General features: G+C 40.2%; 1 protein-coding gene and 1 non-coding gene across 2 annotated transcripts; one reads left to right on the forward strand and one right to left on the reverse strand.

Annotated features, from left to right (window-relative positions):
• Positions 1 to 14,750: 14,750 nt before the first annotated feature.
• Positions 14,751 to 14,822, reverse strand: TRNAV-UAC (transfer RNA valine (anticodon UAC)). The gene has a single exon. It is a non-coding gene; the product is annotated as a tRNA-Val (tRNA).
• Positions 14,823 to 41,484: 26,662 nt separating this feature from the next.
• LOC149186975 (putative disease resistance protein At5g63020) lies at positions 41,485 to 41,916 on the forward strand. Its single transcript, XM_089409516.1, has one exon. It carries the CDS (start codon positions 41,485 to 41,487, stop codon positions 41,914 to 41,916), a length of 432 nt encoding a protein of 143 aa, XP_089265642.1.
• The last annotated feature ends 30,173 nt before the right edge of the window (positions 41,917 to 72,089 follow it).

Genomic DNA, 72,089 nt, shown 5'->3' on the forward strand with positions numbered 1-72,089 from the left:
GTAAGGTTCAGGCAATCATAAATTTGCCTCCACCTTCAAATTTGCTTCAGATTCAGAAACTCCAAGGGAAAGCAAACTTTCTGAGGAGGTTCATTCCAAATTACGCCGAACTTGCTAAAGGTTATACATGTCTATTGAAAAAAGAAGTACCCTTCATCTGGGATCAGGTCGCGCAAGCTTCCTTTGATGCTTTAAAGGAATCCCTAATAAAAGCATCATTAATGTACGCTCCTGATTATCAAAAAGACTTTAACCTGTATCTAGCCGCAGCAAATACAACCATCGCAATGGTTTTAATTCAAGAAGACAATGGAATTGAACATCCCATATATTATTTGAGTAGAAACATAAATGATACAGAAAGCAAGTATTCCTATGTTGAAAAGCTGGCTCTCGCAGCTGTTCAAGCGATACAAAGATTTCGACACTATGTCCTCTTTCGAAAAACTACCATTTTGTCAGGTTGCAACCCATGACTTATATATTGTCATGACAGTTGCTGGGGGGAACTATTCAAAATGGATAGAAATTCTTCAAGAACTTGATCTGGAATTTGTAAAATCCAAATTGAAGAAATCCCTGGTTTTCGCGGAATTACTATGCGACCTCCCATCGTCGTCCAATGATGAAACATCCGAAGAAACCATCGTGGATGAGTCTTTGTTTCTGATATCTTCAAGCAATCCGTGGTATGGAGATATAATCATCTATCTCCAAACCCAAAAATATAGGTCTAATACCTCTCACTCGGAACAAAAATGTATTTGATACCAATCAAAAGACTACACGATCATTGGTGATACACTTTACCGTCGTGGTGTCGATACAGTTCTAAGGAGGTGCCTCCCCCATGAGGAGGCCGAAAAAGCCCTGAATGATTGCCATTTAGGCGCATGTGGGGGGCATCAATCTAGTTACGCTACAGTGCAAAAAAATTTACGAGCAGGATACTTTTGGCCAACAATGTTCAAAGATTGCATAACCATGGTCAGAAGTTGCCATGCATGTCAAATTTTCGATAGCAAAACCAGAAGACCACCCACTCCCCTGCAACCAATAGTTGTTGTTGGGCCATTCGCAAAATGGGGCATAGGTTTCATGACATGTAACCCCACCTCGACTGGGGGGCATGGGTATATCATAGTCGCGGTAGACTATTTTACCAAATGGGCCGAGGCGATGCCTACATTAAACAACACCGGCGAAACAGCTGCCCTTTTCTTTTTCAATCATGTAGTCGCCAGATTTGGCGTTCCACAGGCCATAGTCACAGATCATGGATCGCATTTTCGCAATCACATAATGGTTGAATTGGTTGCCAAATTGGGTTTGTCCCACGACAGCTCTACTCTATATTACCCGCAGGCCAATGGACAAGTTGAAGCAATCAACAAAGTCCTGAAGTGGATGCTGCAAAGGATGATTGTAGTCCACAAAAGGAGTTGGCACCTGATCCTGTACTCAACCTTGTGGGCATACCAAACTTCGGTAAGGAATGCAACCGGGTTTACACCCTTTCAACTAGTGTATGGCCTAGAAGCAATCTTACCAGTTCAGTGTGAAATCTCATCCCTCCAACTCGCAGTCGACCTTCTCCCCGGAACTTCAGAAGAGGAGGCTCGTTTCTTGGAACTAATCCAATTGGATGAAACCCTTCATGATGCCGCTTTAGCTAACGAAGCCCATAAGAAACGAGTCAAGGCACAATTTAACAAGAATGTCAAACCCCATGTCTTCTCAGAAGGTGACTTGGTCTTACTTTACGACCAGGAATCTGATAAATTGGGAGCAGGTAAATTCAAGTCTTTGTGGATGGGCCCCTATATTATTAAACTTTTATTAGCAAAAGGGGCCTACAAGTTAGTGGATTATGATGGGATTCCACTGGCGCAACCTCGTAACGGGTTGTACCTTAAGCGTTACTACGCATGATTCAGTGTAGTAACCCCTATGCTTTTGTTACATTTTTGTTTTCGCTAAGGGTAATTGTTTTGGTCAAGTAATCCACTTTTTACATTTGTTTCAAACATCGAACCTATTGGAATCATTTGTTGGATATGCCAACGGAGCGAGTCGTAGTTCGCGAAACCTATCTTCTGCGGCCTGGGCCATTTTTTATCCAAGCGGCGAGTTAGTAAGTTTCAGAGGGGTATGTATTGGTCGGTCAACAAATAACATCGCTGAATATAGCACGTTGATAGAACTCCTCTCTAATGCCATCACACATGGCATACACCGACTTGTCGTCAGGCTAGACTCACAACTTGTCATCCTACAACTCACTGGTATCTACTCCGTTCGAAATCTAGCTATATATCACATGTTCCTAAAGGTCAAGATTTTGGAAAGGCAGTTTGATTCTATTCAATATCAACATATTTCCAAAAATTTAAACACATTAATAGACTCTTTGGGAAATTATGTGTTAGATAGACATTTGCAACATTTATAAAAAGAAGCATTTCATCAATATTTGCATCAAGATCATGTATCTTAACCAAAATAAAACTCCGAAAATAAAAAATATATATAATTGTTTATGGTTTACACATAATGTTCTGTAACAAAGACAAAATTGGTCAGATGACCCAAAACTCAAAAAGCTAGGGGGCACCCTAGTCTAATGACGCTGGTGATAACAAGTCACCGCCTGTGCAATCATGCGTAGAAGCCTAGTCCATCGACTCAGCACGCCGGTAGTATGTCGCTGCAACCTCAGAGGCAGCTCATCAGTCCTCACGTCCGAAATACCAAGAGTGAGGCCTTCCACCTGATCCTGCAATGCTGAAAGAGTCTCAGCCAAATCAAGGTCACGAAGGATAGCCCTTCCCACAGCCTCTCCTGCTGGAGCGGCAGCTGGCACTCTCAGGCGTACTACTGGCCGAACTGGTCCAACATCTGCATGAGCACATGAGTTTTGATTAGTCCTGATAGAAGAAAGCACAAGAACATTATAAAAATAAATGATAAACAGAGATATGGTCAGAGAATTTACTGATGGCACCCCATTGCTCGCTAGCCGGCAGCACCAAATCCGGGTCACCCCGAAAATCCATACCAGCATATGGATACTCGGAAAAAACCATCTCCTGACGATTGAACCACTCAAAGAAGGTATCAGAAAAGGAAACCTGGGACTGACCAGCATTTCTGGTCATAAGGTTGACCCATCTCTACATCTGTGGCTCAATCGGTGGAGGTAAACCAAGTGAAACATACTGCGGCTGCATCAGCGGGATCTTTTCCAAGGCAAAATCGGTCAAAATAAAACCATATCCAAAGTTCTTCAATCTTCCATCTTTTACCTTGGTCAGTTGTTCCTTCATCACAGAGAGTACTGCATCACACTAGTTGAACACCTTTGGTTCAAGGCATTCCAAGGCATACTACATATAAGACCTGTTGGCCACATGAAGAGCCGCACTACCAGCTAGTCTAGAAAAAGTGAACAGAATGGTCCTCAAAGACCTGTCAGTGACATCTCGGATATTGATCTTGCCATCTTTACTCGAATGAGATCCCTCTCTACAGTACCGACGAATATAATCTCTCACGGATTCACCCCCACGGGCCGAACCTGATAATGAGATAGGGGCACCACGCCTCGATAAGCCGGTCAAAAAATAGATGTCCACGATAGTCAAAGGGATGGATTTGCCCCTAATCTGGAACACCTGGTTGGTAGGATCCCATGCATCGAGAAAATATTGCAACAAGTTGATTTATTGCCTCATTCTAAAGATGCGAAAAAACTTGAACAGGCCACAGTTTCGCAGTGCATTTACCGTAACCGAATCATGTAAAGAAATCATGTCCTCTTCTTCATGCTCACGTTCTCACCATGTAATAAGCATTTTGCTCCAATGAATCTCTGAAAACAAACAAGAGAAGAGTCAGGATCCTGATTTGGTGAAAAACAAGCAAAATTTTCCATGAAAAATTGTGCACAAGTTTCCCTCCTTTCACCCATCGCACCCCCAGTAGTGTACTGGGTGGGATGCATGCTGACTGGCCAATGGCCAAGCCAGCATGCATCGCACCTTTCGATATAGGAAAGGTGTGATGGAGCCAGGGCAAATTCTTCAAACCCCAGGGGCTCAGAAAAACTAGGAAACATGCTCAGAATTCAAAAAGGAAAGAATGAAACTGAAGAGCTCAGGTTTAGCTCTTACCTGGTCCAGATGGCGCCAAGAATCATCCACATAATCTGTCGGAATCAGCTGGTGAAAATCAAGGGGGAAAGCACCTCCAAAGCTCCAACAAACCAAAGTTTAAATGAAATGGTAAAATGAGAGGTAAAAACCACTTTTAAATTACTTTTCACGTAATTCAAGTAAAATATTAGTGTTTTGACTCATTTTTCAAGCATATATTATTCGTTTCTAACTAGTTTTATGAAGCAATTGAATAGGAAGTACAACCTTTGAAGGAACAAAGTTGTCAATGGTAAAATCAAGGTAATCAATGACCATAATATTGAGCAGTTTTTATGTGGAGTTCAAGCTCGTTAAAAAATAAACGTAAGCAGTGAGCAAAAGTTTCCCGCAGAGTTTAAGCTCATTGGTTAAAAAATGAACCAATTTCTGGTAAATAACCATCGTGAATGAATTATCATCAGCCTTTGAAGCCTTGGTCGTGTTCTCATCATCACCTCCACTTTGTATTGGCCGATCATTCACCTCAATTTTATTGTTTACCCTTTTTGAGGAATAGCTGCGAAGTGATCCTATTAGCCATCCTTGTGACACTGCCATGATTGGAAAATTCCAAACCTTACCTGGAATTAGCTGCTACCCGTATTTATCACTCATTCCTCGAAAAACGAGTCTCCTTTAAGCTCTTTTCATATGACTCATAAAATATGAAAAGATTGCCAAGTAATTGGCCTCTCTAGCTCGTTAAAGTGACCGGAAGAGCTATCCCTCCTTTAGATTTTAATCTTTTTGGACCTGAGGGATTATTACACAAAAAGATCAAGCGCTTGTTTTGTTTGGCTTGTTAAAATTACCGAAAATTCATCCCTTTGTATTATTTTATACTTTTTCGGACTTAAGGGATTATAAGACGAAAAAGGATTATTGGAGTTTTCTTTACGTCCCTTTCAGACTCTCTAAAATTGAAAAGGACTAAGTTATCTTTGTCGTTAAAATCGTTAAAACCAAATAGCGACAAACTTGTCCATACAGACAAGAACGAGTTTCACTATCGCTAGGCTCATTAAAACATAGTGATGGGTTTTCCCGAAGGGAAAATTATAGAACAAGCATATGTTATCCTCCTCAAGCTTGACAAAAATAAAGAGGTACTGGTCAATAATGACTGGGGAAAAATTGGGAAGAAAACTTAAAGAAACTTTATTGGTAGCAAGTCGCTCTTGAACATGACACTTTCGCTTCGCATCCGAGTCCGGTTGGGTTGTTCCATTCACTGGTCATATCACCATTGGTCCATCACACCATACACATTTGGGGTTAACGCTACCAATCCATCATGTCAGTGTCGCCAATATGTTCAAGACAAGTCGCTCAGAGAATTCACCTGTGTCTCATCCACTGCAATACATTTACGCTCCATTCTTTCATGACCGCCACCCTGAACCTTATATCATCAGATTGTTTTCACCTCCATTAAAATCATTTGCTCCATTACGCGTCATAGATGTGGGATTCACTAAGGCCCTCCTATGACGGATCGCTTCTTGTCGACATCAGCTCATTATCCAAGAAGTCGATTTAGGAACAACCCTTTCAGTACTTTGAAGCTTGCATGCCTCAATGGCAAGTTTCTCACTTCCGGTGACAGGTTTACATCAATGGCCTTCACACCGAAAGATGTTGCGTGGTGTTCGACACCAAGTCCCTTATTCACACCATGTGAATTGTACTGTAGTACCTTGAGGGTCATCCTCATTATCGGTGATTCCTCTCACACCTGTTAACAGCTTACATCATTGGCTGGTAATTAGACGATGTCTTTCCATGTTCGACTCCAGAACATCTCTCACATGGATCGACTTGTACTTTGAGTGAAGATCGAACGAGATTGAAGACCCCGGATCTAGTTTCATCCATCTGGGCTACGATATATATTCAGGAAAATAAAGACATCAAATGTACATCATTGCTGCACAGATAATCATCCAATCTAAGGGATGATGGCTCTACCAGAATCATCAGTCTGCACTCAGACGATTGTCTGTCTTATGTACATGAAAATGAATTTATAAAGCTGAGCATGGGAATGCCCGCCTCAGCTAGATCATGAAAATATTATGAAGATAATGTATTGTATTGTATCTTATTACAGGTCGCCTTCTAGCTCGAAAAACTTCGCATCCTCATGATAAAGCATTTCACCCGACATCAAAAAGATTAAACAACCTCATGCTTTAGGGGGCAACTGTTATAGACATTTTTGGGCACTGCAACCCCAATCAAACATGTCCATAAACCAAGGACTCCTAAGTCCCAAAAATTGTTTTTCCATCCCCTAAAAGAACAAGGTCAGCTGATTACATCATCTCCCAGAAGTTCTCCATGAAAAAATACTCAGAACTGGTCAAAACTGGACCATCTCACCTACTCCATGGTCAAAGTGCGATGCATCCCACCTAATGCACACAAGAGGTGTGATGCATACTGAAAATCCCTTCTATGGGGTGCAATGGGCGAGAGTGGACAAATGGCAGAGTCAATTTGCGAGGTGGAGGATCATGGAATCTTCCAGAAACTTCTCCTGTGACACTTGCCTCTCTGCATTCGCCCAAGGATGAGTAAGAGATCATCAATCTCCAAGTAGAATCAAGAATTATCAGAGAGAGGACACTAATCAGATCTCATAAGCTGACTCACCTCCCTGCAATCATCTATATATGGATCCCTCATCCCAGAGATCCAGAGGCTGGAATTTTGTATCTTATAAGGAAGTGATGCTAGTTTCTTGATATAACATCATAGTGTTGGGTGATCTAAGCTTTTCATGAGGTGAAGAAGGGCTTTCTTGTTGAGAGGATGACGCTGGGTCAGAACAATTGGTTGTAATCCTCTTTGCTATTCTTGATATTAATAAAGCTATTCAAGTTTTCCTCCACATTCTTGTATGATTGATGATATATGCATTTGTGTGGTCAATATATATCTGGTCCTATATTGTTTATGATAGTAGATCTCTGTTCTTGGATAGTGTTATGCTGCTTTGATTCCACAGGTGCTCTTTGAAGCTGGGTAGACGAGGAAGTGAGTGGCAAAGATCTATCAAAAGGGAGAGGAATCAAGCAGGGAACCAAGCACAAGACAGAGGTTGGTCTCTTTTGTTCCTCTCTTATCTACTTCTCATAAAGGAAAATGAAAGTAGTTTTAGTTTGTCTGTTTCTAAGATAGCTACCAGTCATAGTGGGACTAGCAGCTCTTCATAGACACTAGATTTCCCGATAACACTACTCCTATTGCTTTGTTCAAGGCATCAGTGTGAATGTGAAAGGGTAGGGCCTAGTTTGGGCCTCTAAGAATTGGGGCAGTCACTAGCTTACTCTTCAAGGTATCTAGGGCTTCTTGACAGTTTTTCGTCCATATGAACTCAACATCTTTGCCTAGGAGGCCAAATAAAGGAGTGGCTACCTTGCTGAAGTATTTAATGAATCTCCTATAATATCCGGATAAGCCTAGGAAACTTCTGACATCTCTCACCTTTTGAGGAGGTGGTACCCTTTGGATGATGGCAATTTTGTTGGGGTCCACCTTCAGTCCTTGTTGAGATATTGCATGACCTAGCACAATCCCTTCAGTCATCAAAAATTCACATTTTTCTGGGCTGAGGGATAGGCTCATCTCAATACACTTATCTAGGAATTTTCCTAGGTTAGATAAAGCTTCCTGAAAGTCAGATCCATAAGCAGTAAAATCATCCATGTATATTTCTACTGCATCATGAACTAGTTCAAAAAATATACTCAATACCGCTCTTTGGAAAGTGGCTGGAGCATTGCACAAACCAAAAGGAAGGACCCAGTATGCAAATATACCCCAAGGATAAGTGAAAGTGGTCTTATCTTGGTCTTCCCAGCTAATCTGAATCTGATTGTACCCACTAAACCCATCTAGGAAAGAGAAAAACGTTTTCCCTGCCAGACCGTCTAACACTTGATCTATGAAAGGTAAAGGAAAATGGTCCTTTTTGGTGGCTTTGTTCAATTCCCAATAGTGGACACAGATTCTCCACTTACCATTTTTCTTTAGCACTAGCACCAAAGGAGAGACCCATTCACTATCAGAGATGCGATAGATGAATCTTGCATTAACCAATTTCTGTAGTTCTTCCTTAACAATATCTTTAAGTTCTGGATTCATCCTCCTTTGAGGTTTCCTGACTGTTTTGCAATCTTCCTTGATGTATATATGATGAGTACATACTAAAGGGTGCACTCCCTTCATCTCCTTATAACTCCAGGCAAAGGCATCTAGATATTTTCTCAATAGGTTGCATAGCTCCTTCTCCTAAGAAGTAGATAGGGATGGACTAATTTTCAATATTCTTTCTAGGCCAAACTCTATAGTTTTGACATGGAGAGAAGTAGGGTTGGCCACACAGAGGTCAGTTGAGGGGTTGTTTCGGGTTTCTCTTATTATGTCTTCTAATGGTGATACACTGGGAGGTGGATTTTGAATCAAATTTTCAATCATATCATCCTCATCTTGCGGTTTTCCCCCCATGGCCATTTCTATTGTACAAATTGGTGCAAAATAAACCTCATCCTCATCCTCCTCCTCCAACCAGAGAGGTAGATCATGTTCTAGCAAGGGTTGGGCAGGAGGATATAGGGTTAACTGCTTGGACATGTGCCCATTCTTTATGGTCATGTTCCCAGCTCGGCAGTTGATGTAGGCATCGGCTGTAGCCAACCAGGGTTTTCCCAGAATGAGAGGATACCCAGTGAGCTTTGCCTTTGGCTGGAGAACTAAGAAATCCGTAGGGTACTCCCAATAATCAACGGAGACCATCACATCTTCCACAATCCCCTCAGGGGTCATGATGGAGCAGTCTGCTAGTTGCAGCACTGTCGTGGTCTTCCTCAAGGAACCCTGGAGGTTAAGTTTGCGCATTATGTCCTTTGTCATCACATTAATGGCAACTCCCAGATCAATCAAGGTATGTGGGACCATTGTGTCATTGATGTGGACATCAACTACTGGGCTTCCAGGATCCAGATATTTTGGACAGATTATTTACCCCAACATCAGGTCGGACAGTTGTCCTATAACATTGATGGTTGGGGAATCTCTCTTGCGCCTTCCTGGATGCCTAAAGAACTTCTCTTTGATCAACCTATTATAGATAGGGACATCTTTTATGGCTTGGAGAAGAGGTATATTCACACATAAATGTTTCAATTCTCCCAAGAGTTCAGTCTCTTCTGGGGTAGGTTGGATTTTCATGGATAGTCTCTCAGGAAAGGGTGGATTTTCTTTAGGTTCGCTTTCCTCTTTATCTTCCTCAACCTCCCTGGGTGGAGGTTGGCTATCTAGAAGAACTTTCCCAGATCGCAAGTTAATTTCTTGAATCTCCACAGCATAAGTTGGGCATGATGGTTCCCCACTATACACTTGTTGAGCCTGTCTGTTGTTCGGGTTTGGATTTGGCTGGGCAAGCATTTGGGGTTGCCCTGGTGGAGCAGAAGGTAACATTTGTGGTTGGGCAGGTGGTGGAGGAAGAAGAGCAGGAAGAGAGTTGTATTGGGGCCTCCACCCCTGATGAGGTGTATTCTACTGAGGTTGCGGCTGAGCATAGGATTGAAATGAATGGGTGGCTGGTTGGGTATGATATTGAGATGTGAAGGACCAAGGAGGAGGCGTGGACCAGTAAGGATGAGCGGGGGGGCCTAAGAAGGTATGGAGGTGACTTGGTTGGGGTTGTAGTATGCCTGAGATGTCCCTTACATCCCCTGCTAGTATGGTCTAGGTCCATGCGGCTTCCTTTGGTTTATGTAATAGATCTGTTCAGTGACTCCTTCAGCCCCTTGGTATACAACTTTAAGTCTAGGCAAGGAGGGGCACTTGTCTATAGAATGATTTTCTTCGCAGAGTGAACAAACCTCTATAGAGTTCAATGGGCATTCATTCTTGGGATGCCTCCTAGTGAATCTAGGGCAAAAAATGGCCAAATCCCTCTCTTCTTCCTCTTGTTTTCTTTTGATATTTAAGGTATCCATTTGCATGGAAAGATTCTATAGCATCTCACTCTTGAAGTCTTCCAGCATGTTTCCAATTTCACCTTTAATGGATGAATTGGAAGAAGAGGTACTGGCTATGGGTTGATTCCCCCTACCTTTCTTTCTGGCTGCTCTAGAATGGTTTCTAAAAACAGTCTTTATGTCCTCATAGGACAGTTGGTAGATGTCTCCCCCGGCCGCTAGATGGAGGGTGTCTAAAAGGTCTTCCTGAATTCCTCTGAGTAGGACCAACTTCAGAGACTCAGGGTCAAGTGTACACCCGGCACTTTTGTAATTGAGTTGGGACCTCTCTTCATAGCCTTCCAGGGATTCATCACTTCACATGGTCATTCGGAAGATTTCTAAGCCCAATTTGTGATGCTATTTCCAGGTAATCCCATGAACCAGCGCAATGCTGCGTCCTTGAGAGTAGAAGGAAACAGTTCCACTTTTTCTCGTCTTCTGCATAGTCATAAGTTCGACAGATGATAAAAAACTTAAACAAGAAGGTGTCAGGATATTCTATAGTCAGACAATGGAAGTGAGGTAGGGCTGAAGGACTTATATTTTTCATTTTGGTGTCCCCATTGGTCTCCCGAATGGGGAAGGTACCCTCTATTCTCTCTCCATTTCCCCTAGAATTTCTGTTTTCAGCCATTGGCTCCAGAGGAATGTTTTCTTATTCTTCTTCCCCTATAGGTTCTTCAAATATGTCTCATTGTTCACCTAAGGGTTCTTTTTTATTGTAGCCACCGAAGAAGAGAGAAGGTTGGCTGTGTGAAGCAGTGGGGGTGTTGGGCAAAACTTTTCCTGAGTTATCTCTATTCCTACGAGGCATGAAAGGAAATCTTTTTGGTTGGTTTTTGTTTCTTTTTCCCCGCACTGAAAGTACCTACAGAAACTGAAATTATGATTGAAAAAAACAAATTGCAACTAGCTGAAATGAACTTGCTGAATGGAAATTTGCAGAATTGAAAAGGAAAGCAAGGAAATGCAGAACTGAAAGAAAAAAATGACTAGTCTACTTTCGCTGAAATAAACTATTAGCAGAATGTTCCAATAGGAAATAGAAGAAAGTAGTAATCACAGAATACTCTGATGCTTCCCCAGAAATAGTGCCAAAAAGTGGTGAGTGCCAATATTGCAGCAAGAATGTTGCAACTCCTAGGCTGCCAACTTTACTTTTATCAACCCGGTAGTTGATAACAAACTTGGAAGCGTCAGTATTGTATGCACAAGTACTAATTCTCAGTGCAGGTTGTCACTTGGTTAGCTGGCACGAGATCACTAGGAGCTCAAGCCAACTTCTATAGATTTCAGAAGAAGCTCTATGTGTGATGGAAGGAAAGAAAGATTACTCTACAGAAGCTATTCTAATTGCAGAAAGGAAAAAGACTGGAATGTAAAGCAAGACCTAGTAAACCCTAATTAACAAGCTAATTCTACTTTTGCCAAAAACACTATGAAAACCATGAAAGCAATGCCATTACCTACTCAAGAAAGCAAACAACATCTAACCATGCTATTTCTGGAAGTAAATAAGAAAAAAACATATTTTTGGACTTTTATGTGTTTTTATGTGAATTTAACATGCATCTAATTTATTGTGTGTGAGTGTGGCAGCAAACAGGTTGCATTCGAGGGCGGTTTTGGAGCTTGGGAGGATGTAAGATGGTGTGGATGGGTCCTAGGAGGTCTTAGGTGGCCTTATTGAGCCTTTTCCCACACTCGTCCTTCAAAATAAAACCTACAGGAAAAACTACGGGAGAACACAGGAAAACTACAGGAGAAAAATAGGGAAACTACAAGAGACTTACAGGAGGAGGTCGAGAGTAATTTCCACTGTTTTGAGGGTGTGATAGTGGGTGGAAAAGGTGGATGAAGGTTGGAATGAGGTGTTAGGGTGCCTAAGGCCTGCCTTGAATCACCAGGAGAGAGAAAGACGATTGGGTTTGCTCAAGGAGAGAGGAATAAGTTCTATGAAAAATGCAAAAAACTATGGAAGAATTGAGGTGAGGTTTGGGAGACCTGTAGGGCATGGATTAGATGGAGAGTGTGATTGCTGATAAGCTGGCCTACTGCTAAAGAGATCTACTGCACAGGAACTGACAGTCAACCAAGAAAATCAAGCAACCAATGAAATGAGTGCATTTAGGAAAAACAGAGTTTTGCATTAAAATGGTCTAAACTATGATCTATGAAAGGAAATGCTGAGAAATGTTGTAGGAAAGGAAAGCATGAAAGAGGAATATTGCAAATCAGGAAGTGAACATGATAAAGGAGATCTAAAGCAAAGCAAAACTAGACTATTAACCTACTAAAGAGCTGCAAACACTAGAGGTCCTATGAATGAGGAAAATCTGTGTTTTTGGGGTAGTAAGAGGGTCTTTGCCTCAAATCATGGTCCCAGAGGGAGGAAGAGAGGCCAAGGCACTATTTCTAGCCTTTTGAATCTTTTCTTATCACTACTTAACCTGCTACAGAAAGCACAAATGAAAGAAAACTACTAAATCATCAAAAGCAACCTATTCTTAACCATAAAAGAAATACATCTAACAGCAAATTAATCTACAAACTGAAGTAAAGCATACAAATACAAGTAAAGAGAAGCTTGGCTACTTGGATTGGACCCTAACCCAAGAGCTTCAGCCCTCTGAGGTAACTTAGTGCTAGCTCAAAAAGGATTCCATCTTCATTATCAAAAAATAACAAGATTACATGAAACTGTCACAAGATAATAAGCTCGAAATTTGAGCAGAGTTTACATAAGAAAAAAATCCGACCCTAGTGAGGCCCTAGGCCTCTCTACTTATACATCTGAAGCTATCAACAACTTCCTTAAAATCAGGGAGGCTTGGCTCCCAAAACTCATGACAACTCTCAATCATCTTCCACTTACTCGACTGCCTTCTAGTGCATGACTCGACTGCTAGTACTCTAAGCTGAATGAAGGGGAATTCGAAGTGAGGAGTAATAAATGAGGGGGATTCCATCCTATAATTCCTCTCATCTATCTACTTCGAGTTATTGTTGTAGTTAGGCCACTAGATCCTCAACTTTGACCTCGAAATCCATCAATAATCTACATTAAATACATGTTAGACCACATGGCATAATAACTAACCCAACTCACTCTATAAGCATAAATATAATCAAAAAACCATACAATAAGCTAAGAGAATGGTTGATTTGACTAGGTTAGGAGGTAAAATGAGCCCATATAATTACCTATTTATGAGGCTCATCAAGAAACACCCCGGAAAAACGAATTGTGTATGATCCATTTGGTAAGAGATTCAAACCATATGTAACGGGTTCAGCTTGTCATCTGGACCCCTTGTAGTGCCAGAAATGTTGACAGTGCTAGACCTTCCAACATTCAAGGGATCTCCCCAGTATCAAGTCCCAACTAGACCTCACACCATTTAGTGTAGGAGTCTCATCCGGTACGATGGCTCGGTTGTAATTATCTTAAAGATATGCCTTAGCTATTTCTTGTTAGCACGTGAGAGTGGTTTGATTTGTCTTCGAACAACGAGGTTCACGTCACTGGTGAGTGCTTAATGTCGCTTGTGTCAGAGTTCTTTCACTGTAGAGGGAGAGGTGGAAGTGAGTCTCAGGTTGAAAGGGAATAGTCCCAACTCTGCTAGAGACACACAACACAACAAAACATGCCACTAAAAAGAAAAAGGACATTGGTGAGGGGCAAAAAATGTCACCATAACCTCATTGGTGATGGTCAAAAGAGCCTTCGTCACCAAAAAATGAACGTCACCAAAGGTGGCGTCGCCAAAAGTATAGGTGTTGTGGTGACATTCAAAGTCTGTCACCAATAATGATTTATAATGACAGATAGTGACCGTCACCATTTCATATGAGAAATGGTGATGGGCCATAGCCTCTGTCACCAAAAATTGAACGTCACCAAAGGTGGCATCGCCAAAAGTATAGGTGTTGTGGTGACATTCAAAGTCTGTCACCAATAATAATTTATAATGACGGATAACGACCGTCACCATTTCATATGAGAAATGGTGACGGGCCATAGCCTCAGTCACCAAAAATTGAACGTCACCAAAGGTGGCGTCGCCAAAAGTATAGGTGTTATGGTGATATTCAAGGTCCATCACAAATATTGATTATAATGAAAGATAGTGACCATCACCATTTCATATAAACAACAATGATTTATTGTGATGGATATTTCATGGTTGTCACTATTGGTGCATATATATGGCGACGTTCGTTGACCATCACCAAAAGCTGCATTGTCAAAAGTATAGGTGTTGTGGTGACATTCAAGGTCTATCACGAATAATGACTATAATGACGGACAATGACCGTCACCATTTATTATCAACAACAACAATTTATGGTTATGGACCTTTCATGGTCGTCACTATTGATGCATATATATCGTGGCATTCATTGACCATCACCATTTCATATTTTGGTGAGGGTTGAAAAACGTCACCATAAGCTCATTGGTGATGGTCAAAAGAGCCTTCGTCACCAAAAATTGATCGTCGCCATTCCATATGGATATCAGGGCACGATGGAATCGAACCACCAACCTCCTGCTTGTAAAGCAGGTGCTCTTCCATTGAGCTAGCACCCTTTAAAGAATTAGACTTTTAAAAATTAGACCTTGAAACATCATAAATTGTAAATTCTACAACTTTTAATAAATTAAAGTTTTCACAATCTTTTACTAAACAAGCAAAGCAGCATCAATGTTGCAAGTCCCTACCTAATGTTTATGGAAGTTATGAAAAGTGGGTGGAGGGAAAAATATATAAGCTTCCAACAAGGCATGCATTCCCTAATGAGGTCGACTTCTTAGCTACCAGGCCAACTTGGTCTTGGAGGGGTATTTTGACACTTTATACACAAAAATAATTCTTTTGACATGTTTCATGATGCCCAATGGGGTCTTTTTCATGTGAAAATGACTATTGACTTTTTGACTTCATGACAAACCCTAGAAGCACTCAATGGGGGCTTGACTATAAATAAAATGACCTTGAGCATGAAACCCATGCTACAAAAATAATAATAATTTTTCTTTTCTTTTTACAATATAAAAGAATCAATAATACATTTCATAATTATGAAGACCAAACCTAGTTACATATTTCAACATATCCCCCCTCTACCTTTATAGAATAGATTTAGGAGATAACAAAAAGATCCATAGAGAATAAGATTGGGGTGGGCAAAATAAAGATGATAAGCAAAAAGACAATAAGCAATGAAATATACTAATTTAAACATGTGTGCACATGTACTCAAAGATTAGAGGAAACAAAAGAACCCAACGTGATTGATTATGCACTTGATAAAATGGCATTCACTTCTTTAGTAAAAAGGAAGAAAATCATAGCCTCTTTTCTATTGTCCTCTAGAATAAATCATCTATGTATGGCATTGGGGTTTTGTGCTACACTCTATGCTTACAATCCAACATTAAAGTAAGAGTTCCCAAATTTGTTTCTAAATGTCTGATTTGTTTGAGTTTGGGCCAAGCTTAGTCAAATCTTGTCAATTTTGGCCAAGATGTAATGAGCTTAATTATGTTTTCCTGAGCTAGCTTGGCCCTAAATTTTGAAAAAGAAGTTTGATAGAGATGACCACTCTAACATATTTTGACAAATTTTCCCTTTTTGTATGTCTCGAAGAGAGAATCTAAACTAGCCTCCTCTTACCACAATGTGGCTAGATAAGCAAGAAAAATCAAAACCAATAGTATCCACTAAGAGATTGTGAGTGAGGGGGGGCATTTATTCTGCCAAAAGATGCTCAAAACTTGCATCTGACTCCAACCATTATGTTTTGTGTTGCTGCATCCATAAGAACAAATGCAAGTTTGTCATCAAAGAGGCTTGAACACTAATATGGGAAATTTCAACATCTCACTTTTGTCAACTGGGCAAACCACTATTTTAGAATTTATTTTAATAATGGAATTTTATGCCAATTTTCTATTGGGGAATCCAATCCGGTCTTCTTTTTTAGACTTTGCCCAATGTTTCTTGGGTCCATGTCTTGTGACTATACTCTCCACCGGGATATAACTTTTGAAAACTCATCTCTTTGAATCAAAAACTTGTACCATAATATAAATAGGCAACTCATGTCTTCCAATTCAGAGGTTACCCTAATTGAATATCTCTCTCCACATTTTGTCTCAGGTATGAAGTTAAACATGTTAACTAGGATTGGTCATAGAGTTTACAACAGCTAAGAAACCTTTTAAAGGTTGGTCCCAATTTGAATTCATATTCATAGCTAGAGGCTTTCTAGCTATAGGGTGGTTTCCCATCGTTTCTGATATGCAAATTTGAGTTCAAATGCAATATTTTAGATCACAGAACAAGGTTTTGAATATATCGATGACTAATAAGATGGATCTCAATTAGGACTAGTCATTTCTCATTGGGTGATGGATTCCTTTACTTGCACATAGATGCCAAAGTTATTGCAAATGATGGATAGGTTCAGTAGGGAATTCTAATTATAAGAATATATCCTCTAACTCAAATCAACAAAATTTCTATATTAATGTGGAATAAAATTGTTTAGGATGAACCAACTTTCACTTCAAACCATAATCATCAATGGACCATGTAAGCAAAACAACCAAGAGCTTGATTAACCAAAGCTTCTTAATAGAGTAGTCTAAACATGATATCTTGGACTGTTTTAAACTTATAAAGAGTAGCAGAGGATACACAACGAATCATGACTCCTACTCTTGCTTTACTCAAAAGTATAAAGGGAAATAATTCTACTGCATGAAATATAGATACAAACTAATCAATAACAACTTCTAGTTGCAGCATTAACATATAAGCCTGATCTATAGAAAAGGGAAAAGGATGAATGGCACAACCATGGCTACCCATATGTTGCACTACCGTCAGAGATCATTTTTTGTCTTATTGCAAACTTTGGAGGATTAAACCCCAAAAAATCCATGCCTTACAGATTTTACAACATCCTAAATGTAGATTGTTTTGACAAAGTATAAAATGATTATCTAATTTCTAACCTTGACCATTTGGCAAAGTCAACGTTTATTTTCCAATAAATACATATTATCCCTTTGATCAAGTCAAATATGATCATCATTCCCCTCATCCAATTGGTGATCAAGGAAGTAATTTGCAGCCCTCAAAATTAATCTCTTTTACAGTGTCAAATATGACAATCCTCCTGCTGGGCCTTAATCGTTAAAAACAAGTTCCCAAACCATTAAGTATCCTACCATGCAATATGTCATCTTTGAGTTTGACAAAGTCAAACTTGATCACTAATCCCATACTTGGAGGTCTTTGGAATGGGTAATTTGCCAAGTTAGCCTTTATGATGATTTTTTGTCATGCCACGTCTAAGGGGAAACCTACTCATATTTCTCACCGACACCATCTCCTACCTTGATTTATACTCCCATGGGCCAAAATATTCTTTCTGTAAGACCAAATTTTCTTTCTATCTATTATTTTCATAGTGCCAAAATGTCCACTTGCATTAAAAAATGCATGCCATGATCATAAATTGCAAACCTGATGGATGATAAGTAAAAGGGGCTATCCTATATCCCATGAAACATCATATTCCATACTTCGAATGCACTCCAAAGTGTCAAAAATGCATGCCAAGCGGAAAAATCACATTTCTCATGTTAAAATATGCATTACAGCCTGACCTGATTGCACACAACCTCCTACACATGTACCTATGGAGAAGCCATAAAATATAGTGCTATATTATTTCTCCTTGTGCATATTCCTACACTTCCATAATTCTAATTTACATCTTTGAGTGAGGGTACTAAGTCTCCCAAAACAATTTCTTTGGCTAATTGCAAATAGTCTTTAGTAACATGCATGTCCAGGGCTCACTAAAGATAAAAATTGAGATTTTCAAATTTCTTTGTGGTTCTTAGAACAATATTTATCTTTTTACATTGTTAGAGTTTCACTTCCAATCCAAGAATTCACTATTGTGCAAAAATACCTTGAAACTGCCAAATTACACAACACGACAAATCAGGCTAGGGTGCCTTCATAATTTTATATGCCAAAACATATGTGAGCACATATGGTGAAATATAGAGATTGATAGCTAGAGTATCTTATGGTCTACAACAATACATGATCAAATTCCCAAGAACAATCTCCAACTGTTAGTTATTAAGCATCAACCGTAGCAATTTGTTTGGTTTGGCACTTTTCTCCAACTCCAGAAACACTCTCAAATTTTAAATAAATTGCATACATTGTTCTTATTATAAATCCAAATGTTAATTCTTGAAGTCTAGGGTCAGATCAAGCAACCAAACACAAATAAAAGAGGAAGCTTTACATGGAATCAAAGGTCTAAGAATTAATTATCTTATTCACAACCATGGCATTACCTCAACAACAAAGCGGGCCCAAATCTTGTCACTGCGAGCTTCCATGATTCCCTTTAAAATCATATGCCCCAAGCATCGAATGATGTTATCTATTTCAAGGAAGAGCCCCCACTCCTCACAAAGCATCTACAATATTGGTGAAAACCAGCACAAAATATCATGACAATGTTAAACCATGTCTCAAAATAACAAAAATGAGTTATTGAGTGGATATAAAAACCCTGTTAATCTAAGAATTTAACTGACCTCTATAAGAAATTGTCGGGGTTGACTCATACTCTCCACTATGATAGGGCACCCCATGGATTGACCACCCAATTCCACTGCCCAGCTTACCTTTTGAAAAAAATCCACCATCCTTATCAAGCACCTACATAGTTTCCAAGGAAATAAACAATTATACTTGACTGGCAATTTTACAGTGGTATTTTCCTTTTTTTTAACTATTGGAAAAAGCAATTTATTAGCTGGAGCAACACAATCACTACACGGATGGATAATACATAAAGAAGCATAAGAATATCAAAATTGCAAACATAAATCCCTAGTATATCAGAATGGAAATGTAATATTTTAAAGCACCAGTTCATATTCCCCTGTGTATGGGCGAAGTAGAGAATGCAAATAAGATAAAACTAAAAATATAGTTGTAAAGATATGATGTTATGATGCTCCCAATAATATCATATCCATGCATTGCAATTTTGCGTGCATGTAAGTGATTAGAGAATATGGCTACATCTTCCTACTTAAATAATTGAAAACTTAGGAAAAGACAGTAACATATTGCACGCAAAAGCCCCTGTGTTTCATAAATATGTCTACAGTAAAAATTTCAGCAGGAATATATATTACACTTTCCATAGTATTAATTTGTAACAAAATTCTCTCTTTTCTCAAGAATGGTTTCCAAAATAATTGGACCTTTCAAGTTCCCAGAATAAGACTGCTAAATATTAAATTTTATATGTGAGCATGGAGGGGAGAAAAGCATAAAGATGTATACAAAAAGCAGTCATTGATGTTAGCAAAACTTTAGAGAAGTCTGCTTGGCAATTATTTCTACAAAATTAAGGTGCATGATTTACATAGGGAATGGTGTAGAGAGGATAAATAATAATTGACTTAAAACACCTAGGTGACATATTCATATACCAACACTAGTGGGTAGGATGGTTTAACCACCTCACATCTAACTAAAACATCTAACATTAAGTTGGTCACATATAAAGTGGCAAATATTACTGAAACAACAATTTTGAGTGTTACCACTCTACCACCACCCCTCCATGCCCCAACACTGAATAGCACATTTTATCATTACTCAAATCCCCCCAATCTCCCCTAGTAAAATAATTCCAAATTTTACAAAGATGACTAAAAAATTTCTTAAGACCACATACCGATCTACCACCATCCACTGAGGCACCTGGGTAACCAGCCATAGTGATTGTTGGTTGTCTAGGATGGTAACCCAGTTCCCAGTTACATGTCATATCTTCAACTTTCTTCATCTCTAGGTCTAGGTCCTTGTTGGTTCTCCATCATACTCTCATTTTCCTCATTTTGAAGGGCATATTTTCATAAATGCATCAAAACAATCTTTCCACTCTATCCAATTGCCATCTCTTTCCATCGATAAAAGGAATTAGTGGAATTAAGGTGGACAATCTATCAAGCTAAGGATTCCAACTTATGTACCCTTTGCCTCAAAACCTAATTGAGTTTCTTAATTAAAACTGGAAGTCTATTGGCTTTCACAAATCACAAGGTAAATTCTAACATGCACATAATTCTAAGAATTAAATCTTCAAAATGCTTTCTAGAACAAAATTGGACAGTGTTTTGGCAACTCTCAAGGTTTTTTGGTAGGTAGGCAAACTGGCAGCTTCATCCCTAATATAGTCTTGATCATTAATTAACAAAATTCATCAATAATTTCCCAAAACAAATAAATAACTCCAACAAAAAAACAATGGAATTAATTCATCAGCCACTAAATATATGCAAAAATGGCAATAATGGGTTGCACACATCTCCATGCATCTACAAATACAAGGACATGCAGATGTTTTTTATTTCTTCCCTACGTCAACTTTAGACTAGGTCTAACAATGTGCCCTAACAAGGATGTTTCTATAGTGGCTATCATCCTATTATCAATGGCTACACAACATTTTCATTGATCTGTGACTTTTGTCATAAATTTGCAAAAACGTTGTCTGATATCTAGGGCACATAACAATTGACTCAATAGCCATACATGTTTTTGCCACTGCTCTATACAAGTTCTAGGTATCTAATTATCGCCACATATTCAGTGTAACAAGAACAAGAACATGTAAAGAAAATCAAGATTGCATTAATAATGATATAAAGGTCTACAAGCTAGTCAAGTCAAATCCATTTTATGAATGTGGGATAGACCAAAAAATTGTAGGAATTTACAGGGTAAGTTCCACAGAAAGAATACCAAAAGGACACCGCTCACAACCAGATCTCAAATCAATACACCAGTATTTTTGACGTGGTTAAAACCCTCAGAGTGCAAGGAGGGAAACAGTCCACGGCCTGTCCCAACGTGGGTACTACAGGCAATTTATTAATCAAAGAATGAAAATTTACATAAGCTTCTCTCATGCACGGATTACCCGAACAATGACCCTCCATGCGCTTTAAATAGAACTCATGGACCAATCGGGTGTCAAGCCACGGATCAAGTGTCGGTAATACCGAGGTGAGAGTGAACCGTCGGATCACTACATATCGTGACCGTCGGATTGTAAGTTACAAAATGTACAACGGTAAAGAAACACACTTTACCTAACTCTAACCTAACTCTATACTAGACCAAGTTGAACTTAACTATATCCTATGTGTCGGAATATCCTAACATCCCCCCTTAAGAACAACTTGGGATAGGATTGAAGGATTTACAAATATGACACAATAGGAGAAGGAAGGAGGCACTAGAGCCTATCCCCCCTTAGTGACAACTTCCTGAAGTCCAAGCATATATCGAAGTTTAGTGAACTTCGCCTCTGTGAGAGCCTTTGTGAAGATGTCTGCAACCTGATCATCTGTTGGAAAATATTGCACTTCAAGAACATGGTCATGAATGAGCTTTCTGATGAAGTGCATGTGTAGTTCAATGTGTTTGCTGCGCTGATGCTGGACTGGATCTTTGCATAGCTGAATGGCACTTTGATTATCACACCAAAGTGTGGTTGAATGCTGCTGCTCAAAGCCAAACTCTGGTAGGATCTGACGAAGCCACAAGGCTTCCTTACTAGCTTCCACGGCACCACGATACTCTGCTTCTGCTGACGAAAGAGAAATGGCAGCCTGTTTCTTACAAGCCCATGTAATAGGTCCTGAACCAAGAGTGAAGACATAACCGGCAGTAGACTTCCGATCATCAGGGTCACCAGCCCAATCAGAATCAGTGAAACCAACTAACAGAGGAGCTGCTTTGGCACTGTAATGAATCCCAAACTGTATTGTACCTCGAACATAACGAAGTATTCTTTTAGCTGCTTTCCAATGACTTTCACAGGGGTTTTGCATAAAACACGCAACAAGGCCAACAGCAAAGGAAAGATCAGGACGAGTATGGGTTAAATACAAGAGTTTTCCGACAAGTTGATGGTATAAGGTAGCATCAACTTCAGGAGAAGTACAAGAGACTGAAAGTTTGACTCCAGACTGAAAGGGAGAAGGGGCTGGCTTACAGTCTTCCATGTGAAAATGACGAAGAATATCACAAGCATACTTGGACTGGGAAAGGAAAATACCCTCTTGGGATTGCAAGACTTGAAGACCGAGAAAATAGTGTAAATGTCCTAAGTCTGTCATTTCAAATTTCTTTTTAAGGCTGGACTTCACATGGTTTATAAGGTTGGGATCACTACCAGTAAGAATAAGATCATCAACATAAAGAACAAGGATGATAAGAGAGTTGCCCTCTTTCTTGGTGTAGACAGTATTGTCAGAATGACACCTAGAAAAGCCAGATTCTAAAAGAAAGCTATCCATTTTGGCATACCAAGCCCGAGGAGCTTGCTTGAGGCCATAAAGGGATTTCTTAAGTCGACAAACAAGGCTGGAGTCTGTTTGTATGAAGCCAATGGGTTGTTCCATATAGATTTCTTCCTGCAAGTCCCCATGCAAGAAGGCAGATTTAACATCCATCTGATGGACTTCCCATTTTAAAGAGGCAGCAAGGGAAAGAACAAGGCGGATGGAGTTCATTTTGGCAACAGGAGAAAGGTTTCAGTGTAGTCAATGCCTTCAACCTGTGAAAAGCCCTTAGCAACGAGACGAGCTTTATGTTTATCAACTTTCCCATCTGGTCCATACTTGGTTCTGTAAACCCATTTACATCTAACAAGTTTGCGTCCCTTTGGTAGAGGAACAAGATCCCATGTATCATTTGTCATCAATGAATGATATTCTTCATTCATAGCTGCTTCCCAATGTGGATGGCCTGAAGCTTCTGCAAAAGTGTCAGGATCATGATTTACTGGAGCTTGAGCCAGTAAAGAAGAGGCTCTTTCAAACTGAGAACGTGTACGTCGCTGATCTGTAGGATCACCGGCAAGATCACCTGCTGCATCCCGAGTGGCACGGACCCATCTTGGAAGTTGAGGATCCTGAGAAGGTGGGGGAGGATTATCATCCTCGCTTTCATCATCTGAAGAAGAAATGTTTTCAAAGATAGAAGAGATAGGAAGAGGTGGCACATCCGCCGGACTAGGCTCGCAGGCCGATTTATTTTCATCAAATTTTACATCTCTTCTAATGATAACATTTTTGGACTTAAATGGAATAAGTCTATAACCTTTTACATCTTCAGAATATCCAACAAAAGTACATTTCTCACTTTTAGGTTCTAAAGCTTTATGCTTTTCATCTGGAATATGGGCCCATGCTTCACTTCCAAACACACGAAAGTGACTTACATCTGGTTTAATGGAACTCCAAGCTTCTTCTGGAGTGATATTCTCTAGAACCTTAGTAGGAGTGCGATTGATTATATAATTTGCACAATTAATTGCTTCGGCCCAAAAACTAAGACTGAGTCCTTTAGATTGCAGCATACAATTAGCCATTTCCTTTAAGGTGTGGTTTTTCCTTTCAGCTACACCATTTTGTTGTGGAGTGTATGGAACAGTATGTTGCATTTGAATTCCATTTTTGGTGCAAAAGTTGATGAATGTGTTTTTAACATATTCTCCACCATTATCAGTTCTTAGCTTAAGAATTTGATGTCCAGATTGTTTTTCAACAAATGCTTTGAAGGCCAAAAAAGTGGTAAATACTTCGCTCTTGAGTTTTAAGAAGTATACCCAAGTGCGTCTGGAGAAATCATCAATGAAAGTTAAGAAGTACTTGCAGCCAGAGAATGAAGCAACAGGAAGAGGACCACATAAATCACTGTGCACAAGCTGTAAAGGGGCTGAGGCGTGCCAAGAGGCACGTTTGTCAAAACTGTCCCGATGATGTTTTCCGAGTACACATCCGGAACAAACACCATCTCTGCAAGATACCATAGGAAGACCTGTCACCATATTTTCTTTACATAGATGCTGAAGGGAGCGATAGTTTAAGTGACCAAATCGCTCATGCCAAAGTTTGCTCACTTCATCATTATGAGCAACAAATACTGAGGGAAGATTGGATGACCCAAAGTTGTGAAACTTATACAACCTTTTGGAATCATCAGCAAGACCAGTAGCTAGAATCTGTTTAGGATCTTTTAGATCCTTGATTACAACATCATGAGGTGAAAATTCAACAATTTTACCTTCACCTGAATGAGTTATCTGATAGACAGATAGAAGGTTGCAGGATAAGGTTGGAACACATAATACATCATTAAACTGACCATTGTCTAGATGAACAGTTCCAGTCCCTACAACATTAAGAGATCTATCATCACCAATATATATATTTTTGGTGTTACAATCATTTAAAGAAGAAAACATGGCTTGGTTTTTGGCCATGTGACAAGAGGCTCCAGAATCAATGAGCCACTCATGAGAATGAGAAGAAGAAGAAGATACATTTAATGCATAACCAGACTGAGATGATTGACAATGACATGCAGAAAGTGCCATTCCAGAAGTTGAAGTTGAAGTAGGCTCCACATGGATGTTATGTTTCTTCATTGCGGCTTCCAAGGCTTCCATCTTCTTAAAGCATTTAGATTCTAAGTGGCCATCTCGATTACAAAAGTTACAATGTCTATCAGTCTTCTTCCATTTGTTTTTATTGGTCTTATCATTTTGCTGAAATGATCTTTCATTTTGAGGCTGAAATGGTTTAGGACCATTCTTTTGAGGATATGACTTCTTAGGATTCTTTGAATTTGGTTGCTGCTGGGCGGCTAACGCTTTCGTGGAAGAGTTTCCAAGATTAAGAAGACCAAGGTGTAAGAGTTTTTCTTGTTCTCTTATTAAGGAATCACAAAAGGAGTCAAAGGAAGGGGGCTTGTAGTCTTGTCCTTGACAAATGAAAGCTTCTCTTGTAGAATGGAAAGTGGAAACAAATACAGAGTAGGCTGGTCCCAACTTAGTAAGGATGGAATAAATAAGGTTACCATCGTCTTTCTTAACTTTAACACCTTCCAGGAGATATCTAAGGTTCTTGAATTTGGACAAGAAATCTTCAATGCAAGAAAAATTATTAGGATCCAAAGTAAGCAGCTCATTTTCAAGTTGATGGGCTCTAATTTCATTTTTAATCCCAAAAACTTTAGCAAGTTTTTCTAATGCTTCATGAGGAGTCTCAAGTTCTGCAATGTGGAATCTAAGATCAGGAGAAATAGACATCCCTATCAAACCACGTGCTTGATCTTGTCTATTTTCCCATTTTGCCGCCTTGTCTTCATCTTTTGGTTTCTTCTCTTGGTCTGTGGCTATTCTGAAGAGACCTTTACTTCTAAGTAAATCTTCCATGTAGGCTACCCATTGGAAGTAGTTAGTGCTGTCAAGAATGACTTGGCATGGACTTTCCATTTTAAAAAAAACTGAAGCTGAAGATGCTGAAAGTAGGTGTTCCAATGGATAGATCTCGAAAAAATAGGCGGTTTTAAAAAAAACGGCTCTGAAAAAGGCTTCCGGATGAAGAAGTTATGGCTTTTTGAAAAATAATTGTTGAAGTTGCCGACAAAGTGCGCGAATGTGCGGGAATGAAAAAAATCCGCCCCCACAAAATGGAGACTTGAACCCAAGACCTCTACTCTCTTAAAATAGCTTTGAACCAATTGATCTATACAAAAAATTTGAGAGAGAGAGAGAGAGAGAGAGAGAGAGAGAGAGAGAGAGGGGGGGGGGGGGGGGCCTCGGTTTGCGTGCTTGCCTTGAGAAAGCTCTTTTTCCCTACAAAACACAAAACACAAAACCCAACACAAATATGCAAAGAAAAACGAACCTTGCGGCTCGAAGTTAGCTTTAGCCAAAAAACTAGAAATTTAAAAAAAATCTCAAAGTTAGCTTTAGCCGAAAAACTAAATATTTTTCTCAATGTTTCTGATTTTCCGAGATCACACTAAGGTGCAGGGAAAAGAGCATACGCATGAGAAAAATCCTTCCTTTCTGTTTCTGATTTGCCCAGATTGCACAGAGTCGCAGGGCAAAGAGCATATGCAGAAATGAAAGGTATAGATCCGGTTAAAAAAAAGGCTAAATAAACTGAGACCGAAATAAGCAGAGAGAAAATAACAGTAAACTGCAAAAAAAAACACTGTATACCTCCCGATCTGAAAAATGACGCAGCTAGGGCTACCGGAAACCTTTTCGCGTGAAACGAAAGGGGTTCCTCACTGGAACAGATGCTCCGAATGCAACAGAGCAGTCCTCTCGGCCCGAAAGCAGTCAGAAACAGCAGATCTAGGAAACGACAGCCGCATGCAGTTCTACCGGCTTCAGATTTGGATCACCAACGGACGCGGCCCTCAAATAGCTCTGATACCATGTAGGAATTTACAGGGTAAGTTCCGCAGAAAGAATACCAAAAGGACACCGCTCACAACCAGATCTCAAATCAATACACCAGTATTTTTGACGTGGTTAAAACCCTCAGAGTGCAAGGAGGGAAACAGTCCACGGCCTGTCCCAACGTGGGTACTACAGGCAATTTATTAATCAAAGAATGAAAATTTACATAAGCTTCTCTCATGCACGGATTACCCGAACAATGACCCTCCATGCGCTTTAAATAGAACTCATGGACCAATCGGGTGTCAAGCCACGGATCAAGTGTCGGTAATACCAAGGTGAGAGTGAACCGTCGGATCACTACATATCGTGACCGTCGGATTGTAAGTTACAAAATGTACAACGGTAAAGAAACACACTTTACCTAACTCTAACCTAACTCTATACTAGACCAAGTTGAACTTAACTATATCCTATGTGTCGGAATATCCTAACAAAAATACACTAAAGTGAAATAAAGAATAAAAGTATAAAATAGCCTAAAGTAGAAATTGACTTTATTAATGCCCATGTCTAATATCTAATTGACTATTATAACCTGATATTTATTTTAACACCCTCTCTTACTAGTCAATCTGCTAACTACATCAAGTTTATTGGAACCCAAATACTCGTTGAAAATCTTTGTACTCTGATCCTTTGTGGTACAATTATGCAGTTCAATAGATCCATCCTCTATAAGGTGTCTGATGAAGAGGTAGTGAATCTCAACATGCTTGGTATGCTCATGGAAAACATGATAGTTGGATAATATGAGCACCCATTGATTGTGACAAAATAGGGGTGTTGGCTTTTTCTACAACACCATTTTTGAAAGCATCCTCCTCAGCCAAACTACCTCAAATTTCATGTCCATCTGATGGATCTTCAAACCAAACTACGCTTCCATGGCTAGAACTAATTGGGTGGTGCTCATCTTTGTTGTAGGAGCAAAGTTCTGCTCATAGTCAATGCCCTCTTGCTAACAGTACCATTTTCCGACCAACCCAACCTTGTGCTTGTTAAGTGTGCCATCTACATTTCCCTTGGCCTTGTATACCCATTTTCCACCAATGGGTTTCTTCCCTGGAGGAAGGGCTATAAGATCCCAACATAAGTCTTCTGTTGAGGCCCTCTCTCACCATTTTTCTGATCAGCCAGCCTCTTTTTGCAATGTTTCTTCATGTGTCCCACCTTGCTATAGTGGCATATGTTCTTCTAACTTCTAGTTGCATCTTCAGCATTACATTCACCTTTTTTTTTAACCATTTTCCTTTCCCATTGACACTGGTTGCAAAGGTCTACTCTGAACCCTCTGTCCCACCATTGCTACCGATCTATTTCTTCCATCTGTCCAATTGTAAGAGTGTATTGCATAGCTCATCAAACTTCAAGTCAACATTCATATTCAGATTTATAAATCACCTAATAACTTTAGTTCAGATCTTGTGATTCATGAATGTTTTTAATTCAAAACTCTTAACATATTTTTTTAATTTTAAAAATATTAATACATTTTTTGTACTTGATGTATCCTTTCCATTTCCAGATACTAGATTTTCAAAAATCTGGCTAGTATGTATCATGGTAACACAGATTTTAACCTTACAATTCGATTTTTAGTATTTTATTAGGATATACAATAGTTTTTTTGTTGGTGTATCATACACCACGTAGTTGGTGTGTCTTCAAATGATTGACTCAGCGTGGGAAAGAAGACAATAATTGGTGACATCCTGCAAAAAATTGGTCAAAGTTTGCATTGCTCTTTTCAAATATGTGAGCAAATATTACAATAGTGAAAACCACGATATACATCACCATACAGTCTCCCATGCACTTGATTTTACCAATTTGGTTGTAAGACAAATTATACAAGGTCACAAAAGCTACTAAAAAGAAGATAAATCTAATTCAGCATAAATATTGGTTTCATAAAAGCAAATTAGTTTCAAATAAATTAAAGGCAAGCACAGGAAAAGTTGTGGCAGGTAAACAGGTTGAATGGATGACAAAAATCAAAGGAATATGACTAAAAAGAAGCCTAATTACCAGCAAAGGGGAAACTGATCCCTTGTAAAAACTCCAGCTGCCCAGACCTGAAGTGTTGTAACTGAAACAATAGGACAAGTTTGCTTCTATCCCTTTTGGGGGGAACAATAGGTGACATGAACTTACTGGGGGGAACAATATGTGACATTACTTACCAACTTCTCGTTCAAATGCATCCTTTCTCTCTTGATATACATCTGCATTTATGAGACACCAAGGCTTAAACATATGAGCAAAGGAATCTAGAGAATAGTAATCCAACACCAATTAACTATAAGTAGCCTCCACTATCACATCTAAACATTATATTACAGAAAATGCAGACATGTACAGAATTGATTTTGATGCCCTATAAAGCAAATATGTAGATGGAATATCATGTAAGAAAAATCAACGTATGACTACCAAAATAAGGTTGAGCACAAGAAACACATGCATAACACTAGAGAAAACTAGTACACACTAGATAAACCCATACTGTCTAAAACCTAATAGGGAAATTCCAAGGCTGACAGTCGAAATGAAAATCATTTACTTCACTGAAATCACCAACATCCATTAGTTTCATGGCATCATCTGTGAGTTGATTAAAGATGGATTTTATTTCTGGTGGCATTTTGTCATGCCTGTTCTTACCATTTGATGCTCCCTTCATCCTCCACAGAGCTTGCAAAACCTATATCCATGGCAAGTTTTAGTTAAACTATCCTATAGAGATGCCTATTGCTTTAACCAAAATCAAGGGACCTTTTGAGTCTAATACCTTAAATATCTTTAAATTTTCAGGATTGCTAATACTTGCAAGAAACTAGAATACTTAGCAAATTGTTTCCAAGTAGATGTATTAGAAATTTAAAGTTGTTTTCCCAAGACACAGCTGGGATTTAGTTGCAATATCTATTTGGACCTTCCCCTCACTTAAAAGTCAATTAGAATATCGACAACAGTTTCAGCAATAGTGAATGTATGACAAGGGAAATCAATGGAAAGGCTCCTCGACAACTTTAGTTAGACACCATTTAGAGACAGATGTACATGCAGTCAGTATCATTAGGGCTTTTGACATTTTAGATAAGCCAGATCCTTTATATTTCCAAAATTGCCAATATTTGCGATAATTTGGTATGCTTAGCATATTGTTTCAAGGAAGTTGTCTTGGAAATTTGAAAGGCAAAGAAACCTTTTGGGAGTTGGTTGTGAGCCATATTTGGACCTTTCCCTCACTTCAATGATAGTTAGGATATCTTCCTAATTCTAACAAAAAAATTCTCTAGGAAGGGGTTAAGACTCAATGAGACTATGGAATAGGAAGAAGGGTTCTTAGTCGAAAAGATAACTTGAAATTTACTCCCCATGCTTTATATCTATGGAAACACTACTATATTGGAGTTTCATAAGTTATTATTCTAAAATCTGGTATCTTTAATATACAAGTAGAGGTGAGCATACCTAATCAGCAGGATTGGTGATAGTATATGACAAGCACTTCTTTACTATGAAACCAACAAACTACATTAAGGGATATGAGTTACCTCCAGATAGCATGAAGGATTAGCAAGAGTCAAAAAATTTAGGACAAGAATGACAGATGGATAAAATAGTGTCAAACCATATTGAAGTCATAACATCTTTCAAGTCCCAAGTTTTAGGCTAGTTTGTAATCAACGAGTCCCTTTTTGCCAATCCAATTAATAAAATATTAAAATAGGGTTAACCAATGGTTTGCTTACATTTTAAACAGATGAAATAGTAAAACATGTCTTTTAAAGTTGTAGAGCTCATTGAGTGTTGTGGGTAATGTTGTGGGGAAAAATGCCTATGCAGGACGATCCTATCCACCTAAGGTGTGACAGTGCCTTAGCAACAAACGAGTACAGCTACACTAGTTTCTTCCTTTATGAAATGTGAAAGAAGAGAGATCAATAGACTTACCGGTGTCTTCCGTTTGTCCCTCGATCCAATCTCCCTTCTCTTTGGGTGTTCACAGCTACTTGCCTTCTTGCTTATCCAGCTACAACTACCTGCAAGATCACAAGAGAACAGCTACTTGCGACAAGAGAATAGCTACTTGAGACAAGAGAAGAACACTACACAAAGACAGATGTTCACATTCATAACTAGTTTAGGATTAGAAATAAACCAAACACGCTAATACATTCATACATCAAAATACATCAGCATATAGGAGAAACCAAGATAGCTTTATTGATGAATAACAAGGTTCAGGAAGAGATACAACCCAGAGGGCTCTAATCCAGCATCTCCTTCCCAGCGATTGGAATTCCTATCTTCAGCCCCTTCAAAGCATTAAGCACCCAATGATTCCAGTCTCAAACCAACAGAAATTCTTTGCAATAATCAAATTCCAGCCTCTAGATCTCATGGAGAAGAGATCCATATATAGATGTTTGGAGAGAGGATGAGTCAGCTTGAGATCTGACTAGTGTCCTCTCCCTCTATCAGTTCTTGAGTCCACTTGGAGGTTCTTGCTTCCACTTGGAGATTTGGAACCTCTTACTCATCACCAGTCGAATTCCCTGAGGCAAGTGTCATTTTGGAAGCTTCCTGAGCATTGACACCTTGAGGAATGAGTCTGCCACTTGTCCAAACTCGCTCAGCGCAGGTAGCCTTTGTTGGAGTTGACATTCAACGCAGGTAGACAGTGGAGCCATTGACATTCAGCGCAGATGGTCAATGGAGCAGTTGACATGATCCTGAATTGACTTGTTTTTGAGCAGTTTCAGGTGGAGAACTTTTGTGAATTGCTGTGGTTTGTTAGCCTTGTTCCTCTAGGGGTAGGAACAACATGTTTAGGGACTTTGGATCCCTTAGATTATGGACATTTCATGCTCAATGCTATAAGGCACAAAAATGTCTATAACAGTTGCCCCCTAAAGTATGAGGCTGTTTATCGGGCGAAATGCTTTATCAGGGGGATCCGAAGTTCATCCAATGCTGGGAGGAGACCTGTAATACAATACAATACAATACATTATTTTTCATACTGTTTTCATGATCTAGCTGAGGCGGGCATTCCCATGCTCAGCTTTATAAATTCATTTTTCCGTACATAGAACAGACAATCGTCTGATGATAGACTGATAATCTTGATGAAATTATCATCCTTTGAGTAGGATGATTATCTGCTGCAATGATGTACATGTCAATGTCTTTATCTTTCCTGAATATATATCGCAGCCCGGATGGATGAAACTAGATCCGGGGTCTTCAAACTCGTTCGATCTTCACTCTAAGTACAAGTCGATCCATGTGAGAATTGTTCTGAAGTCGAACATGGAAAGACATCGGTTGATTACCGGTCAATGATGTAAATTGTTAACAAGCGCGAGAGGAATCACCGATAATGATAATGACCCTCAAGGTACTGCAGTACAATTCACGTGGTGTGAATAAAGGACTTGGCGTTGAACACCACGCAAAATCTTTCGGTCGAAGGTCATTGATGTATACCTGTCGCCGGAAGTGAGAAACTTGCCATTGAGGCATGCAAGCTTCAAAGTACTGAAGTGGTTGTTCCTAGATCAACTTCTTGGATAATGAGCTGATGTCGACAAGAAGCGATCCATCACAGGAGGGCCTTAATGAATCCCACATCAGTGACACGGAATGGAGCTAATGATTTTAATGGAGGTGAAAACGATCTGTGACATATGATTCAGGGTGGCGGTCATGAATGGATGAGGGATAATGTATGGCAATGGATGGGACCCGGTTGACTCTTTCTGAACGACTTCTCTTGAACATATGGCGACACTGATGCGATGGATTGGTAGCATTACCCCCAATATGGATGTTATGGCGAGACCATGGTGATGTGACCGGTGAATGAAACAACCCAACCTGATTGTGGTACGGAGGAAAAGTGTCATGTTCAAGAGCGACCTGCTACCATCAAAGTTTTCTTTAGTTTCTCCCAATTTTTCCCCAGTCATTGCTGACCAGTACCTCTTTATTTTTGTCAAGCTTGAGGAGGATAACATATGCTTGTTCTATAACCTACCCTTTGGGCAAGCCCATTGCTATGTTTTAACGAGCCTAGCGATAGTGAAACTCCTTCTCGTCTAAAGACAAGTTTGTCGCTATTTAATAATTTTAACGAGTCTAACGACAAGGATAACTCTGTCCTTTTCATTTTTAGAGAGTCTGAAAAGGCACATAAAGTCAACTCCAAAATTCCTTTTTCGTCATCTAATCCCTTAAGTCCGAAAAAGTATAAAACAATACAGAAGGGATGAGTTTTCGATAGTTTTAACGAGCCGAATAAAACAAGCGCTCGATCTTTTTGTGCAATAATCCCTCAGGTCCAAAAAGATTAAAATCTAGAGGAGGGATAGCTCTCCCTGTCCTTTAACGAGATGGAAGGCCAAAGCTCGGCAATCTTTTCATATTTTACGAGTCAGTTGAAAAGAGCTTAAAGAAGACTCGTCTTTTGAGGAACGAGTGATAAACAGGGTTAGCAGCAGATTCCATGTACAGGTTGGAATTTTCCAATCACGGCAGTGTCACAAGGATGGCTAGGTGAAATCACTCTTTGCAGCTGTTCCTCAAAATAGGTAAACAATCATATGGAGGTGAACGATCGGCCAAATGAAAAGTGGAGGTGACAGGTGCAAACACGACCAAGGCTTTAATGGTTGATGATATTACATTCACGGTGGTTATTTACCGGGTAGGTTCATTTTTTATTTTAAAATGAGCTTAAACACTAGAGGAAACTCTTGTTCATTGCTTATGTTTATTTTTAAAGAGCATGAAGTCCGCGTTAAAACTGCTCGGATCTTGCGTTTATTTTTTAACGAGCATGAACTTTATGCTAAAACTGCTCGATAAGTTTGCATGCCCCCAGCATAATAACGCAAATCGAGGTGCATGCCCCCCAAGCTTCATTGCATTCAACTCGGTGGTTGGAATGAAGGTTTACCTTTGAGACTTGGAAAGGGGATTTGTTTCATTTTTTAATGAGGTTGACACAGTAAAAGAACTATCCTCATGACTCCTTGTTTCATTTTTTAACGAGGTTGACACGAGATAAGAACCGTCCTCGGAGTCCAAATCCATTAGATATATAAGGTTTCATATTCCACTGTGGCCACTTCCGCCAGATTACTCGGAGGCGGTAGGGAAAAAATACCCATTAAGGCAGGGTCTTTTAGGAGACCTACTCCGATATTTTGGAGCGAATGATTCTTTCCATGGATCATTGGAATGCTTCCCGTAACTTGTGAACTGTTGGGGAGAAATGTTTGTTGGTCGACAATTGTAATTCCTCCTTGGAAAGGAAATGCAATCTTCCTGAAGTAGGTCGACACAACTGCGGCCATGGCATATATCCAGGGCCTTCCCAGTAGGATGTTGTAATCGAGGTTTCCATCGATTACTTCAACATCAACTTCTACTGTTTTGCCCCCCAGTTCAACTTGCAAGTTACTTAAAATCCCGTATGGAGCATATGATCGTCCATCAAATGATTTTAACGTCGTTGACGATTTTGACAAGGGTGGTGAGCCTAAATTTTTCCAGCAACTCATCGACATAAGACATGTAGATGGCCCCTCATCAATAATTGTTCGTTGAACAATTTTGTTGAGGGCTTTCACTTGAATAAGGAAAGCTAGTTGAGCTGGTAACTGAGGGTCATATCCTTTATGATCAAAGGCCACAAGATTGGAATCCATTGGGTCAATCCCACCTATTGCTGATAATAAAGCTTGATCTTGGGAGGGGTAATTTTGCGGTACCTCAAGTGTCGACATAGCGGACAACGATTGGGCCAGGTCCTCTATCTGTGCTATTTTCGCACAAGTATTAAATGTCGATTTGTGTACTGCTCGCTTTTGCGACTTTATCATTGGCTCAGGAACGATGGGTGTCACAACTTCGGTCAAAGTTGTTGTCGAACTACTAGGTTGTTCATTAGCCTTGTTGTTCGACAGCTTTGGATTCCTGTAATCTTTATTCCTCGTCAAAGCATCATTTTTCTGCTTTGATACAGACAACATAAGCACTTGGGATTGGGAAGCATTTTGATTAGCAACCAGTTCGGTTCCCGGGCTTGGAAATGGATCAGTCAACACAGCTGAGGTTTTCGAACTCTTAAAGAATCTTTTAAGCTCAGCTTTGTATGGACAATCTGCTGTCCAATGATCCTCATCGCATATATGACACCCCGCAGGGGGTTTCCTTTTTCTCCCTTTCTTTTTCTTCTTGCCCCCTGGTTGCTTCAGTTGTTTGCCCTTGTCGTCCGACACGGCACTTACTTCCGAGGCAAGAAGTTCCTCATTTGCATTTTGATCGGAAATCTTACGGGCCTTTTTAGATATAGCCTTTGTCGATTTCATGTCTGTTGCGCCAATCACGCCATCGCCGACATGAGAGTCATTGTTTGATTTAGGAGGAGGAGGAATTGAGAATTCCGGTCTAGGGGCATCAGGTATTTTGTCGTAGAGCGTGCCGGACTGAGTGTAAACCAAGTCCAGATATTGCGCACGAGCGATGACTTGCTCTTCCGTTACGACTCCCCCCTTTGCCACATCTTCCGTGATGGCAGGAAGTAATGACTTGATAAACCATTCAGCTAATAGCTGATCGGGAACGTACGTTTTTACCATCCTACGATGACGTCGCCACTCATGTATATGATCAGATATGTGAGTGGCCGTTGTTTGTTTGAAGTTGGTTAGGAGTTCCGTTCCCGTTTCATACCTTATGGGTAATTGAAAATGGGTTAAGAAAGTCGTGGCTAGGGTACTGAAGTTGTCGAATGAAGCTCTAGGCAATTCGATATACCATTTTGCTGCCGGACCAGTTAACGTCCTCTGAAAAAGGCGAAGCCTAATCGAATCATCATTTAGGGTGTTTGATGAACACCACAAATGAAAGTTCATCACATGATTCGACGGATCTTCACCCGAATTTCCATTAAATTTAGGAATATCTGACGGAAGTTTATGCGGAATCGCTGGCCACCAAGGGGCATAAGCAATTGGATCATTCGTCAACCGGTTTAGATCTGGTAATTCTAGAGTTGCTATAAAGGGCAGCTGTTGAGTTAGGTTAGGTGAAGCATACCCAGGATAAGATGGAATTGCCTGAGCAGTGGGTCTTTGCATACCAGCATAATGTATTTGATGCTGGCAACTTTGACAAGGTTGATGGGCATAACCATTATAATATGGTTGTTGGTAACCGCTTTGTAAATGCGATTGCCCATTACTTACAAAGACTTGTTGCTTAGGTCCTCGATATGATTGTTGGAATGGGGGTTGATGAGTTTGAACCAGCTCTGGTTGTTGGACCAGTTGCTGTTGTCCAATACTGGATGATCGACCAAGATGAGGAGTCATAGTACTTGTTTGAGCCTGAGTCGCTCCAGATAAGGAGGCACTAACCGGAGGTTGTGATTGAGTTGTCGAGACAAGAGGCTGTTGTATGGCAACCTGAGAAACTTGGGGTTGACATACAACAGGTAGCGCTTGTACTTGCGACGCAATCACCATACCAGGTATAGTGGCAACATTCGACACAGGGTGGACTGGTTGCATTGAATATGCAACCCTTGGTTGCTGAGGCAGTATCGGTACCCATCCGCTGGATGTAATTCCAGTTTGACCTGAACTTTGTTGTAAACTCCCATATGGTTGTTCTCCGGGGGGGAACAATGAAAAGGCATACTGCCCTCCATATGGTGGCAATCCAGTACTTAAAGGGTAGATTGGCCTTTGAAGACACATTGGATCAATTTGTTGAGTTTCAACATAAGAAATGCCAGATGATAATCCGGATGAAGAAATAGGAACTAACCATGTCGTCGAAACAGTCTCTGATTCGACTCCAGCTTGTTGTTGACAATTTGTCAGGACAGATGGTACACCAGTGAACATCGTTGGAGTAGCGGCAGGAGGCTCTGCCACTGCTGTGTCAGATGACACAGTCCTAGATGTCGATGGTTGTTCAGACATATTTAGTCTATCCAAAAGATTTTCTAGCGATTCTACAAGAACTTACGATGAAAAGAGACTAACTTCGAAGATCAAAAAGGGAATGGTGATGATTATTCCATTTAAAATAAATTTTAACGACGCTTAGACACAACCTGCTTTTTCAATTTTAAAGAGTCGAGAAAAAGCAAAAGATGACTCTAGTCTCCTTCGATGTTTTAATGAGCCCGAAGTGACAAATGCTCGGATGGACTTTTTCCATTATAGAGTCTGAAAAAGGCCAAAAGGAACTGCTCTGGAGTTCTAGGTAGAGGGTGTGCCAAACTTTTCGCAAAACCGCAGAATACTTTTTAGGGTACGGGCGGTCAATCTTCCTGAATGATGTGTTCAGTGCATTGCGATCAGTAGGGCGGCCGACACGGCTTCGTAAGGATAAAGGTTTTATGCCTATAGGGGTCTCCCAATATATACGCGACGGTACGTGGGAGCACAATCCGTACTAGTGCTATCGTCCCTCAGGAGGAATCACCCACCTTCCATGAGATCGACAGTCACTAGGCTTAACGACGCCGAAACACGTCTCTAGCCTAGACCTCTATGTTGTGCGTTATGTTACAAAGCGTTGTTAGGTTCATTCAGTTTATTTTAGGTTGGTCTTTTTAAAGTTTGCCTTTCAAGGTTCACCACGAGATGTATGATACAAATTCCTAAATGCAGTCTAAAGATGATAAGCAAGCTTTATATCTTTTCAACTTTGAAAATCCTAGCTACTAAGGGAAAAGAAAGACACCATATTTTCTCAAAGAACAATCAGCACACTCTAATGCACTTTTACTAAATCCAACATGCAAACTATCAAATGCAAAATGCACAATGCAGGTGTTTGTTTTTCGCTTTCTTAGTATTGATGCCTACAAAGAAAGCTTTTTGTACAAATTTGAATTTGCTTTTAAATGATCAATACAAACAAGTTCACTTTTTCGAAATCAGAGAAGATAGAAGAGATTACAACACTTAACGATTCTCGAAATAAAGACTTGTTTTGACACTTCAAAAGAGACAAATTCAAACCAATAAGAAAAAGTAAATGTATAATCAATCTGCAAACAATAAATGAACTCTCTTCTAAGATCACAATCAATCAGATCTGAATCAAAGGCTACAGGATGACTACTTTACTCATGCAAAGGAAAACTGTAAATGACGCCACAAAAGAATAAAAACACTCACAGTCTTTTTGTACAAAAGGAGGTGGAATCTAAGCAAAGAAAAGGAGTTATCTGACTGGTACCTATGCTGGTTAAAGGCTGCAAAAAACAGAGATCAAAACAGGGCAACAGAGAGCAGAGAACCCCAGCTGCACAAGGCCAAACTGGTTCAGCGCAACCTCAACACTGAGGATTTGACATTCAGCACAGGTAGCCTTCACGGGACCTGCGTTGAAATGCAGACTGCCTTCACAGCAGTTGCGCTGAAGGAGAAACTCTCGTTTCTCCTGGGTTCTGGGTCACAAATTGCTCAAAAATCAACAGTTTTAGGCCAAATCAGAAACACAAGCAAGGTATAATCAAAGGGATGCTTTGAAGGCTACTAAGATCTATCACAAGGATCATCAAATCATTTGTGAATCCATTGTTCAGATCATAGACAAGTCCAGCAACTGGATCAAAGCAACAACTTTCTACTTTGCATCCGGGAAAGATGCAGTTCGATTGTTGTTGTCAAGTCTATGAAGTAAACAAATGACAGAAACACAAATAAAATGAATAAATAAATCGTCGCCAGCGGAGTCGCCAATTTGTTGTGGGGAAAAATGCCTATGCAGGACGATCCTATCCACCTAAGGTGTGATAGTGCCTTAGCAACAAACGAGTACAGCTACACTGGTTTCTTCCTTTATGAAATGTGAAAGAAGAGAGATCAATAGACTTACCGGTGTCTTCCATTTGTCCCTCGATCCAATCTCCCTTCTCTTTGGGTGTTCACAGCTACTTGCCTTCTTGCTTATCTAGCTAAAACTTCCTGCAAGATCACAAGAGAACAGCTACTTGCGACAAGAGAACAACTACTTGAGACAAGAGAAGAACACTACACAAAGACAGATGTTCACATTCATAACTAGTTTAGGATTATAAATAAACCAAACACGCTAATACATTCATACATCAAAATACATCAGCATATAGGAGAAACCAAGATAGCTTTATTGATGAATAATAAGGTTCAGGAAGAGATACAACCCAGAGGGCTCCAATCCAGCATCTCCTTCCCAGCGATTGGAATTCCTATCTTCAGCCCCTTCAAAGCATTAAGCACCCAATGATTCCAGTCTCAAACCAACAGCAATTCTTTGCAATAATCAAATTCCAACCTCTAGATCTCATGGAGAAGAGATCCATATATAGATGTTTGGAGAGAGGATGAGTCAGCTTGAGGTCTGACTAGTGTCCTCTCCCTCTATCAGTTCTTGAGTCCACTTGGAGGTTCTTGCTTCCACTTGGAGATTTGGAACCTCTTACTCATCACCAGTCGAATTCCCTAAGGCAAGTGTCATTTTGGAAGCTTCCTGAGCATTGACACCTTGAGGAATGAGTCTGCCACTTGTCCAAACTCGCTCAGCGCAGGTAGCCTTTGTTGGAGTTGACATTCAACGCAGGTAGACAGTGGAGCCACTGACATTTAGTGCAGATGGTCAATGGAGCAGTTGACATGATCCTGAATTGACTTGTTTTTGAGCAGTTTCAGGTGGAGAACTTTTGTGAATTGTTGTGGTTTGTTAGCCTTGTTCCTCTAGGGGTAGGAACAACATGTTTAGGGACTTTGGATCCCTTAGATTATGGACATTTCATGCTCAATTCTGTAAGGCACAAAAATGTCTATAACAGGTAAGGACCAATTTAGAATAAAAAAACTTCATGCTTGGTGAGCTCAGCTAGAAGGTGGCAATTTGAGGAGATTTATTGATTGTCAAACAAAATGGCAAGGAAATATAAAGCACTATTTTGCTCACAGGTTTCTATGGAGAAGGTAATGTATGGAAGACTTTAATGGTGCATCAAACAACTTCTGCCTTATAGAGTTGACAGAGTCTAAAGTTGATATAGTTGCAAAATTTGCAACCAAAATGAGTTTGTATAAAAAATATATGGATTCTATGGAGTTTGGCACTAAGGTGGATATGTTACCTATGCTTACCTATCTCGGGAGAGAGAGAAAATTGTAATATCCCCTTGCTAATTAAAGATTTCATATTGTTAGTACCATTATCATAATTATATGTATGTTTTGATTTGCACTATGCATCATTTTCTGTACACATTTAATCTGCTGCTATCGATAATATTTTATTTTAGTACCAATTATTTTCCTCCCTCGATCATCTCAATCCTTTCATGTCTACCCTCTTATTAACCCCCATATTTTCTCCATGTTATACTGGAGGGTTTAGGGCCAGCACATTTCATTAGGCTAGTGTTGAGTAAGAGGTTGGTTTAAACAAGAGTTCAGATGCAAGATGCTTTAGTAAAATTGTCCATAGTTGGTTTCGAGAGAGTGTATACAGGTTTTCATCACATTGGAGATTTGTTACTTTTGGGATTTAGTAGAAGTGGAGACAGGAGAAGCTAGGGTGGAGGCACCGTGGTCCAAGCAGCATAGTTCGGTGGTCTCTATGGCAGTATTGATTATACATTTGTATTTAGGTATTCAACATATGCAAACATATCATGTTTTGTATTTAGGTATTCAACATATGCAAACATATCATGTTTTCAGAAACCAAGCACTGTAAAGTAAGAAGCAATATCTACTTGATTGCTTCTTAATATAAGTGAGAGGTATTTATAGTTGGCAAGTCTAGTAGAAATAATGATACAACACAGTCAAGGGAGAAATCCAAAATCTCGTAAGCGTTTTGTTTTGGGTGATAGCATGCAACCAAAAGATGATAGATTTAAAGGTTTTTAAAATTGAAAAAAACCTGACATTGACATCCAAGTTAGGTTTGCCAAGTTCTAAACTCTGCAAAAGGAAAAGAGCCCACAAAATCCAAGACTTTACCTTATTATTATACTAGCTAATTTTCTCCTAGAGATTCCGCACTTCAACCTGCAAATCAGATTGTTGTTTATTCAGTGCTCATAGAGCATATAAATGATTAATTCTGAACTCATAAAAAGACATCGCCGTGGATGCTGAAATCTCGGCTTGATGAGACAAAAGCTGAAATTGGTAAGGGAATTACGCCGTCATGGTTGTTGAAATCTCAGCTTGATGAGACGAAAGCTGAAATTGGTAAAGGAATTACGCTCATTACAGCCTTGGAAATGTACTGATTGAGACCCTTCCAAGTGCAAAGTCTCAAAACAGATCAAAGCCTAGAAAAAAACTTTCGATGAGCTATTTAAGGGTCTCCTTAATGATATACAGTTCAGTCTTTGTATTCAGATGCTAGTCGTCTCTACACCGGAATAGCAATATACAGTACTCTTGCAGGAGGAACCAACCACTGGATTGGTAGGGTCTAAGATTAACTCTGAGAAGCTAATGAGTTTTCTTACAGGAGAGCCGGTCGTTCATGTAATTTGTATATATGGAATGGGAGGGGTTGGTAAAATAGCATTGCAAAAAAAAACATACAACATTTTCAAGGTTAATAGAGGGGTCTTTGATTTTGTGATTTGGGTTAAAGTTGGTCAATTCCCTAATTTGGCTGACTTGTAGAGTTGTATTGTTCACGAAATCAGGCATTATTTACCAAGCTATAATGATGTTGATTATAGGAAGATATCATTGTCTGCCTCTCTGGGGGACAAGAAAGTTCTTGTGTTCTTAGATGATTTACAAAGATTCTCAGATATTAATCAATTGGGCATGGCGTTTGTCAATAGGCAGGGAAGCAAGATTGTATTTTCTGCTCGCCAGGCTGGAGAAATGGGTGCACAAGAGTCCATGAAAGTACAAACCCTATTCCTCGACGAAGCCGCGGATTCGTTTTGCAAGATAGCTTTTGAAGGCCAAGTTATTCCCCATGATAAAGAAAATACATGGAGACAAGTTGCAGATGAATGTAAAGGTTTGCCCCTAGCCGTACGTGTACTAGCCGCTACATTGAGGAGAAGACCTGTGGATGATTGGAAACTTGCTTTAAAGCAGATGCAAACAGGGGATCCAAATTTTCTGAGTTTATATCCTCATGTTAATGAGGAGTTGTTCGAGCCATTGAGATGGAGTTACGATAATTTTCCCAATCCTACTTTGAAGAACTGTTTTTCTTTATCGTGCCATGTTTCCCAAAGATGCTGAAATCCATGTGCAGCTTCTTAATTTCAGCGTAGTGCTGAAGTTAGAAGCTTCTTTGACTATCACTCTGCCTCAATTTCTTTTAATTATCGTTCTAGTTTAGATCCATAATTAAAAAAAAAAAAAATGCAAATCTAAGCTAATTAAATTTACAAAAAAATCTCTGAAGCAAAACAATTATTTTGCATAAGAGAATTTGGGCAGAAAAACCTCGATGTTCATCTCTCCTATCAGTAATTCATTTTCAAGCTTGTTGTTGCATTCCATTATTGTATGGCCTAGCCATAATAAGTATTTTCCTTGAGTACAAAGAATAAATGTCAAAACACATTAAAGCCAATATAAAAGTTAGCGTTAGGATCTCGTAACATACAATATCCATCTCACCTATAGCACCAGAAATTGAGAGTGCCAAATAGCTTGATAGTACGGTGGCGATTGGGCCTAAAAATGTCCTTCAGAGAGAAATCGTGGGCTCCCATAGCCTACATTAGCTTCCTACATTAGCTTCTGAATTTTTGAAATAGAATTAACATTGCCCATAGATTCTCTATGTGGCTCTTAGTTTCGCAGCACCTCCAAATCACAGAAGACTAGTGATTTTGTCTTGTTCCTGAATGTAGATTTGAATCGTGGTAACACATGGTTAGATAGTGGTGGTGAAATTTTGTAAATAGGGGTAGAGTCAATCCGTTCTAATTTGTATTTTTATTTTTGGAGGGATAAAATTTTAATTTTTAATTTTTTTTAGGGATAATATTCTAATTTTTAATTTTTTCTAGGGATAAATTATTTCTATATGATTAGTTATATATGATAATTTTTTTCATTTTAAAATGTGTTTGCTGTAATTAATAATATTTGGGGATAAATCTAAGGATTTAATTTAAATCAAATTAGAATAATAATATATTTATATTGAGAATAGTAAATATTTATTTATTTTTGTTTATAAAAGGTGTGTATTACATTATATATTAGAGTTTTCACAATTAAGTTATCTCATTGTGTTTATGTCATCTCTACACTATTGCATATATCTCCTCCCAATAAGAAGCTATTGAGCTCTCATACAAATGAGACCTCTAACATTGTATCCTAATGCCAAATATTCCCACAAGCATTGATTGTCTTTCATGTGATCAAAATATGACCCTCCAATGACAAGGAGTTTTGCTTCTTCTCCACCAAGTTCCTATGTTTTTCCTTCAACAATAGTCTTCCAACAAAGTAGGTTGGGCCTTGTGTGACATAAATGATTGTGTCAATGGGGTGAAACCACAAGGAGAGCACCCACTTTATGTGTGCCTTCTTTGACATATGTATATATATATCTATATATATATATATATATATATATATATATATATATATATATATATATATATATATATATATATATATATATATATATATATATATATATATATATATATATATATATATATATATAGATATATATATATATATATATATATATTCCTTCAACAATAGTCTTCCAACAAAGTAGGTTGGGCCTTGTGTGACATAAATGATTGTGTCAATGGGGTGAAACCACAAGGAGAGCACCCACTTTATGTGTGGCCTTCTTATATATATATGCATGGGAAAATTCCATAGACTTCACCATCTTTGATGGATGGTAATTTAGGTAGACCATCACTACCCAAGTTCCAAGAATCTTGCCCCTAGAGGACCAAGAGAATTGAACATCTAACCTCACCAAAATGGGGAGATAGACCTCAAATCTTACTCATGGATACTTAAACTAACCCTCAAGGCTACAAGACGCTTAGCCCATATTTGGAGAAAATCAATGGAATGGTAAAGCAGTGATATTGTATTGATCCGAACTCACATCTAATGTGGATTATGTCTAACTCTTTGCATTAGAGCCACCCAAGGGTGCTAATTACTTTCCCTCCCCCACGACACTTAGCATGTGACCCTCATCCATGCATTTGATGAGCTTTGTAAACATAATCATTCTCAATGAAAGGGAAGCTCCTCACTCCAAGGTGTTCTTCTCAATGCCTATGTGGTTCATTTGTTGTTCAACCCTACTCCTGTCCTCTCTCCTTTACTTTGTGTGATTTCCCTCACAACAAAATTTTATTACATAAACATTCAAGATAAATGCAACATATACCCACTTGTGTTCCATTTGGCATTTCAAGCCTCCATGCATTCAACATGGCTCTCCATCCCAAACTTATTTTATATCATAAACACTAGGTTTTATCATTGTTTTATTAGATTGATGTTGGCAGAAAAAGAAATAAATGGGATTCAAGGATGTTCTTTGAACTAGAGAAAGTGGCTTATTGCCCAAGATATTACCGAAAGGCCACACTTTCTCACTATTATATTTCAAGAATTTGGAATTCATCTAAGACTAGTTGATTTCTACTTGGGATACTTCCTTCATCACACCACTCATTTAGTGTTCAAAGGAAACAATTAGAAATAGTTGCAGTTGTCATTTTGAGATCTTGGGTTTCATTATCATGGGTTACCATTCATCGGGCCTAATTTTCCTTTCTTCACCTTTTTCTTATATCTAGGACTTAGGGAATGAGTTTTTCATTAGTTTGGAACAACTCATAGATATAAAATTTACATGCATTTGCACTTCAACCTTCGAGTTTAGACTTAGATACATCGTATTAGTGTATCTTTAATTATTTTGGTTTTCATTTTTTTCTTTTCTTTCATCATAAATGACAAAAGGGGAAATAATTTGCCACAAATCTATGAATGCTTAATCATAAAGGTCTCACCCGAGGAAAATGAATGAATATCATATAGAATGACATGGGATAAAATTTGACTAAGGAAAATAGGGGGTACAATAATATTGATGTGTAGCACCTACTCAAATCACCAAGTATATTCCCAAACCATCAAGATGACACACTTCTTTGAGTAAAATTATGAAACACCATGGGACAATCCAACTTAGAATTTATAGGCAAAGCATTAAGAGTTAGAATAGATTTCTTAAGTGATCACAATAAAAATAATACACATTCAAGATATCATATACACATGGATCATACATATCAAGCTAAATGTGGTAGCTAAAGCAACCTCTTCCTACACCTAGGGTCCTAGATGGCCAAGGAAAGGTGTGATTGAGCCAATGATAAATCCATGAGTTACATATAGATGCATATACCTCAGCTAGAAAATGATCAATGTGAAAATAATTCCAGAGGCTAAGATGACAATGAAAATTTATAAATTTCCTCTAAAAACCCATATATAAAGGGGGGTAATAGGTCCTATGACATCCAACCTACAATTTACAATGGGAAATCCTCATAAGTCTCTTTGAAGAAATATGTCCCATTAAGGCCAAGATGAGGTATGAGGCCTCACCAATTTGATAGTTAAAGAAGTTTGAATCTTGATTTTTCAAGTTTGTCCCTAAGTAGGCAAGGCAACATGGAAGGAGGTGACCCCCTTAAAAGAGTTCAAATGGGGAAGGTCACATAAGGCATTATATAAATATCTAAATCCAAGAACCTCCCTCATAAAAAGAGCTAGACATGTATTGAAATAATGTAGACAATGAACCATCCAAATCTTGATGGAGACAATATAATGTCCCTATGATCTCATAATAAATGCGGCTTCTACATATGAGGTGAAACTCTAACTCTATCTCATGTATATGGAAATTCTAGCAGATGCTATTGAGAAGAGGAATATCATGATGATTAGTTTCAACTTAATGCTAATGTAAACCCACTTCGAACACAACAAGGGGAATCTAAGAGCAACATCCAATGCTTTGGTGCATATGTGGGTTAAACACTAACACCCCCTCTCATTTGCATGAAGTGTACCTAGTACAAATCCATCTTAGAGTCGAGGCAATGAAAAGATGAATTCCAAGTACACTGAATGTATTGTCTATAAATAACCTCTCTAATAACCTGACATAAGCATATAATAATGACATTTACATTGGAGGTGTATATCACTTGAATTGTGTTACAACTTTAATCGCTCCCCCACAAAAATGTGTCATGCTCCCTTGTGATGATGCATCAACCTTACTCGAGAACAACCTCACGATGTAAAAGGAAATTAAACATGATGTAATTTTAATAGTTTCACACATTCACCCCTGGACTCACCACTCATGGTTAATGTGAGGTTATTTAAAGCATTTATGTGGATAAAGACAATAAAACATCCATTGAATCTCATAATAAATGGGGCATCTACAAACAAGGTGATAAACACATCCTGTCTTACACTATTACATAAATAAATGGATTTTGTTGGTTTTGATACATGCCATTTAGTGTCATTGTGCAATATTTCATATAAGGTCTTGAAAAAAATCATTAGCAACCATTTGAAAGTTCACTCAAGAAAAATTAACCCAGAAGAGAAAAGGGGGTTTTGTAAAGGGAAGTATAATACTATAAAACATTGTAATGGTTCAAGAATATATTCACATTAGCCTAAGATGAGTTATATTCAGTTCTTAGGTGAACGGGTCATAGTCTAGTTGTAGTAGTCATAACTTGGTCAAGTTGTTGTAGTCAAGGCAAGACTTGATTGGGTTCCCAAGTCCCGAAAAAAGTAAGGGTAGTTGTAAGGGTATCTAAGGAGTGTTAGGGCATGCCAAGGAATGAAAAGGAATTCTAACACATGTGAGACAGTGGAAATGCATGTTGAGGAGTGTTAGGAAGTGCCATAACATCACAAGGTAGAACTAGGTCAAAATGCATGGAAATGAATGAATAAGTGTGTGTGCCAAGGAGCGTTAACGAATTCTAGGTGTCTCAAGGATAAAGTGTGTTAGGATAAGGTCAAAATAATACTTGTAGGATGAAAGCCTATGGTTACAATAAGTGCTTAGAAAAATAAGTTTTAGACAAACAAAGACTTTAGGTTGGGCACAACATTGTTTTTCCAATGACTTGGTTGGTTCCCAAGTCGCAAAAAAAGTAAGGTTATCTATGATGGCATGATATCTAGGGAGTACCAAGGTGTGCCAGGGAAAGCTAGAAAGTACTAACACATGCTAGACAATTCCAAGGCATGATAGGCATGACAATACAAGTCAAGTTCTAAGGCATGCCAAGATGTGTCAGGCGCCAGGGTGTGGTGCGAACGCATGATAGGGAGTGTGATGGCCAAGTATCAGGGAAACACAAGGGAGCACTAGTTTCGAATGCATGGAAATGAAGTGTCAACAAGTTCCAGGTGTGCGAAGGAGGGAGTGACAAGGTATGTTAGGCAGTGCCAAGGCATGCTAGAGTGATAGGGAAGCATACCAAGATGTGCCAAGTGCTAGGGTGTGCCAATGCGTGCTAAGGAGTGTTAGGGAGTTTTAGGCAAACACAAGGGAGAAATAGGTCAAAATGCACGGAAATGAATGATTAAGAGTGCGAGACAAGGAGTGTCAGTGATTTCCATGTGTGCTAAGGAGGGAGTGACGTGGTATGCTAGGCAACGCTAAGTCATGCTAGAGTGCCAGGGTGGCATGCGTCCAAGGTGTGCCAACATGTGCTAGGAAGTGTTAGTGAGTGATAGGGAAACACAAGGGAGCACTAGGTAAAAATGCATGGAAATCAATGAATAAGAGTGTGTGATAGGGAGTTTCAGCGAGTTCCAGGTGTGCTAAGGAGTGAGTGACATGGTATGTTAGGCATTGCTAAGTCATGCTAGAGTGGCAGGGTGACATGCACCCAAGATGTGACAGGTTCTAAGGTGTGCCAACATGTGCTAGGAAGTGTTAGGGAGTGCCAAGGAAACACAAGAGAACATTAGGTCAAATTATTGCATGCAAATGAACGAATAAGAGTTTGTGATAGGAAGTGTGAATGAGGTCCAAGTGTGCTAAAAAGGGAGTGACAAGGTTTGTTAGGTAGTGTTAAGGCATGTTAGAGGTCAAAGAAACATGCCAAGATGTGTTAGGTGCTAGGGCGTGCTAATGCATGCCAGGGAGTGTTATGGAGTGCCAGGAAACACAAGGGAGCGTTAGTTTCAAATGCATGGAAATGAATCAATAAGAGTGTGTGACAGGGAGTGTCAGTGAGTTCTAGGTGTGCTAAGGAGGGAGTGGCAAGGTATATTAGGTAGTGTCAAGGAATGTTAGAGTTCCAAGGCAACATGCCAAGATATTCCAGGTTCCATGGTGTTCTAATGCGTGCCAGGGAGTGTTAGGGAGTGATATGGAAAAATGCATGGAAATGAACATATGAGAGTCTGTGATAGGGTGTTAGTGAGTTCCAAGTGTGTTAAGGAGGGAGTGACAAGGTTATATCCTAGGAAGTGCCAAGGCTTGGTAGAGTTCCAAGTCATGTCGTGGAGTGGTAGGGTGTGCTAGGAAGTGCCAGAGAATTCCAAGTAATGTAGGGGATGCTAACATGTGCCACATAGTGCCAAGGGATTGTTAGACATACAAGGTTCTATGGCATGTCAAAATGTAAACTATGTTGCTTAGTTGTTTTATGGCCACAGTTGGACGTGAGCCTTGACTTGGTAACTTGCTAAGTGGGGTGAGTTGAGATTGGACATGAGTAGCTTGAGATGAGTTATAGGTAGTTCTTAGGTGAACACGGCATAGTATAGTTGTAGTAATTGTAACTTGGTCAAGTTTTTGTAGTCGAGGCAGGACTTGGTTGGGTTCCCAAGTCTAAAAAAAATTAAACGTAGTGTGAGGGCATGATAGCTAAAGAGGATCAAGACATGCCAAGGAATGAAAATGCATACTAACACATGCTGGAAAATTTCAATTCAAGTTGAGGAGTGTTAGGCAGTTTCAAGGGAAGACAAGGGAGAACTAGGTCAAAATGCTTGGAAATGAACGAATAAGAGTGTGTGTCAAGGACTGTTAACAAATTCTAGGTTTCCCAAGGATGAAGTGTTTTAGGAGAAGTTTGGAATAGGACTTGCAGGAGGCAAGCCTATGGTTGTGATAAGGTGTGGAAAAATAAATTGCAAAGAAAGGGAGACTTTGGGTTGGGCACAACATTGTTTTTCCAATGACTTGGTTGGGTTCCCAAGTCGCAAAAAATGTAAGTCTATCTATGAGGGCATGACAACTAGGGAGTGCCAAGGTGTTCTAGGGAATTCCATGAAGTACTAACACATGCTAGACAGTTCCAAGGCATGTTTTTCATGCCAATACATGCTAAGTTCTAAGGCATGCAAAGATGTGTCAGGTGTCAAGGTGTGGCACCAACACATTCTAGCATTTGTTAGGGCCAAGTGCGAGGAAAACACAAGGGAGCACTAGTTTCAAATGCATGGAAATGAATGAATAAGAGTGTGATGGGGAGTGTCAGTGAGTTCTAGATTCGACATGAGTATCGTAAGAGGAGTTATAGCAAGTTCTTTGGTGAACAAAGAATAGTCTAGTTGTAGTAACTGTAACTTGGTCAAGCTGTTGTAGTCGAGGCAAGATTTGTTTGGGTTCTCAAGTTGCGAAATAAATTAAGGGTAGTTGTGAGGGCATGATAGCTAAGGAGTTTCAGGGCATGCCAAGGAATGAAAAGGTGTGCTAACAAATTCCAGACAGTTCCAATACATTTCGAGGAGTGTTGGGGACTGTCAAGGAATCACAAGGGAGAACTAGGTAAAAATGCATGTAAATGAAAAAATAAGAGTGTGTTCCAGGGAGTGTCAGCGAATTCCAAGTGTCCCAAGGACCAAGTGTGTTAGGAGAATTTTATAATAGGACTTGCAGGAGGCAAGCCTACAATTGTGATAAGGGGTTGGACAAAGCAGTTTCAGACTAAGGGAGACTTTGGACTAGGAAAAACACTATTTTTCAATGACTTGGTTGGGTTCCCTAGTCACAAAAAAGGTAAGGCTATCTATAAGGCCATGATAACTAGGGAGTGACAAGGTGTGCCAAGGAATGCCAAGAAGTGCTAACACATGCTAGACAATTCCAAGGAATGTTAGGCATGCCAATACAGCCAATACATCCCAAGTGTTAAGGCATTCCAATATGTGTCCCTTATTCACCTCATGAAAAGCTTAGATCACCCAACACTATGATATTGCACCAAGAAACCAACAACACTTCCTTACAAGATACAAAATTCCAACCTCTAGATCTCTGGGATGAGGGATCCATATATAGATGTCTGCAAGGGAGGTGAGTCAGCTTTTGAGATTTTATTAGTGTCTTCTCTCTTATAGTTCTTGATTCCACTTGGAGATTGATGATCTCTTACTCATCCCTGATCGAATTCAGAGAGGCAAGTATCACAGGAGAGGTTTCTGGAAGATTCCATGCTCCTCGACCTTGCGGATTGACCCTGCCATTTGTCCCTTCTCGCCCATCACACCCCATAGAAGGGTTTTTTGACATGCATCGCACATACTGTGTGTATTCAGGTGGGATGCAACGCACTTTTCCTATGGAGCAGGTGAAATGGTCCAGTTTTGAGTAGTTTTTCATGGAGAACTTCTGGGAGATGCTGTAATCAGTTGACCTTGTTCTTTTCGGGGTTGGAACAACACCTTTAGGGACTTAGGAGCCCTTGGTTTATGGACATTTATGCTTGGGGTTGCAGTGCCCAAAAATGTCTATAACAGTTGCCCCCTAAAGCATGAGGTCGTTAATATTTTGATGTCGGGTGAAATGCTTTATCATAAGGATCCGAAGTTTTTTCGAGCTGGAAGGCGACCTATAATAAGATACAATACAATACATTATCTTCATATTATTTTCATGATCTAGCTGAGGCGGGCTTTCCCATGCTCAGCTTTATAAATTCATTTTCATGTACATAGGACAGACAGTCGTCTGAGTGTAGACTGATGATTCTAGTAGAGCCATCATCCCTTAGATTGGGTGACTATCTATGCAGCAATGATGTACATTTGATGTCTTTATTTTCCTAAATATATATCGCAGCCCGGATGGATGAAACTAGATCCGGGGTCTTCAATCTCGTTCGATCTTCACTCAAAGTACAATTCAATCCATGTGAGAGATGTTCTAGAGTCGAACATGGAAAGACATCACCTAATTACTAGCCAATGATGTAAGTTGTTAACAGGCACGAGAGGAATCACCGATAATGATAATGATCCTCAAGGTACTACAGTACAATTCACGTGGTGCGAATAAGGGACTTGGCGTCGAACACCACGCAAAATCTTTCGATCGAAGGCCATTGATGTAAACCTGTCGTCGGAAGTGAGAAATTTGCCATTGAGGCATGCAAGCTTCAAAGTACTGAAAGGGTTGTTCCTAGATCGACTTCTTGGATAATGAGCTGATGTCGACAAGAAGCAATCTGTCATATGAGGGCCTTAGTGAATCCCACATCAATGACACGGAATGGAGCAAATGATTTTAATGGAGGTGAAAACGATCTGGTGATATACGGTTCAGGGTGGCGGTCATGAAAGAATGGAGCAAAAATGTATTATAGTGGGTGAGACACAGGTGAATTCTCTTAGCGACTTCTTTTGAACATATCGGCGACACTGACATGATGGATTGGTAGCATTAACCCCAAATGTGGATGGTGTGATGGAACCATGGTGATGTGACCAGCGAATGGAACAACCCAACCCTACTTGGATGCAGAGTGAAAGTGTCATGTTCAAGAGTGACTTACTACCAACAAAGTTTCTTCAAGTTTTCTTCCCAATTTTTCCCCAGTCATTGCTGACCAGTACCTCTTTATTTTTGTCAAGCTTGAGGAGGATAATATATGCTTGTTCTATAATTTGCCCTTCGGGCAAACCCATTGCTATGTTTTAACGAGCCTAGAGATAGTGAAACTCGTTCTTGTCTGTTATGGACAAGTTTGTCGCTATTAGGTTTTAACGAGTTTAACGACAAAGATAACTCGGTCCTTTTCAATTTTAGAGAGTCTGAAAAGGGACGTAAAGGAAACTCCAAAAATCCTTTTTCGTCATCTAATCCCTTAAGTCTAAAAAAGTATAAAATAATACAAAAGGGATGAATTTTCGGTAAGTTTAACGAGCCGAACAAAACAAGCGCTCGATATTTTTGTGTAATAATCCCTCAGGTCCAAAAAGATTAAAATCTAAAGGAGGGATAGCACTTTCGGTCACTTTAACGAGCTGGAGAGGCCAATGGCTCGGCAATCTTTTCATATTTTACGAGTAAGTTGAAAAGAGCTTAAAGGAGACTCGTTTTTGAGGAATGAGTGATAGATTCGGGTAGCAGCTGATTCTAGGTAAGGTTTGGAATTTTCCAATCACGGCAGTGTCACAAGGATGGCTAACAAGATCACTCTTCGCAGTTGTTCCTCAAAAGGGGTAAACAATCAAGTGGAGTTGAATTATCAGCCAATACATAGTGGAGGTGATGATGATAACACGACCAAGGCTTCAAAGGCTGAAGTAATACATTCACGATGGTTATTTACTGAAAATTGGTTCATTTTTTATAAGCTTAAATGCTAGGGGAAACACTTGCTCATTGCTTATGTTTATTTTTTAACGAGCTTGAATTCCGCGTTAAAACTACTCAATTAATCCAGTCGCATAATAAGGATGTCTCATATATAACGACATTATTTCAAAGCTTTACCCAACATCCTTTCTTTATGCAAGTTAGGAAACGACCAATCCTACGAGTTTAAAGGGTTAGAGCACCTATAAATTTAAAAAATAAATGGTCTCTCTTTGCTTGCATGCCAAAAGGTTTGCATGCCCCTAGGTATAGCGAAGTAGATTTTCCAGGTTACCCCTCAATTTGTAGACAAAATATTTGTTTTATCGGGAAAGGCCTACCTTTTCAGGTTACCCCTCAATTTGCAGACAAAACGTTTGTTTTATCGGGAAAGGCCTACCTCAACAGAGGTATCTTATTCTGGTCTAATCCCATTTTCCAAAATGGACGGGTGTGTCAGGCCAGTCATATACTCTCCGCGGAAACCCATCCTATACCCAAGGTTTTCCTGTCGAAACAGGCCAGGGTGCATTCCCCCTGGGTTTCAGTCATGCCCTCCGAATCACTTGCGCTCATCAGGAGGACGGATTGGGGATTGATAAGACATTCCTTGCGTGAAAAGACCATTTAGGGTTGGTATACGACTATTTGCTATGTGTGAACCGGGGAATGAAAGCTGGTCTACGAGCTTGACCACTCTTCCTTCATGCGGAAAACACATTACTCTAAAGAGTGAGGAGACAATGGCTCCCATGCAATAAATATAGTCTCTTCCAAGCAGCATATTATAATCCAGGGGTCCTTGGACTACCATTACGTTCATGTGAACAGTTTTCCTTCTCAATGTTATCGGCACATCGGGAAGTATCCCTAATGGTCGACTGGTTCCTTTGTCAAAGCCTGTTAGATTTCTCATATCAGGAAAAAGCGATGGCGAACCAAGCGCTTTCCAAGCAGTTGAGGAAAGGATACTCACAAAAGCCCCTTCATCTATTATGGTACCGGCCATGACCATTCTATATATTGAGAAATGATTCGGAACAGTACACTAGCCAGTAAACGGGGTCTGCCTAGTAGATTCCAGTCAAAGGAAACAACCAGGTTGCTTGGAGGTGGGACCGAATAGACGGCTGGATACGACTCTAACGAACTTCCTTCCTGCAGTAAAGGAATGGGTAGACTACCCCCATGTTCATCGGAGTCTGTGCTTATGAAGAGAATTTGAACGGTGTCATTCTTGTTCTCTTCGGTGACTGTATCATCTGAAGATGGACCTTCTGAAGGCAAGACCGGGTCAACTGCCGCCTCGACCTTTTGACTTTCATCTGGTATGGATTTAGATGGTTTATCTTCAATGATAGACGCTTCGGCCGACCACAAGGGCGTGTCAGCCGGATTTTCAACTAGTGACGGACTCGGCAAGAGTTTCTTGTATCCAGGAGGAAGCCGTAACGGTGAAACCGGACGGTCGTCCAAAACTCTTTTAGCTTTGTCTAAGAAGGGACAACGGTGGATGGTGTGATCGCCTTCACACAATTTACAAGGAAATTTATATTTTCCTTTTTGTCCAGGGGCTTCACTTTCACTAGTTGACGGTGTATGCTCAACATGATCATCAAAGGTTGATGAAACCGGATTGTGCAAATGAGGAGACCAGTCCCTTAAGATCCGAGGGATGCAAGGACGATATCGATGATAGTGGTCTCCTTTGCAAATGACACATGGCGATTTAGGCCTGGTCGGTGCAGTGTGTGGATTTTCGCTAAACGATGTTTGGTTACCCCTTTTCGCCTTTGGCTCCTTCTTCTTCTTCTCTTTCTTCTTCTTCTCCTTCTTCTTCTCAGTTACTTGATTTTGGGCTTTACCAGCTTCATCAAGCGAAGAGGAAGGAGGAGAGCAAGAATTGGACAAAGTAGAGGGTTGGGGCGTAACTCTAATATCGCTTAGTTGCTGACTTGATTGTTCAGGAATTACGGTGTTCTGAACGACAGAATTTGAGAAGAGCCATACGGGCAAGCCAATTGTCAATCCTGGAAGAGACAATGTGGCCATATGGGGTGCACCAACATCTCCCCAAGAGGAGAAGGGACTAGGATTTCCTCCAAGGGGAACTCCTTGGTTGGTGGACTCCATTTTTCTCAACTTAAGATCAACGTAGGAAAGGTGATGATCATTCTGTTTAAAATAAATTTTAGACGCTTTGACACAATTTGTTTTTTTAATTTTTAAGAGTCGAGAAAAAACAAAAGATGACTCTTGTCACCTTCGATTTTTAATGAGCCTGAAGTGACAAGTGCTCAAATGGACCTTTTCCGTTAAGGAGTCTGAAAAGGAACGAAAGGGACTGCTCTGGAAATCTAGACAGAGGGATTACCAAACAAATCGCAAAACTACAGAATACTTTTTACGGTATAGCAGTCAATCTTCCCGAATGTTGTGTTCAATGCATTGCGATCGATAGGGTGGCAGACACGGCTTCCTATGGATAAAGGATAAAGCCTATTGTGCTCTCCCAAAATATACTCGACGGTACGTGGGAGCACAAGTCCGTACTGTCACTTATCGTCTCAAAGTGGAGGAATCACCCAACCAACAGTGAAAACAATAGTTACCAGGCTTTACGACGCCGGAATACGTCTCTAGCCTAGACTTCTAGATGTTGTGTGTTAGGTTCCAAAGCGTTTTTAGATTCATTAAATTTATTTTATGGTTGATCTTGCTTAAGAAATTTTCCTTTCATGTTCACCACATGATGTAGATGTACAATTGCTAAAATGCAATCTAAGATGATAAACAGTCGTTTAATATTCTTTTTGCAATGAAAATACTAGCTACTAAGGAAAGAGAGATGGCGTTCTTTCAACAAAGAGCAGAGAGCACACACTATATGCACTGTCCTAAATCAAACCAACAAACAGTCTAAATGCAAATGCACATGCATGTATTTGTTTTCAGCATTCTTAATGTGTGAATGATAAAAAGAAAGCTAAGTGCAAATCTGAATTATTTTCCAAAGCGATAATTACTAACAAGTTTCTTTTCAAAACAAAATGAGGACAATGACGACAATTTGTTATTTGGAATTGAAAACTTGCTTTCAACACTTGAAAAACTACTAACTCAAATCAAATACAAGAGTAACAGTGTAATTGACGACCAAGAACAATCAGATTCTCTTCTATGACTGAAAACGACACTTGCGACACTTTCAAATCAAGAAACGACAGTACAATTACGCTACTTCTTTGTAAAGGAGAACTGAAAATGACTCAAAAATACATAAAAACATTTACAGTTCTTTGCACAATGGAGGCAGAATAACAGCAAGGAAAGGGGTTTCAACAGAGGTGTACTGACTACAGGCAGCAAAACTCCTGAATAGAGCTGAAAAGAGTGAACACAGAAACCAAAATTTAGGAACAAGGCCTTGTCTGATTAGCGCACCTCTAACACAGTGAAACTAAAATGCAACGCACCTACTACACTCGGGAAGTGCGATGCATTTGAAGTTCACAGAACAGACAGTGCGCTAGACCAGGGATGAGACTTTGATTGGGTTCCGGGTCACAATTTGCAGTTCAGTTCAAGGATTTTGTCCGAGCAAGTGGTAATCAGTAAATCAATCACAGTGGTAGATCTAAGGAGGTTACTAGAGCCACCGCGAGGGAAATTAGAGAGCTTGTAAATCAATCGTTTAATTCATAAACAAAACCCGGAGATAGACTGAAGCAGCATTGATCTACTTTGCACTTGCATAGCAAATGAAGTTCGAAGGCTAGCTGGCTTGACTTCAGGCTCCGTTTGTAAGTTTATAAAGTAAACAAATGTAGATGAACAAACAATCTACTCGCTCCCCAATGGAGTCGCCATTTTGTTATCGGGAAAACTAGTGTCTATATAGAGATGCTAGTCCCACTAAGGCTGGTAGCTACCTGAGAAACAAACACACTAAAAACTACTTTTGTTTTCCTTTATGAGAAATAGATAAGAGAAGAATAAGGAGACCAACCTCTGTCTTGTGCTTGGTTCCTTGCTTGATTCCTCTCTCTTCTAGTAGGTCTTTTCCACTCGCTTCCTTGTCTACCCAGCTTTAAGGAGTACCTGTAGAATCAAAGCAGCATAACACTATCCAAGAACATAGATCTATTATCATAAACAATATAGGATCAGATGTACATTGACCACACAAATGCATAAATCATCAATCATACAAGAATGTGGAGGAAAACTTGAATAGCTTTATTGATAATCAAGAAAGAGCAAAGAGGATTACAACCAATTGTTCTGACCCAGCATCATCCTCTCAGCAAGAAAGCCCTTCTTCACCTCATGAAAAGCTTAGATCACCCAACACTATGATATTGCACCAAGAAACCAAGAGCACTTCCTTACAAGATACAAAATTCTAGTCTCTGGATCTCTGGGATGAGGGATCCATATATAGATGTCTGCAAGGGAGGTGAGTCAGCTTTTGAGATTTGATTAGTGTCTTCTCTCTGATAGTTCTTGATTCCACTTGGAGATTGATGATCTCTTACTCATCGCTAGTCGAATTCAGAGAGGCAAGTGTCACCGGAGAGGTTTCTGGAAGATTCCATGCTCCTCCATGTTATAGACATTTTTGTGCCTTGCAGCTCCAAGCATGAAATGTCCATAAACCAAGGGCTCCTAAGTCCCTAAAAGTGTTGTTCCAACCCCTAATGGAACAAGGTCAACAAATTACAGCTTCTCCCAGAATTTCTCCACCAGAAACTGCTCAGAATAAGTCAAAACAAGATCATTTCAACTACTCCACTGGCTAGCTGCGTTGCATAGCACCTAAACACACTAGCTGGGTGCGTTGCAACGCACCTAAATGCACTATCAAGGTGCGTTGAGCGGGAAATGACAAATGGCAGTGTCATTCCGCGGGGTGGAGAGACAATGGAAGCTTCCAGAATCTTCTCCTATGACACTTGCCTCACTGAATTCGACCAAGGATGAGTAAGAGGCCTTCAGTCTCCAAGTGGAAGCAAGAACTGACAGAGAGAAGCCACTAATCAAATCATAAGCTGACTCATCCTCCTTGCATACATCTATATATGGATCCCTCATCCCAGAGATCCGGAGGCTGGAATTTTGCACATTGTAAGGAATTTTTGTTGGTTTTGAGATACATATCAGAGAATTGGGTGATCTATGCTTTGTTGGAGGTGAAGAGGGGCTTCTTTGCTGGGAGGTTGATGCTAGGTCAGGAATCATCGGTTGTAACTCCTCCTGGATCTTCTTGTATATCAATAAAAACTATTTGAGTTTCTCCTCCATGCTTTTGTATCATTGATGCTTGTTACATTTGTATGGTTAACTTAAATCTGATCCTAAGTTATTTATGAATATAAATCCATGTCTTTGTATAGTTTTCTTCTTCTGTGATCTTACAGGTACTTGGTGAAGTTGGGCAAGTAAGGGAGCAGGTAGCTGGAAGCTGTCAAAGAGGAGAGAGATTGGATCAAAGGACTAGCGCAAGACACAGGTTGGTTCTTCCTATTCCTCTTTATTTATAGTTCATAAAGGAGATACAAAAGTAGTTTTCTCTGTTTGTTTCTAAGGCAGCTGTCACACCTTAGTGGGATAGAGCAGTTCTAAATAGACACTTTTCCCGGTAACAAAATGGCGACTCCGCTGGGGATGATTGTCTAATTAGTTTGTTTGTGTATCTCTTGTTTTTTGTTTCATAAACTTATAAGTAGAAATCGAACTGCATTTGCCATAACAAATGCAAAGTAGACATCTGCTGCTTCAATCCATTCACTGGATCTGTTTATGATTTTAACAGCTGATTCATAGACTATCTGATTGCCCTTGTGATAGCTCTTAGACCCTCCTTAGATTTACCCCTGATTGTGCATTACTGATTGCTTTTACTCGACCAAAAACCAAAGACTAAACTGCAAACCGTGACTCAGAACCCGGATAGAATTCTCGTTTCTGCCCCAACGCAGGCACTGTGAAGAGGTTCTGCATTTCAACGCACTTCCCGAGAGGGCAACCTGCACTGCAATGCAGTTTCTCTATGTAACAGGTGCGCTGATCAGCCTAGCCCTGTGCAGTTGAGGTTCTTTGCTTCATTTTTTCCAGTTTTGTCTCTGAATTTTGCAGCCTGTGATCAGTATATGACCGTTTCAAACCCCTTTTCCTTACTGATATTCCGTCTCATTTGTACAAAAGAACTGTAGATGTTTTTGTGTGTTTGTTGAGTCGTTGACAGTTTTCCATTGCAAAAGTATAATAGTCGTACTGTCGTCCTTTGATTTAGATCTGTCGCAAGTGTCGATTTCGATCATAGGAGAAAGTTTATTTGTTGTTGATGGTCGATTATGCTTTTACTATTGCCTTTGGTTTGAATTTGTGACTTTCTAGTGTCAAAACAAATATTTATTTCAAAATCATAAAGTGTCGTAATCATCTCTACCTTTTGATTTCGAAAAGAAGCTTGTTTGTGTTTGTCGCTTGAAAGCAAATTCAGATTTGTACATCAACTTTCTTTTTAGCATCAATATTAAGAAAGTGAAAAACAAATACATGCATGTGCATTTTCATATAGACAGTCTGTTTGGCTTGATTTAGGAAGGTGCATTTACAGTGTGCTCTTTGCTCTTTGTGAAAAGATTGTGTCTTTCTTTTCCCCTAGTAGCTAGGATTTTCATTGCTGAAAAGAGATAAAAGTTTGTTTATCATCTTTAGATTGCATTTGAGGAATTACATATACATCTCGTGGTGAACCCAAAAGGAAAACTTCATAAGAAAGATCAACTTAAAATAAATTCAATGAACCTAACAACGCTTTGGAACTTAATGCACAACATTTAGAGGTCTAGGCTAGAGACGTATTCCGGCGTCGTAAACCCTGGTAACTGTTGTCCTCACTGATGGTTGGGTGATTCCTCCATGTTACACTAAAAAATGTCACCATGACTATTTGCAGTTAGTATGGCTCCATCCACTATCATACTATCCTCCTTGGCAAGTCTCATGCCTCTGCTCTTCATGTCAAACTTCAAGAAAAAGAGAAAGGTCATTTAAAGTCAATTATCTCTGGTACGTAGTTTCTCTTAGCCTTACCTGCGTGTACGCAACCCAAGTTCACAATACCTGCGTACTTGTACGCTCTGTATGTAAAGGGGTTGGTGCGTACCCCTGTAAAGGTCAAAAGGCGCGAGTTTCATCTTAAAAAAGTTACTTGTGATCATTTCTAGAGTCTTCTAGAAGCTTGTTTGACGTGTATGAAGCGCCTCCAGATGGTTCATGTATCCCTACCAAAGAGGAACTTATCCCATCAATAGGGGAGTTATCCCATCCAAAGAGGGGCTTATCCCATTGATGGTGGACCTGAATAACTTCCTCTAGAGCACTATAAATACAGGCATTGGGCCAAAGGGAGGGGAGGTTGAAAGCTGAACATTCCTAAGGGTAGATGCTACTGGAATTAGGACTTCCTTGTAGAAGCTTGTGAGGAGAGATTACCATCTTTGCTTGTTTCATTTGGAAGTGGGTGAGCTGATTAGAGTAAAGGAGACCTCTTGTGGACCCTGGGAGGGACTTGCACAACACCAAGGCTCATGTTGTAATGGTTCCTTTTGTTACCTTTTAATACAAATTAGTCCATTCTTCTCAACAATTTGTTATTTATGAGTTGTTTCATATACTCCTTGGTCTATATGTTAAATATGTTTTATTTTATGTGATATTCAGGTGCTATTTAATCGTTTGATTGTTAGTGAATGCAGGTTTTGAAGGGAAGGAGGAGCTCATCCAGATCGACGAAGCTGGACTACTACAACAGCGTTGGGTTACAGGTAGGATCTAAACACTTGATTTCTCATATTGTAAAGGCATATTTAGAGAAGGATTGCTCTTATTTGTCTTATTTGTCACTAGAAAGTCTTAGGCTTCTAGGGAGGTCGGTTGTGTCCGCACTAACGACTCTTTCCGCATGACAAAATGGCGACTCCGTTGGGGAATCCATGAATGTGTTTGAGTTCTTTTTGATTTGATATTTTGGTCTGAGAAAAATCGCTTGTTTTCTGATTTTTGGCTGTCTGTGTATTTGGGTGGGTTAGCTTAGAGTCAAATTAGATTTTTATTTTTCTTAGCTTTGCCAGCAGTACGCAGTCTCTGGGTTAGGCACAGTGCGTACTTGTACGCACTGCGTCTTTGTGCACAGGGCGTACCCGCGCCTGTGTCAACAGATCACCTGCATACCCCTGTCAAATTTGAGAAAATTTCATTTTTCCTCTTTTTGCTCTTTAGATTTTGTTTTTACTTTGTTTTTACTGCCCAGATCCATTAGTTTACTGTCAGAGATCTTCACCTGAACTTGTTCCGTTAGTGTCGAGGGTTTTGGTGGAATTCGTAGGGATTTTTCCTTAGGGTTTGATTTTTAACTGGTCCTGTAGTGACTTTGGCATTAGAGGTTGTCAAACTTTGGATCTCCTTGGTTTTGGTCAGTCCTCTTAGGAGTCGGGCTTGTCATAGAAGTCACCCTTGTGAGAGACCTACTTTTGTGTCTTCTCTTTGCGAATCTCGAAAAGTTTGTTTGTTAAAACCTTGAATTTCATTCTTGAGAAAAAAGAACAAAAAGATTTCGATTTTGTTTTTTGATTAGTTTATGATTCTGCATGAACTGATCCTTAGTTGCATTTTGACTGAGTAAAACATCCGGGAATTATCCTTGTAGGCTTTTGTCCTCATTATTTTTTGCTTTTAGGTAAATTTCCTTTTAATTTGCTTTTGAGTAAATTTGATTTGATTGTCTTAGATTTGTTAGATTTCATTTGATAAATAGTTTTTACATGCTTTATTAATATAGAAAAAACACAAAAATTCTTTTGGAAAAAGTTTGCTTTGGTAGCATTTGTAGTCTTTTGGGAGAAAAAGGAAATTTTGTGAAGTAATTAGTGGTCATGAGTTGTATGTTTTGAAAAGATAAAGAGATTGTTTCTTTGATTGTCTTTGCCAAGAAAGTTGTTTTCTATAAAATTTGCATTTTCCAACTCTCTTAGCTAGGAGATTCATTGAAAAAGAAAAGTAGTGTAAATCATCTTAGGTGCATCTTTGTAGTGGTTGCGAGTCGAGTCTACACACCACCAATTTCATCTCCACCACCTTTTTGTCTTTAAGAAAAACCATAAAATTAACCCTTAAAGTAAAATCAACTTAGTAACTTTTATTTACTAGGGCTCTGAAACACCAATATAGATCAGGCTAGTGTCTTGGAGTAGGAGAGTAATTAACTCTCCAAGGCAACAAAACCAAACAAGTAGCTTATCTTGTGATAGAATAAATCCAATTGTTTCATTTGTACTCTGGGAAAGCTCCTCTTAAAGGAGAAGCACGAGCTCGTGTCCGAACCAGTGAGGGGATCAATCCTCCCTCGTTGGGAACGACGCCAGACACGCACGTATTACAAACGGTAAACCTCGGATTAACCATTGTCGAGGAGCCAAGGGTCACTTGTCGGTAAACCTTGGATTATTGTCAAGGAGCTGACAAGGGGATTGAGCTTGATACTCTGCCCTTGCGTGCTGTCGGAGTGTAGACTGTTCCCCCAGGTGCATTTGTTGCTGTTGGTAACCTTAGTGACCATTATCTTTAGGATTCTACCAAGGTGACGGTGGAGGGAAGATCCCACTGTACCTGGAGCAGACGTCGGCTAGACTCACTTGGATTTTCCGGGGGGTTCACTTCACTCGAGACGGTTAAAGTGGAGGAACTTGTGCCAGTCTATTCATTAAGCAGGTTGCCGGGGTAACTGTTCCACCCGCCACTTCTGTACTGAATCCGGCGATGTTGGGTTTCATCTCCAACTAGCGTTTTTGGTTCGGAAGGCTACTGTTTGTGCTTGGTTTGATGCCCTAGATTCTTTAGGCATGTGATTCAAATTTTTTTGGTTCTTTAGAGACTTTAGGTGGTTTGCTTTGAGATTTTACTTTGTTTGCATGTGCAGTAGTTAAAAGTTTTTAACTGTGGCGGAATTACCGAGACAGTCCCGTCGACTTCGGGGCAAGTCTCCTGAGGTTGTTTCTGTGGCCGAATTGTTGAGGAAATCCCGTAGACTTCGGGGTGAGCCTCCTCAAGACATCCCAAGTCATTACGAAGGTTTAAAGGTCCTTGTAACTCCTAGTGGCAGTAAAGTAGGTTCACCTGAAGAAGGAGAGTCGTCATTGGTAGTCCATCCAGATTTCCAAGGTCTAGAAACAGGTTATAATCCTGAAGCTGTTGTAGTTTCTGAGCTTGCTGGTAGTTTTTCATCTACTAGTGATATAGGCGAAGAACCTGAAGTATCTGAACCTGTTACTCCAACTTCTAGTGCACCAGATTCACCTAGGGTAGAAAGAGTCATCACCGAAAATCTTCCTGCTGGTTTGGTAGCTATTGAAGAACTTGCTCCAGAGGAAGAATTAGGCGTATCTATCCTTGAAGATCAACCTACTATTGATCTAAGGGAGCGTGAATCTATCTTTTACAGTCCTCCTAGAAGTACTACTTGGTACCTTTCGTTAACCAATTATTTAGACAACTCAGGGATAAGTTTTTCTCCACCTCGTACTCCTTTTCCACCTGGAGGTATTTATACTCCTGTAAATATGTCTGGTCAGTCGTCCGTGTTCACTCAATCTCCTGAATCTTTCTTGCACGGTGGTCCTTCTGTTCCCGCCGGGTATCAGTCACTTTCTGGTACCTTTGCGGGGGCATCTCCTCAACCCATTGATCATGGGTTATTAGCTGGAAACAATGGTAATAAACCGTTGGGTGTAGGGGACATTTACATGATGTCAGGTTCAGTTCCCATTTCTCAACCTCAAGGTGGCCAATTACCGCCTGGGGGCAGCCTCAATTAATGCCTGGGGGACAACCTCAAGGTACACAAATCGGGTCTGGGGGGCAACCTCAAGGACAGTATGTACCCATAATACAATACATGCCTCAAGGTCAACCCCAGCCTCAATATGTACCCCAGGGTCAACCTCAGTATCAATATTTACCTCAAAGGTATCAACCTCAAGGTCAAGGTCAACCCCAGTATCAGTATTTACCCCAAGGTTATCAACCTCAAGGTCAATACTCGAGTCAAGGTTATCAAACACCTCAAGGTCAGTCATATGTTCAAGGTATGGGAACTGTGCCTTTCAGTTATCAATCCTATCCTCAATCCGGTTATGGATCTCAGTATCCTCAACCTGTTACGGGTCAATACCCCGGGATGATAGTGTGGGATCCATCACAAGGTCAATAGGTGTTGCAGCCAAGTATACAGTTGTTACCTCAAACTGGACAACCCATAGTTTCTGGTTCACCCCAGCAACCGCAACCTGTCCAGTCAAATATTCAAACTTCTGTAACTTCGGTAGTTACTCAGCCGCCAATTTCACCTAGTACTCCATCTCAAACGACTGCTGCAACTACCGCAACATCTACCACACTTACTTCTGGAGTATCGACAGCTCCGGTTTCTACTGTCTCTGCAACCACTCCTCGGACATCTTTATCGTTGTCCGGATCTACGATTCAAACCATGGTCCAGATGCCTGTAGGGCAGCCTGGTTTAAGTACTGTTGTAACAAGTCAACCTCAATTTACCTACCAACAGTACCAGGGACAGTACCAATTCGGTCCTGCTGTCCAACAACCAGTTTACCAGTATCAACCGTATCCTGGGTACACTTATCAAAAACCTCAAAAACCCCAGTACGGTCCAGTTAATCCTGGTTTTCCAGGAGGATATAATATCCCGAATGCGATTCCTGTTCCAAGTTATCCTGGATATCCTCCTCCTGGGACTGGTCTTGTGACCCAAAATTTTAGGGATCCTAATCGGAAATTACCGTTTATCGCAACTTTGGATTTACCCGACTTGACGCGCCTAACAAACGATCCAATACAATATCTTCCGTTCTGGCCGCCAATGCCAAATAAGTTGCCCAGTGATATACCCAAGTTCGAAGGTAAGTCTGGAGAGGATCCGTCCAATCACGTGATGACTTACCACCTCTGGTGTGCTTCAAATTCCATCTCAGATGATTCAATCTGCTTACGTCTTTTCCAGCGTACGCTCATTGGTCTCGCGGCCAAGTGGTACATTGAGTTACCACGAGCCTCTTTTTACAATTTCAGTCAGTTAGCTACCTCGTTCCTAACTCATTTTCAGTTGCCGGTCAGATACAATAACGGCACGGAGCTATTAACTTCATTAAAACAGTCGACCTCCACTTATATTTCCGATCATATTCATGAATGGAGACGTCGACGGCGATTAGTGAAAGTTTTTATCCCGGACCAAATCTTAGCTGAATGGTTTGTAAAATCATTATTACCGAAGATTACTGAAGATGTAGCTAAGGCCGGAGTAGTTACTGAGGAGCAAGTCATTGCTCAAGCCCAGTACCTTGACTTAGTTTACACTCAGTCGGGTACGTTGCACGAGAAGATCCCAGATCTTCCTAAGTCGAATCAAATCGCTGCTGCTCCTTCGGGATCTCATGCTGTTGATGGCATGATTGGTACGGTGAATACTAAAAGTAAGAAGAAATCCTCAAAGAATTCTTCTCCAATAATAACCTTACCAGACTCCCCGACAGGAGAGTCTTCTCCTGAAATTACCGCCGACATTCACGCTGTAGAGTCATCTACGGCTAAATCAAAAAACGGTGGTAAGAAGAAAGGCAAGAAGAAGGATAAAGCAGACAAGGCTCCAAAGGAGAAAAAAGAGAAGTCAGAATCTAACGACGAAAAGTGCAAACCTCGCTATCCTTGTTTAATTTGTGAAGAAGATCATTTCACAAGAGATTGCCCTCATCGGGCAGAGGTTGTGAAAATCGTTAAAGGTTCCCCAACTCCTGCAGTTTTGAAAGATCCATTTCCAAAGCAGGAGAGTAAAATGATAGGTTCTTCCTCGAATGCCAGTGAAGAACCCATATTGATGATGTCTCATGTACGGATTGCGACTCGATCACAAGATTATGGTAGTAAAAGTCCTGTTGATGGATCAAAAGAAGCAGAATCTTCTCGTTCAAATCCATCAACCTCAGCTCCCGTTTCCGATCCACTACAGATCGAGAAACCTAACCCTGACTTAGTAATAAAACCGCCTGCCAAGGGTGTACTTCGAAGGTCTACTTTCAATCCACATGCGAGAGCGGCCCAGAATTACAACATTGTTGAGGATTTAGCTGTTTCACCCTCAGCAATGTCGGCTTTAGAAGTGCTGCAATCATGCCCAGCACAGAGGAAATTACTTTTGTCGGCGATAGGAGCTGTTGATGTTCAGGACCCGAACCTGATAATCTTTGATCTAGAAAATAGTACACCACGTCTCCCTCATCAGATGGCTTTCCAGATTCCAGTGATAGTCAAAAACAGGCCAATTCATCGGACTGTGATTGATGAAGGAGCTTCTACGTGTATTATGTCGACTCAGTGTTGGAGATCGCTTGGTTCTCCTTCACTGAACCAATCCCCGACGATTCTTAAGGCCTTTGATGGCCGTGGGTTCCATCCGTTTGGCATTCTATAGGATTTGCCTATAGGGGTTGAAGGAAAAACCGTTAGTCTAGATGTGAGGTGGTTGATGCCCCTCTAGACTACAACCTTCTTTTGGGTCGCAGTTGGTCTTACGCTATGACAGCGGTCGTGTCATCGGTCTTCAGAGTTATAAAGTTTCCACACAATGGTAAGATCGTGACGATAGACCAGCTGGCTTACTTTTCATCCGACCCAGCCTCTTCAGAGAGTATCCAGCATGTCGGTAAATCGACTATCCCTTACAAGGATGTTGGTGTAGGATTAGTTAAAGATTCCGGTTTACTGGGAACTTTTCCTTTCCCTCCAATCAACGCAAACCCTTCATTCGCAACCATTCATATGATTACTTCAGACACTATTATCTATGATGATCCTTAGATTGTCCCATCTGAATCTGAGATAGACTCATTCGGTAATGCAATGCCTTTGAGTCCATATGAAATTGCCTATGAGGCCGTGCAGTCTTTTTCCGACTCAAGTTCAACCCAAATCGACCAAATGAATGTGGTCCGTGAGGAATCACTTTTCACATCGACCTCAGAACGGATAACGTTTCCTGAAGTTGTGTCATGTGACGAACAACTTCGCGAAATCCTAAGTGTAGATGATCTACCATGGGAAGATCTTCATCATCGATCTTCGTTTTTACCTGAGGCTGATGACTTTGAAAATGATTTTTCATCAATTTTTACAGCTGAATATGTCAAGGACGCTCAGAATCCCATGAAACATCCTGATTCAGAGTTGAATTTGGGAAACATTTCCCAAAATATTGCCATTGACATTTCAGTCAAAACCGGAATTATTGAGAACATTCATATAGGTGCCTCGTGTATAGATGACGAAATTCAAACATACAAGGTCCTATTTCAAGAATTCCGCGACGTTTTTGCCTGGTCCTATGAGGAAATGCCAGGAATTGATCCCTCCATTATTGTTCATGAAATCAAGACCTACCCGGACGCTAAACCCATTCGGCAACGTCTGCGTCAGATACACCATAGGAAAGCGGCTGCGATTAAAGCAGAAGTCGAGAAGCTGTTGAAAGCAGGTTTCATTTATCCGATCCCGTTAACGGATTGGGTATCGAATATTGTTCCGGTTAACAAAAAACAAGGAACAATAAGAATATGCATCGACTATAGGGATATAAATCGTGCTTGTCCAAAAGACAAATATCCCACGCCCTATATCGATCAAATAATTGATGATTGTGCCGGCAGTGAAATATTTTCCTTTATGGACGGTTTTTCCAGTTACAACCAAATCAATATTCTACCTGCCGATCAACCAAAAACGGCTTTCATTTGTCCCTGGGGGACATTTGCTTACTGCAAATTACCTTTTGGACTTAAGAACGCCGGAGCCACTTTCCAACGAGCAATGTCTTACGCGTTTCACGACATCAAGCACATTGTGCAACCGTATCTCGATGATTTGCCTGCTCATTCTTTACATCGAGCTGATCACCTTGTCCACTTACGCGCTATTTTTATGAGGTGTCGGCATTATCAAATTCGGTTGAACCCACACAAATGTGTCTTCTGCATAGAAGTGGGACGATTGCTAGGATTTGTCGTTTCAAAAGCCGGTATCCGCGTCGATCCCTCGAAGGTCGAAGCTATCATCAAATTGCCTCCTCCTTCGAGTTTGCGCCAACTCCAAAGTTTGCAGGGGAAAGCAAACTTTTTACGTCGATTGATTCCTAACTACGCCGAGATTACAAAGGGTTTCACCCAGTTGTTGAAACAAAATGCACAATTCTCTTGGGATGAGATAGCTCAGAAGTCTTTTGATGCACTAAAGCACGCGTTGACCCATGCACCGTTGCTGCATCCTCCCAACTACAACCAGGACTACTTTTTGTATCTCGCCGCCTCCCACTCCACCATTGGAATGGTCTTAGTTCAGGAAGACGAATTTAGAATGAAACATGTGATATATTATCTTAGTAGGACGTTAAATCCCACTGAGCTAAAATATTCGCATGTGGAGAAATTGGCCCTGGCAGCTGTTCAGGCTGTTCAACGTTTTCGTCATTACATTCTTCTCCGTAAAACTACAGTGATTTCGGATTGCAACCCTATGATCTATATTCTGACTAAACAATTGCTAGGGGACAAGTACTCCAAATGGATTGTTATCCTGCAGGAGTTCGATTTGGAATTCGAGAAGTCTAAGTCTAAGAAATCCTTAGTTTTTGCGGAACTGATGTGTGACTTCCCGCGTGCTGACACGGAAACTCTGGTAGAGGAACCCATTGCGGACGAATCTTTGTTTCTCATCAGCACTTTAGATCCGTGGTATGGGGATATAATCGTCTATCTCCAAACCCAATCCTTTCGGCCCGAAGCTTCAAAGTCGGAACGTTAGAAAATTCGATTCCAGTCCCAACAGTACAAAATTATTGGAGATACTCTTTATCGTCGTGGGGCGGACTTGGTTTTTCGTCGTTGCTTAACTCATGAAGAGGCAGAAAGGGTTATGAATGACTGTCATTCTGGAGCATGTGGTGGTCATATGTCTGGGTATGACACCGCTCAGAAGGTGTTGCGTGCTGGCTATTTCTGGCCGTCCATGTTTAAAGATTGTATCATTGCCGTCCGAAAATGCCATAACTGTCAAGTGTTTGATCGCAAGATGCGCGCACCACCTGCGCCTCTCCACCCTATAATTGCCGTTGGTCCTTTTGCCAAATGGGGTATTGATTTTATTACATGTAACCCTCACTCGGCCGAGGGGCATGCGTATATCATCCTTGCGTTGATTATTTTACTAAGTGGGCCGAGGTGATGCCTACATTCGAGGCAGATGGCAAGACAGCTGCGATTTTCGTATTCAATCATATTATTGCTAGGTTTGGTGTCCCACAAGCGATAATCACTGACCATGGGCGCCATTTTCGAAACATTATGATGACAGAACTTACAAGCCAGCTTGGTTTACGCCATGATAGTTCTACTCCTTATTATCCTCAAGCAAACGGTTTGGTTGAATCCATCAACAAATTTCTAGTTATCATGATCCGATGAATCATTGGTATTCATCGGTCGAATTGGCATAACATGTTATTTTCAGCGCTTTGGGCGTACCGAACCTCAGTGAAAACATCAACAGGGTTCACTCCTTTCCAACTAATTTATGGTTTGGAAGCAGTGTTGCCCATTGAATGCGAAATCCCATCACTTCAAATGGCTATCGAATTACTCCTAGCTACTTCCGAAGAGGAGAAGAATCTGTTATACTTAGCTAAATTAGATGAGACTCGACGTGACGCTGCTTTGGCAATCGAGACTCACGCGAAAAGGATGAAAGCTCAGTATGATCGCAACATGACCCCTCGTAATTTTTCGGAAGGAGACCTAGTGCTATTATATGATCAAGCTAACGATAAATTAGGTGCTGGAAAATTCGTTCCTATGTGGCATGGGCCCTACATTGTCAAGCGAAAGCTAGCAAAAGGGGCCTATGAGCTGGTAGATTTTGATGGGGACTCTTTGGGTAAGCCCAGAAATGGACTTTACCTAAAGAGGTATTATGCTTAAATGGTGGGTATGGAGATTCAGTTAGTTTAAGTTAGGTTAATTTTTCTTTCTAGCTGATATGTTTGCTTAGTTTAGACAGTGTGCTTAGCTTAGAGAGTGTGTTTTTCGTCGTTATTCTGGCTTATCTTGGTTTTACTCTTGATATTGCAGATGTCGACGCCTCTCCAAACGTACATTGGATTTGCTGATGGTGCTTGTCGTAGTACACGGAATATCTCTTCCGCAGCTTGGGTTATCTATTTGCCCTCTGACGAGTTAGTTTCTATGCATGGGGTGAGCCTCGGTCAAACAACAAACAACATTGCAGAATACAGTGCAGTGATTGAATTATTATCTGAATCTATTTCATTTGAGATTCGGAGTTTGATAGTGAGGTTAGATTCTGAACTCGTTGTACTACAGCTTAATAGAGTCTATGCCATTAGAAATCCAGTGTTATTAAGATTGTTTTTTAGGGTGCGTCTCTTGGAACGTGAATTTGATTACATTGAATATCAGCATATTCCAAGGTCTTTAAATACATTAGCAGATGTAATGGCATCTCGAATGTTAAATAGACATTTGTAACAATCATAAATGTAAATTTATAAACATTTCATCACATATGTTTAACAAAATAAGCCAGTAATAATGATATATATATAGATAGGAGTGTGTCAAAAAATATACATCGTCTTCGATCATAGGTTGAAAAACACCTTATGATAAACAAAAATGATAAGTACAAAAAACCAAAAATGTCACATGTGTCTACAAAAAGTGACTAGCCAATCACTGGTGGTGCTCTCTATATGAGACCACTGCCTGCGCTACTCTACACAGGAACCTCTTGAAAGGTCATGGGACTGCGACCACATAGCGCTGAAGTTGGATAGGAATATCGTCTATAGTCGTCTCTGGTATGTCCGCCGTGAGACGCTCTAGGTCCTGTTCCAGCTCGGCTAAGGTCTCTGCGGCCGCATCCTGTGGGGCTGGTGCTAGTGCAACTGGTACTCTTCTCTCAAAAGCCCGGAGATTGGCCGGACGCCGTGGGCCTACATCTGCATTTTGAAAATTTTTTGCTGTCAGTTTTGAGACGATATATAAAAAACAAAAAAAAATAGATAATTTAAAAACTTGTGAAAATTGAAGTACCTCTGTCGTCCCATTGTTCTCCCTGTGGAAGAACCATGTCCGGATCATTGCGAAAATCTACTCCGGCATAAGGAAAATCCTGAATTGCAAAGACCTGGCTCTCCAACCAGTGAAAGTAACCCGCAGGAAATCGGACAACTCCCGCTCCCTCATCAGGATGCCGGGCCATTATCGAAACCCACCACGTCAACTTAGGCTCCCGAGGAGGCCCAACTGGGACACTAAGATGCTGGGGGATCAACATTGGAACTCTCTTTAGGGCAAAGCTCACAACTAAAGGCCCATATCCAAAGGTCTTCAATTGTCCGTTCTTTGCCCTAGTTAGTTGGCCCTTCATATTGGCCAACACAGCATCGCACCAGTTGAAAATGGTGCCTCGGAAGCAATCTATAGCCATCCGCATTTGGGAACCAGTGGCTATGTGCAAAGCGGCAGCACCGCAAAGTCTGGTAACTGTAAAGGCAATTACCATAAGTTCAGGTCGGGATATGTATTTGATTTCTATCCCCTTATCCTAGTTTTGATTATTGCACCACTCTAGCCGGAGACTAGCAAGGGATTGGCCACCCAGCCTAGTCCCGAATAGAGACAGTTGCTCGCCCCTGTTAGGCAAGCCAGTGAGAAAATATATGTCAGAGGACTCTATCTCGAGCTGGTGTTCTCCGATGTAGAAACATTGATCCTGAATGTTCCACCTTTCAACCAGCCACTCTAAGAATGGCACCTGGGCCCTCATGCCAGGTATGGCCCAGTACTTGTAGAGACTGCATGCCTTTAAAGCATCATTGGAAGTTTGATGACCTATTGCGGCCAAATCAACATCTTCGTGTTCTCTTTCACGCCAATCTAGCATGGTGGGCAATCTACACACCAAAAAACATTGATTAGAATTCATTAAATCAAATTTTGATGGTTAGGTTTTGAGTTTGGGTTTTGAAAATCTGCTTTACGCGGAGTATGCACCCCGCGTTCAGAAAACAGAGCGTGGGTACGCAGCTGTTCTGAAGGTGGGCTGCGTACTCCGACCTTTTTCCCATATACGAAAATGTCGGGGTACGCAGGTCGCCCATGGGGCACCTGCGTCCCCCGAAAAGCGGACCCTAAAACCCCAAACCCTCCAAAAAATCAAACTAAAACTCAAAATGGAATTCTAAACGGATGAAATTGAAGAGGAGGATGTTGTGAAATACCTGAAAGAGACGGCGCTCGATTCCGACGGTCGGATTCTCCGCAAAGTCCACGGGAAGTTTCTTGTCAAAAGCCCTCTTCTCACCCTCAACAGTAAAATGGTAAAAATGACATGGTAAAAAGTCTTTTTATAGGTTTTTTGGATAAATGAATGCTAAGTTTGTTTATTTTCACCATGAAGGGATATTTTTCAATGTATTTTTTCCCACCTTAAACAGGTATGAGTAATGTGTTGTTTTTGTGCAGGACAAAAGGACTTTAGGGTAAAATCATCATTTTTTCACGAACCAAGACATCAGAGTCATCTTTTAAGCCATTTTTTGACTCCTAAAACA

The sequence above is a fragment of the Pinus tabuliformis genome, chromosome 3_1 (genome assembly GCF_031772625.1).
Source record: "Pinus tabuliformis cultivar Carrire ecotype Pingquan chromosome 3_1, CPIR1, whole genome shotgun sequence".
Taxonomy (NCBI): Eukaryota; Viridiplantae; Streptophyta; class Pinopsida; order Pinales; family Pinaceae; genus Pinus; species Pinus tabuliformis.

Coding starts and splice junctions, on each gene's coding strand:
- LOC149186975 (XM_089409516.1), top strand. CDS start 41,485: ATGGCGTTTGTCAATAGGCAGGGAAGCAAGATTGTATTTTCTGCTCGC.